Consider the following 72,089-nt stretch of genomic DNA (forward strand, 5'->3'; position numbering starts at 1 on the left):
GCAAATTGAAAGTGTGAGAGGGGGGGTGCAAATCGAAAGTTTGAGGGGGGTGCAAATCGAAAGTTTGAGGGGGGGGGGGTGCAAATCGAAAGTTTGTCCCCGGGTAAAAATTGGAACCCCCCCCCCCCTTGAGATGATCCTGGCTACGCCACTGTGCTCTTCAATGAGCCGGAGGGGGAAAAACGAAGAAACTTAAAACAGTTTAGAAGGTAGTTTGAAAAGGAACAATCTAATTTGGTCAATTTTCTCGTCGTGTCTTTAGAACAACTTCCTAAAATAGTAAATTAGTTTTGGATCATCTGTTATGTTCCACAAAGTAATAAAGCAAAAAATATATAAAATATATATATTGCAGTATTGGGGGTTGTTATGTGACGAGCAACCATACGCCAATCTATATGGTACATGTTACTAATTTTATAGAAAATAGGTTTAATACGTAACTTTAAATATACAAAAGTGCTTTAGGAATAGGTAGCAGTGTGGTAACACTACACAGTTAGAATGACAGCAATACCGTAGGATCAAATTACCTTTTGATTAGGCCCAGGAGGAAATATTCATAGGGAGAACTCCAACTCCAAAAACTGATGTTAATATGACGTAATGAATCCTATAAAAACCGATAACAAAATTCTCACTTGTTGGATGAATAATTGTGTTGCATTAGTTAACAAATCACAAGTTGAACTAACCCAGTTACACCCAGTATCAACACACACACACCCTTACACACACACGCACACACGCATTCACGCACGCATACACACAGACACAGACACACGCACGCACACAGGCACACATGCACACACATTCAGACACACACACAAAGACACACACAGACACACAGACACACAGACACACAGACACACAGACACACAGACACACAGACACACAGACACACAGACACACAGACACACAGACACACAGACACACAGACACACAGACACACAGACACACAGACACACAGGCACACAGACACACAGACTCACAGACACACAGGCACACAGACACACAGACTCACAGACACACAGACACACAGAAACAGACACTGGCACACTCAGACACACTCAGGCACACACAGACATACACAGACACACACACAGACACACACAGATACACATGCAGACGGACAGACACACACTCACACTAATCAACAGAAAACATCCAAGAAAATATTCGTACAACCATTTTTAAAAATGGTAACAACACGTTAAGATAAATCAAGCAAACTTATTAAGAAAGGCCTTCATTAAGCCAGCTAATTAAGCCCAATCCTACAACCTCCGCTGTCAGGTACTAGGAGAGATTAGCAGAAACAAGGCCAGGTAAAATGTTTGGTTGTTCTCCTAAGTCCAAAATTGTATTAACCATTGGAAGGCAATCGGTCAATTTAGGGTGCATCACAAATCAAATAGGATAATAATATGGCTGGCTCTCACACATCGATACACTAACATCTGGGAAAATAGAACTACAGTGTGAGAAATCGCCGAACCAACCAAGAATGACTTACCCGAAAGTTGTCTGTTATGTGTTCCAGGCAATGGTGAAAATTTGATAAGCCACAGCTCCAATATAATTTATGTAGTGGCATACAAGGGGTCAGAATTGCAAGTGCTATAAAGTCGTACCGCCGACCCTGAGAAATACAGAGTAGAAAGGTTTTTAGAACTATCAACGAACACATTAACTTGATTGTTATATTATTGTTTAATGTTAGAAGCCTAGCGTAGGAGCGATGGATTAGTGAATTAAAAAAAAAAACCTAGACAATAATTTGTCTGATTATCTTTCTAATATATAAAGCTGAAATGGACTCTTCTGTCTCTGTATGTATGTATGTGGCGGACAGCGGACAGACATGCATATAATAACAAACACGATGTGATCGCTATTGTGTAATACTTTTAAAGTGTTTATTAGCTAAATAAGTTATTTAAAACATTGATATTGATAGTTTTGTAAAACAAAAATCATTGTCCAAACTAATCATTTATATTTACAATCAATTAACGACGTTTAAAATGAACAAAATCGAAGAAAACATATCAACATTCATAAAATCTTAAATTGTGTCTGAAATTACTTATTTTTGTTCCTTTATTTGCCAATTACTTCCGTTGAAAGATCACGGAAAAACAGTTACTTCTCTTTAAAAAAAACATTACATGGGGGGGGGGGGGGGGGGGGGATAGGTTTTATTCTTTTGTTGCTTTTTTTTGTTTGAAAAATTTTTTGTATAAACAGCATGGATTTATAAAGTGCTTTGTGGTAGGTAGAACACTGATATTTTAAATACTGCCTTTTGTTTATATATACACTGAACGTACTGTTTACTATTTAATATTTTTAAGCAATAACTGTTTAGAAGCCACTTCTAAATGTCCTCTATATTTACTTCTATTTTTCGGTTGGCGGAAAAGCTGGGACTATTATTATCGTTCACTAAATTGAACCAGGGGTTCAATTTGGCGCCTTGTTTTTCCTTGTGTTTTTGTTTGGATTAGCGTTTCCCTTTGTGTTTTCATTGTGTTTGTGTTTGTGTTTTCGTTTTCGTTTGTGTTTGTATATGCTGCTTAATAAACACACAAGTCATGGTCCCATACGGATAGGTTTTTCACAGAGGCCAATGCAGGCCTACTACTAAGTACCAGTACTATCAGTACTAATAAAACTCAAGTTTGCCTACAGGTTTGTATATAATTCTTTTTGCTTTGTTTTTTTGTTTGTTTGTTTGGTTACATGAGAGAATCACACTATGTGTAGAGCTGTAAACTACGTATTTATGTAGAGAATAATGTTCTTCTAACTTGAGTATACATTACAATTCTCAAGATCTACACATAAGCTGTCAGAGGAAGGGAAAGTCAAAGTAGATTCTAGATTTAAAATCTATGTCAAACCAAAATGATTAGTTAAAACTAAAAACTATTATACAAATACATAAAATAGTTGAGTTTCTTTATTAAACTATTTTAGCCCTTAAATATATGATATAAATCTTTGCTTTTAGCTTCACATATCATCTAATTTTTCTAATTCGAGAACACAAGGAATTTATCTAGAGCAGGGGTCTCCAAACTTTTCAGTCCGAGGGCCGCATCAACTAACAAATTTCAGTTCGGGGGCCAGTTTCTTCCAGACATGTTTTTTATTTTTCTGGGCAAAGTTCTTCAGTCATCACCAACAAACGTTTTTACCTTGGACTAAAAGATCTCCGCGGGCCGGATGAGAGGACATCGCGGGCCGCATCCGGCCCGCGGGCCGTAGTTTGGAGACCCCTGATCTAGAGCTACGGAAAAACTAGATTTAAGGCAGGCGTAGATTCAAGACCTAGATCGGTCTAAATCTAGATCTAACTCTATCTAGATGTAGAACCTATGTCAATAATCAGTTTCTATACTAAACTATTTTAGGCTTTAATTATTTTATATAAATCTTTGTTTAGCTATGGAATTGACTAATGTGGAATATGATGAGATCTGAAATAATAAGGCCTATTCGCGTAACTCAAGTTTCTTACGCTGACTATCCCACTAATTTGGGACCTATTCGGAAGTGACAAGCTAGCTGAGATGATAGTGTAATAGTTACCACGCGGCTGGTACGGGTTCGTGACACATCATGTTACATTTTTTTTTCAATTTTGTTTTATAGATGTGAATGATAAACTTGCCTGTCGGGACTTAGTGGGACACGGATCAGGTAGAGTTGACCTGTGACCTCAGCATATGAAAGGATAGTGTAGTTAGACCTATGCTCAGCCGAAATTGGTGTTTTTAAAAGACAAAAACATGTCTTTGGTGTGACGTCTTTTTGAAATATGAGGTCTAGCTTTTTGTGAAGATGTGTGACAGTGGGAAGACAATGGTAAAAATCGTTAAACAAACGTAACGCCATGTATGGATGATCCACGAAACACACGGGTATTCAAAAATAGTCTAGTAAATTATTAAAACCCAAGACAATCACTTTGGTGGATCTTTTTATGGTGTCGGAAATTTACCTGATGTCCGACAATAGAAGATAGTTTGAATGTCATTCACAATCATATATTTATAGGAGGTATATTTGTGTATGTAAGATATGTAAAATCTTGATTTATGTATAATTTATATAGTTCCATGGACAAAATTGTTAATATATAAGCAAATAAAATGGACTAAAATTGTGTATGAAATAGGTGTGATGTCTGCGTGCTGATGTCAGTGTGGCTTGAAGAAATTTTTGATCTTTTAGCTATCAGCCTAACGGGGACCAGCTGCTTGGTGAGCTCACCGTTCTTGGGTTGATGAAAAGTTCAACGTTGAGGTTTGGACAAGCAGACTTCAGATACTGCCAGGCTCCACTGGTAGCTGGAGGATGGTGAAATCTGTCATACTCCTCTATAATAGAGATTAATCGCAGACTATGGCTGGCTGTCTTAGCTAGCACGTACAGCAGCTCGTCTGACATGTAGATATTGCAGAGTTTCAAGTCTGAAAGTTGGGAGTGAGTTCAGTTCTGGCAGTAACATTTAGATGTGTGACGGTTTTTTGTGTTGCGGTTTGGTGTGTTTTGGTTTGGCATGTTCTGGTTCGGTGTATTGTGGTTTGGTGTGTTGTGGTTCAGTGTTTTCTGGTTTAGTGTGTTGTTGTTTAGTGTGTTGTGGTTCGGTGTGCTTTGGTGTGCTTTGGTTCGGTGTGATGTTGTTCGACGTGTTGTAGTTCGGATTATTGTGTCTATATATGCAGTTGTTTGTTGTGGTTCAAAGAAACTCTAAATATTTCAGGTTTGAATTCGAAAAAAATTTAAAAAGAGCTGCTTTGTCTTAATTCCCACAAAGTCCACAAAATATGAATATTACTTCTCTAGTCCAAAAACCAATATTCTCAAAGTTTTCATATTTCTAAGTAGGCCTATATTATGGATGTTAAATATGGAAAAAGAGGATTTCATTCAGCTGTGTCGACCCCAACATGTATACAACTCTACAGGCAAACAAATAATTCAAAAGAAAATATCTTGATAAAACTTGAAGAAACAAAACATACCTGATAAGTTGCTAAAACGGGACATGCAACGATGTAATTTTTTATCAGTGCTGACATCCTCTGACTCCTTTTGTATAATGAGTCGGTTAATGTCCAGGGTGTGGATGGTCTTGTGGCACCGATGGCTGGCTGCAGCTTCTAGCAGCCGGAGACCTGTTTCGTTGTTGCAATAAGCATTTACTATTTGGTGGCTGTGGTAGTGCTGGCATGCGAATATAATTTTTTAATATTAGTTTGTTTTAGACCAGCGTTTACATCAGCTTTACCAACCTTCTTCGATATTTAATTCAGCGTGGCTGAGATCCAGTACTTGAAGATTTCGCTGATTTTCTATCAGAAGGGCCAGTTGTTCGACCACCTCCCACTTGTGGTGGACGGAGGATAATTTCAACATCTTCATGTCGGTCAGGCTGAGAGTGACAAGTTGTTGGTTGTTGGTGGTCAGTAGAGCTTCGATAAACTGGTACAAGAATCTTATGCTATAGCTGATGTCTCCAGCTTTCTGCGCTGTAATAGAATTGGTATTTCGTTTTAGTCATTTTGGTTCTTAAATTTGTATATAAATATAAATTGATTGAAAATAAAATAAAAAAGTATGTAACCTGCACAATCGGCTCTAATGTGCAGCAAAGATTTCCCCGTCCGTCTCATGAAAGTGAGCAAATATTTATCATATTTGGTATTTAACTTGAAGTGTCCCGTGCGCCACAAGACTGGACTTGAGAGTGGCAGTAGCCAGGATTTACACGTGAGAGCAGCGTGGTACCTGTCTGGGTTGTCCAGGTGTTGGAAGACTTGAACCAAAACCAGGTAAGGTAGACGGCTCCAGTCAGCATCTGTAAACTGGACGGCGTCACGGGTTAGTAGAATCTTAAGGGGGTTAAAGGTTTAATGAACTAAAATTATAGTGCATTAAGATGCAATCTCTCAACGTTTTAGAGCTGTCCTTAAGACTGAACCGGCGTGGCCGAGTGGCAGCGACTAGGACTGTCAGCTCTAGACCTCGGGTTCAGTTACTGGGCTAAAATATGTGAAATGTCTCCCTGCTCGAATGTGTCTGAGCCAAGAGCACATCGTATAATGTTGATAAGGTGATCATCTCACAGTGCCACACACAACACACACTCTCTCTCTCACACACTCTCAATCACACACACACAGACACAACGTTACACAATGCACACACACAGAAACACAGACACTATTTCTAACATGAATACGAGTACGAAACAGAAATCAGAGACACTCCATTTGATCCACCAGACACGTTTTAAATCTGTTTTACTAAAGTGATAACCTACCAAACCGTGCTCGGTACTACTTTCGCCTGAGCTATCAAGGTTGTCTACATTCAATATTGTGTGGTCGTTGTCAGGTTTGAAACGTTTGTTTTGATGGAAGTACCCTTCTCTAGACCACTCACTGCCCATGATGTGTCAGTAGAGGACGACCACGAAAGAAAAGCTACAACCAGACTCACGACGTTCTGATGTGGTCCTAGGTTTCTTGGTGGTTGCAGGGTAATTCTGCTTTACTTGAAAAGATTGGTTTATATTACCACATTGACAAGATCTGATTTTTGAGAAAAGTTACTAAACGCGGGTCAGTCAAATATTTGTCAAGTGACACTGCGTCAGGTATTTCGTCAGGAAGTCAGGTAGTCTATTTGTTAAAATGTCATCCATCTCGTATCATGTATATCAGGTATCTGTCGAAGTATTAGTCATCTATCAGTATGTCATGTATCTATCAGTACATCGGAAGTCTAATATATATATATATTTGTGCATGTAAGAATGATTTATATATACGTATAATATATATGGATGAATATTTTGAAACTTAATACATTCGCACATGTTAAAATATAATCTAACAAACCATTTTTAAATTCCTAAAGGCTGGTTTATAGTTAAGTGTGGAAATTCTCTTAAAAATCGCCATATTGGATATGCGCAAGCTTTAAAAATGCTAAACATAATTTGATGACGTTTTACGAAAAGAAACAAGTGCATACTCCAGTATAAATATAATTTTAAAAATAATTTCATTATCTAGGCCAATTTCCTACTAATCACTTTCTCGTATACAGAGTATAGAACAAGTATGGTAATCGCGGCAAATAATGAAATTGAAATTTTATCCGTTTTAATCGGTATACTAAATTTATATCTACTCTACTTTCAGATACTCAAAAGCCAAATTGATTGAGTTTCGCTTTTATAAAATCCACGAAATTGTTTTTATAAATTTTAGATTCTGTGCGCAATTTTTTTCCCAACTTGTGAAAGATTTCTGGTCACTGGAAGTGGTACTTTATTTCTGTTACATAGTTGCGTAAGTACTGCTTCAGTTAAGTGTACGAAATTTCATATCTAATTATAAGATCTTATCCATGGATTAGTTTTTTCGTGTCCTTCGTCCTTTATCATAATGTTGGATGGGATTTTCTCCAACGTTATTACTCGTCTACCTGTTTGGCGCCATATAAACCGTTGACTTTATTATCAGCCAACTTTTCATTCTGGATTTTCTTCCGGTGACCAGAAAGAAGCGCAATGGAAAAAAGCGCAAAGGAACAAAGCGCAAAACATAAAAGCGTAACGGAAAAAAACGCAAACGAAAAAAAGCGCAAACAGAAAAAAGCGCAAACGGAAAAAAGCGCAAACAGAAAAAAGCGCACACAGAAAAAAGCGCAAACGGAAAAAAGCGCAAACAGAAAAAAGCGCAAACAGAAAAATGCGCAACCAGAAAAAACACAACGAAAAATGTGCAAAAGAGAAATTTAGCACAATTACCTATATCGACTAGATGACACATTTATCCATAACTGTTAGGGCTGCTGTGAGAGTGTCGTGTTTGATCACGTGATCTACTACCATTTAAAGTATACCACTACCATGTGCATTCCCATCACCACGATACAGGCGATAATGTCTATTATTTTCTTGGTCAATAATTATTCAACTACTATTCTCGTATAAATAAACATAAAACTATCGACATTACACGAAGTATCTCTCACATTCTCCCTAGTCCGAACTATCTAGCGTGCATACCATAACTACCCGTTCCTATGGCAAAACTTCACTCTCTTTCATCCGCATCATCAAACATGCATTCGTCATATCTCTCGCACCAACATTCACTCGCACCAAAATAACAATTATGTATTTAATATTATTTCACATCATGAAGCACCTACCTACTTACCTACTACCCACCTACCCACCTACCCACCTACACACTTACCCACCTACATACCCACCTACACACCTACCTACCTACCTACCTACCTACCTACCTACCTACCTACCTACCCACCTACCCACTTACCCACCTACCCACCTACCCACTTACCCACCTACCCACCTAAAAAGTATCGGCGAAGTTCGTTAGTTTCGTAAACTGTAATAGATATCTTTTTTTTTTAGTGAAAATTCATTGACATCATTGACATAATTATGTTACATATATGTTATATTTTGCGACAACCTTAATTAGTGCGTTGAGCTTGTATGAAAACTCACTTCGAACTAACTCATTTTCATGCTATTTGTTTTAACATTACACGGTAAGCGTCACCCAACTGTTATGATGTGAGGTAAGGACAGGGTCGACAATAAACCAACACGAAATTACGAAAGAGACATAGACTGCCTATTAGAGAATGGACCCCCTAACTTTCCTAACCCCACCATTTATTATTACCTAACTAACCTCTAAATTTCCTGCGCTATATGTTACTTCCACCCCAATCGTTCCTATTCTACAGAATTGTGTGTACTATTTATTTACATTCTTTAATCTCAATATAACTAAAATAGACTATTGTTTGAAGGGTAATGAAAACATGTAAACAAAAGGGACGCTACTCTAAATCTATGCGAATACTTAATTTAACAATCCTAACCCCAACCAAAACATGTAGGCCTACTGAACAGCATAATGGGCTGCATAAAGCCAGAGTTTCTTCCAGGCATCTCTTTTACCGCCCCGCCACCCCCCCCCCCCTTTGAACGAAATGGAATTTATAAAGTAAACATACACTTTCACCAGTGTCCGCCCCCCCCCCCCCCCCGAAAAATGTTGACCCCCTCCCCCCGAAAATCCCCCCTCCCGGAGAAAAAACTCCGGAAGAAACACTGCATGTAGCCTATATAACAGAAGAGCTATGGTTGTTTATATCATTTTGCATTCGTCCGGTAAACATTTCAGTAAAAAACCTTCCATAACCTTTTAATAAAGAAACAAAGAGAGATGAAGTTTTAGAATTACATCATGCTTTGACTTACACCTACTCCAATGGCATCTACATTGTTAAACAGATTAACTATGTAATGTAGGGCTCAATAGGATCAATGAACTAACCTTACGCCAACCAGTTTGAATTTTCGAGTTTTGTAACACTGTTACTAAGCTAGCAAAATGGAAATGTGCATAATCTATATCATCTACACATACACCCAACCACCTACCTAACTATCAACCCACATACCCACCTAACAACCTACCCACCCACTTACCCACCTACCCATATATATATATATGTATATATATGTATATATATATATATATATATATATATATATATATATATATATATATATATATATGAGGTAATTAGATAGATGGGTAGGCAGGTAGGCAGGTAGGCAGGTAGGTATATTGGCAGGCAGGCAGGCAGGTAGGCGGGTAGGCAGGTAGGTAGGTAGGTAAGTAGGCAGGTAGGAAGGTAGGCAGGTAGGCAGCTAGGTAAGTAGGCAGGTAGGCAGGCAGGTAGGCAGGTAGTAAGGCAGGTAGGTAGGTAGGTAGGTAGGTAGGTAGGTAGGTAGGTAGGTAGGTAGGTAGGTAGGCAGGCAGGCAGGCAGATAGGTAGGTAGGTAGGTAGGTAGGTAGGTAGGTAGGTAGGTAGGTAGGTAGGTAGGTAGGTAGGTAGGTAGGTAGGTAGGTAGGTAGGTAGGTAGGTAGGTAGGTAGGTAGGTAGGTAGGTAGGTAGGTAGGTAGGTAGGTAGGTAGGTAGGTTGGTAGGTAGGTCGGTAGGTAGGTAGGTAGGTAGGTATCTAGGTAGCTAGGTAGCTAGGTAGCTAGGTAGCTAGGTAGCTAGGTAGCTAGTTAGCTAGGTAGCTAGGTAGGTAGGTAGGTAGGTAGGTAGGTAGGTAGGTAGGTAGGTAGGTAGGTAGGTAGGTAGGTAGGTAGGTAGGTAGGTAGGTAGGTAGGTAGGTAGGTAGGTAGGTAGGTAGGTAGGTAGGTAGGTAGGTAGGTAGGTAGGTAGGTAGGTAGGTAGGTAGGTAGGTAGGTAGGTAGGTAGGTAGGTAGGTAGGTAGGTAGGTAGGTAGGTAGGTAGGTAGGTAGGTAGGTAGGTAGGTAGGTAGGTAGGTAGGTAGGTAGGTAGGTAGGTAGGTAGGTAGGTAGGTAGGTAGGTAGGTAGGTAGGTAGGTAGGTAGGTAGGTAGGCAGGTGCGTCATAATGAAATAATATTAAATACATCATTGTTATGATGTGTGTTTTATCAGGGTATTTTGGTGCGAATGAATGTTGTTGCGAGAGATATGACTAATGCATGTTTAATGACGCGGATGAAAGAGAGTGAAGTTTTGCAATTGGAACGGGTGGCTATGGTATGCAAGCTAGATAGTTTGGACTAGGGAGAATGTGAGAAATACTTCGTGTAATGTCGATATCAAGGATATTTTTATGTTTATTTATACCAGAATTGTAGTTGAATAATTATTGACCAGGAAAATAATAGGCATTGTGTAAAGTGATTATCGCCTGTATCGTGGTGATGGGAATGCACATGGTAGTGGTATGCTTTAAATGGTAGTTGATCACGTGATCAAACACGACACTCTCACAGAAGCCCTAACAGTCATTTATAAATGTGTCATCTAGTCCATATGGTCTTTGTGCTAAATTTCTCTTATGCACATTTTTCGTTGTGTTTTTTCTGTTTGCGCTTTTTTTCTCTTTGCGCTTTTTTCCGTTTGCGCTTTTTTCCGTTGCGCTTCTTTCTGGGAACCTTTTCTTCCATTGGCTTTGTCTATCAAAGAACAAACTACAAGACAGCAGTTGTTTGTATTTGGCCTAATCTACCCCAGGGTCCCCACTCAGGACTTTTGGGTTTAAGCGACCGATATTATTACCCCTTTAGTTAGAAAAACATTTCTACATATGATCCTATTTTATGTGATTTCTATATATTATATATTTGATTTTCTATTATATTAAGAAAATTCAAAAACAAATAATAATAATAAATCGCAACTTTAAATAAACCGGGAGTGATCTCCCCTAAACTTTCTCGAATATTTTTATATAAAATAACAGGGGATGGGAACTCGGACTATAGACATGATTTTTAATTCATTTTAAATACTTAAAGTTTTAAAAATAGAATAAAATCTCGTAGACAAAAGAATTGCACACCAAGTGAACGCTAAATAAAAAAGTGCATAATAGTGCGCAATATTATTAGTACTTTAAAAATTTACATTAGTTTTTTGAGAAATCGGAAGTAGCGTAAATTACTACTTCCGTTCAACGGAAATGACTCAAAATTTAACAGAATGTAGAGAATTAGATTTTTTACTTACGTGTGAAATTTCGTTTATCTATCTGAAATAGTACTCAAGTTATAGGCTTTTGAAAATTTCAAAGTAGGAAAAGTACCACTTCCGGTTATCGGAAATTGCTCAAAAGTTGATACGGATCTACAATTTTGATAAAATACATATATATGAAATTTCATCAACCTAGCTGTAACGGTACTCAAGTTATCGTGTTTACACACACACAGACAGACAGACACACAGACAGACACACAGACATACGGACAAGATTGCAAAATTATGTTTTTCCGTATCAGTGAGATGTAAAACGTCGAGATTTGTAAAAATCTCGATTTTTTTTTTGCACGATTACAATATTTTCTCTATACTTCGTATATACGAGAAAGTAAAAATGCAAAAAAAGTAAAATTTAAATTTAGTTTGACTAACTAAAATTAAAATCCTGGCCATTCGCTCAAGGAGAATATATTCCCTTTCATAGGGAGCTCATTGATGAGTTAACTGATCCTCGAGTTGATGGGAAATGACATTTGAATAGATTAGTTTGTCGTTTTATTTTGTTCTCCAAGTTTTTCCATTGACGAGAGATCGGTGTTTCAATACAGGCAGTTATTTTCTGTTTTTTTTTATTAACGATAAAATGAAATGTATTTAAATACAGACATGGTTGTGTTGTGGTTGTGCTGTGGTTGTGTTGTTGTTGTGTTTTGTTTGTGTTTTGTTTGTGTTTGTGTTTGTATTGTGTTTTTGTTTGTTTTGTATGCCGGAAAGGCTCTAGTTGGGCGCGGGCGCCTAGGAAAGCGTGTTGTTCGGTGGTGATTCCAATGTTGTGGTTGTGTTGTGGTTGTGTTGTGGTTGTGTTGTGGTTGTGTTGTGGTTGTGTTGTGGATGTGTTGTGACTGTGTTGTGGTTGTGTTGTGGTTGTGTTGTGGTTGTGTTAGTGTTGTGTTGTGGTTGTGTTTTTGTTCTGTTTTTCTTTGTTTTGTAATGTTCCCAAATTCGTACATTTAAAAAAGATTTGCAGTGGCGGGTATGCAGCTAGTATATATATATATATATATATATATATATATATATATATATATATATATATATATATATATATATATATATATATATATATATATATATATATATATAACGCTGGTGGTAGTTTTCCAGTCCTTCCTTCCGACATCGCGATACATTTTGGAACCATAAAAGTAAACAACAAAATATACAGAGCTTTTAAATTGCACCGCATTGTCTTATTAGAAGTGTTAGAGAAGGGTTTGTTTGTGTAACGACTTAAATTTATCGCTAAGATTCCTATAAAAATGACAAGCCATTTTATTTACCAAAACCAAAAATATGATAATAATGTACTTAACAACACATTTGTTTTACACATCAAACACAAGATAAATAATGTGCTTTACAACATATTTGTTTTATACACAAACTTAAGATAAATAATGTGCTTGACAACTTATTTTGTTTATATAAGTTTTCACACTTTAATTTTGACAGTAACAAAACTCAGAACAAAATTATTAAACAACAAGTCAAACGATTTTGCATTATATTTTTTTTTTAAAGTTGTTGATAATAACCATACTTACACACTTCGTGTATAAAATCCATATAACATTTGTTGCTTTATAAGGCGACCTCAAAAGTGATGGTGTAACATGTAACAATTGTATTACTCATTAATTACGGTCAGTCTATGACCAGAAATGACCTGCACAGTATTATATTCATGACTAAGGTAGAATGGCCACTGATCAAAAAAACGTTTTACAGATACACTTCCAAGTTTGCCTTTGATTCTGTGTTACCCACAAGCTATCCACTCTTAAAGGTGCCCGCCGTGTTTCAGCACTGAACATCCACGTGCTTTACAGAAGTTTTGCCAGCCAACAAAAGATTGTCGTCTCCCACGTGTCCTTTAAACTCACGTCCTTATCGTTCAAGGTGGCAACACAGGGGTGGGTGCTGGAGTGGTGACAGGCAAGGCCCAGTTTGATGGTCCTCTCGATGCGGCGTTCGTGGCCCCTTGATAGGTTTGAAGCTTCTACTGACAAGGTTTCTAAATTGTGACACCTATGACAAATACATTTATCAAAAAGTTTTCTTTCGCAGATGGGCACTTACTTCTTGCAAATAGACAACAACAAGTACAGAACATACTGTACTGATTAAAGAACAAAAACAAAAAGCAACAACAGCAGCAACAACAAACGTTCAAATGTTAGTGACGCTCACCATGAAGTTAAGATGTGAATCAGCTACGATAAAATGCTTTTAGAAATTCGATGTAAGTTCATATGCATTGTCAATAAAAAGCAACCCATGATCTTTAGCACAGAAATGAAGTCTGTTTTACTCCATGGCTTAAAAACAGGAGCAAATTCAAAAAGTGATGGATAGAGAACACCATCAGAAAGAAGATTGTAACATACTAAGTTAGTATGTAGTCCTTTGGGAGAGAGGAATTTTGGAGAGCAAAAAGTCACGAAGGCAATATTTCGAAAAGAAATGGTTGAGGCTGGATTTTTCAAGTCTTAAGTTTTACGGCTATTTGACGAAGTTTCCAAGGCATAAGCTTTTTATGGAGCAGGAGGGGATATAAAGGGAATAAACTTAAAACAATTTAAACGGTGGTTTGAAAAGGTACAATCTAATTTGGTAAATTTTTCGTCGTGTCTTTAGAACAACTTCCTAAAATAGTAAACTAGTTTTGGATCATCTATTACGTTTCACAAAGTAATAAAGCAAAAATATATATATATAAATCGCAGTATTGGGGGTTGTTATGAAACGAGCATTCATAAGCCCATCTATTTGATATATGTTACTAATTTTCTAGAAAATAGGTTAATTACTTAACATTAAATATACAAAACTATACAGTTAGAATGACTGTTAGAATACCTTTTGATCAGGTCCAGGAGGGATTTTTTATAGGGAAAATCCAAATTCCAAAAAATGATGTGGAGATGATGTAATGAATCCTGTAAATAAGATAACAAATTTCTCACTCGTTGGATAAAAAAAAAAATTGTTGCACTAGTTTCAAACAATAGCTTTATTTTGACTGAATAGTGACGGCACATGATTTGTTTACTTTTTAGTACAATAAAATGGCGGCTTCTATCGAAGAAGAGTGTGTTCCCTTTTCCAATATTTAACGCGTTCTAAAGCTAATTTTCTGTCGGCTATAACATTAACAATACATCCGTTTGCTGTATTTATTACGTTCCAACACTTATATCAAATTTCAACTGTCTTTTTCATTTAGTTTTACAATAAATTTCTCTAGCTCTACAATATGTCTAAGAAAGCTATTTGTATATCTAAATATCAGGCGGCCAAGAATGTTATTTATAGATCTAGATCTAGATTTTATGTCAAACCTAAGATTAATTAGTTAAAAAAATTCATAAAAAACGTTTTAATAACAAGCTTTTATGTAATAGTGCACTAAAAAGTAGAAAATAAATTATAGACTACTATTTAAATAACTAGAAAGAAAAGCGTGGGTCACTTTAGTATCTTTTGGATACCTTTACTAATGTTAAGGAAGACACCCACGCTTTTCTTTCTAGTTATTTAAATAGTAGTCTATAATTTATTTTCTACTTTTTAGTGCACTATTACATAAAAGCTTGTTATTAAAACGTTTTTTTTTATGAATTTTTTTTTAAGTACTTTACAAGTTTTATTTACAATAGAGTTATAATTATATGACTAAAAACCATTGCGCGCCTACTGAACGTGATGTCGCAGCATTTGAACTTGATGGCGCAGCTATTGAACGTGATGTGGTGTGGTTGGATAGACATGCCTATTAATTCGGTCCAAATTTTAATTAATTCATAAAAACTTAATTAGGCATCCAATTAAGTCAAATTTAATTTCAGATTGCATTGTCTTCATGTCTTGACCCACGTGCCAAGTGTGAATCGTATCGATCAAGTAGAAGTTTCCGAATTTTCACTCCGGCGTTTCGGTCTAGACAGACAGACTGTCGAGGAAGTGAGTTAAATAAAAGCTTGTAAAAATACAGTCCATTTTGAAATCATAATACATTTTTTAGTTTATTTATTAAACTATTTTAGTCCTTAAATACTTGATATAAATCTTTGTGATTTATCTATCTAGATCTAGAATAGGTCTAATTTAGATCTAGCAAGAGCTACGCAAAAACTAGACTTAAGCAAACCAGTCGTAGAATATAGATAATTCTATATAGATTTAGATAATAATGAGTTTCTATATACTACACTATTTCAGACCTTTATTATTTTATATAATCTTTGTTTGTTTAGCTATTGAATTGGCTAATTTAAGATAAAATTTAATATGAATGTTGCTAGACTTAGATCTAGATCTGGCCTATGCGCGTAAATCAAGTTGCATAGGGAGACTCAAAGTATTAAAATATACCATAAAAAACATCAGTGACGTCACGAGTCTAAATAGCTAAGTTGATAGTGTAATAGGCTTTCATGCGGGTGGCACGGGTTCTAGACACATCACGTCAATTTTTAAAAAAAATATTTCAATTTCTTTTTTAGATGTGATTGATAAAGTTGCCTATCTGAACTTGGCGGGATACAGGGCAGGTGAAGTAGATTTTCTTTATCCTAAGCCTATGAAGGGATATTGTGGTCAGAGACATGTTCGGCCGGAATAGTATTTTTAAACGATAAAAACATGTTGTCTGAGACTTGGCGGGACACTGGGCAGGTAAAGTAGAGTTGAGTACATCATCTGTTATGTCAGTATATGAAGGGATAGTGTGGTCAGACCAATGCTCAGCCGAAATCGGTGTTTTTAAAAGATAAAAAAAAGTTTTTTTTTAATGTGGGGTCTGGTTTTTTGTGACGATAAGAGACAGACTTGATGTTTTTTCATGGATGACCCCCAAAACCCACAGTTATCCAAGGTTATCCAAGGGATGACCGGGTAGTCTAGTCATTTTTAAAAATGGTAACAACACGTTAAGATTAATCAAGCCAGCTAGTTAAGCCAAGCCTTAATTAAGCCAGCTAATTAAGCCAATCTTTAATCAATCCAGCTAATTAAGCCCAATCCTACAACCTCTGCTGCCAGGTACTAGGGAAGATTGGCAGAAACAAGTCCGGGTAAAATGTTTTGTTGTGCACCAGAAGTCCAAAATTGTATTAACTTTCTACCGAAGTGGAAGGAAATCGGTCAATTTAGGATGCATCACCGGTCAAGTAGCATAGTAATATGGCTGGTTTCACATATTGATACTAACATCTGGGAAAATAGAACTACAGTGTGAGAGCTCGCCGAACCAACCAAGAACAACATACCTGAAAGTTGTCTGCGATGTGTTCCAGGCTAAGTTGAAAATTATAACTGCTACAGCTCCAATATAATTTATGTAGTGGCATACAAGGGATTAGAATTGCAATTGCTGACAAGTCGAAGAGCCGCCCCTGATAAAAATACATAGTAACAAGGTTTTTAGAATTATCAATGAAAACAGTAACTGGATAGTTTTATTAATGTATAATCTTAGAAGCCTAGCATAGGAGCGACGGATAATAAATTAGTTTAAAAATCCTTAGACAATAATTTATCTGATTTTATATTAATAGGCATACTGCCTAGCTCCACTTAGGTTTAAAAAAAAAAACTTTTGAGATTTTGAATGATTAATTAAGTTAGGATTGGCTGTTATGTGGAATGCTTAAGGGCCTAAGTTTAAACAGTTTGAGTAATTTCATGCCATGCAAACATTGATGGAGTAATGGCAAACTTATAACTCGCAAGGATCTTAGAACGGCAAATGTTTTTTAATAGAATGAATCAAATATTATATTCAATTTACTAATGCAATTTATTTTTACAATTATAGTGCAATACATAACTTAATTTATAACGAAATTTTACTTGAAATGTAAGCTATACGTTGTGTTTTTTTTTTTTAAATTTTCTTTAAAATAGTATAAAACTCCACTTTACAAACGCCAAAAGACGTAAGCTCTGCTTAGTAAGAAAATACGGCATCTCGAGAAATCTACCGACCCTAATGTGTTGTTTTTTCCCGACGGGAATACAGTCGTTGTTTTTTTACCCTCCCGTGTCTGTCGACGACCTCACAAAATATTAGGGGGATCGTTCGTCAATTTAATTACGTATTTCTCATATAAAGGGAATTTCACTCGTAGTCATTTTTAGCTTTCTTCGAGAGCTTTAAGTCTGACCAACATATTTTCCATACGGCGTAACAATTTATCTAGGTACATGCAAAAATTTGCCAGATCTATAGAAGGTAAGTACCATAAAATCATTATTGAAATTACCTTCATACATTATCAAAGGGGGTCGAACGGCAAAAGATTTTTTCGATATATAGCTCAAATCAGGAGAAATTAGCTCGAAGTTACATTTTAGCCCACGTCGAAGTCCTTGCGTCGAACCGACAGTTTTTCCATACGGTGCAACCATTTATAGAGGGGCATGCAAAAATTCGCCTTATGTACAGAGGGTAAGTACCCTAAAATCTTCTTTTGTGTGTGTTTGCGTTATCATTTGTGTTATATTTGCGTTTTTTGTGTGTTTGGTTTTGGTTGGTTGTGGTTAGGGTTAATTCAAACAGTAATATATTTCCTAAACCCGAACAATGCCGGGTATATGCTGATTACTAAACACACATGTCATGGCCCTTTACAGATAGGTTTTTCACAGAGGCCAGTGCAGGGCCTGACATGGACGGCTCGTATGTAGAAAGAATCCAAGACAATGACTTTGTGAATTTTTATGGTGTCGGAAATTGACCAGATGTCCAACAATAGACGATAGTTTGAACTTCATTTACAATCATATTTTTATAGATGGTACAATTGTGTATGTAAGATATGTAAAGTCTTGATTTATGTATAATTTATATAGTTCCATGGATAAAATTGTTAATGTATAAGCAAATAAAAAAGTATTAAAATTGTATATGAATTAGGTGTGATGACTGCGTGCTGATGTCAGTGTGGTTTGAAGAACTCTTTGCTCTTTTGGCTATAAGCCTAACGGGGCTAGCTGCTTGGTGAGCTCACCGTTCTTGGGTTGATGAAAACTTCAACTTTGAGATTTGCACAAGCAGACGTCAAATACTGCCAGGCTGTACTGGTAGTTGGAGGATGGTTTAATATGCAATGATCCTCCGTGATAGAGATCAACCGCAGGCTGTTTCTGGTTGTCTTAGCTAGCAGGTACAGCAGGTTGTCTGACATGTAGAGCTGGTACAGCTTCAATACTGAAAGTTGGGAGTGTGCTCAGATCTAGTAGAAATATTTAGGTGTGTTGTGGTATGATATGTTGTGGTTTGGTGTGTTGTGGTATGGTGTAATGTGGTTTGCTGTGTTGTGGTTTGTTGTGTTATGGTTCGGTGTGCTGTGGTTTGGTGCATTTTAGTTTGGAGTGTTGTGGTTCGGTGTGTTGTGGTTCGACGTAGTTCACAAAATATGAATGCTACTTCTCTTGTCCAAAAACTAACATTCCCAAAGTTTGATTATTTCTATGTATATTAGGGATATTATCTATGGAAAATAAGTTTTTGATTCAGTTATTTTAAAACAAACATAATTGCTAAGGTTGGTGCATGTTGAGTCGACCCCAAAAAGTGTAAAACACTACAGGCAAAAATATAATTGAAAAAAAAAAAACAGCTTGATAAAACTTGAAGAAACAACACATACCTGATAAGTTGCTAAGACGGGACATGCAACGATAAAATTTTTTATCAGTACTGACATCCATTGACTGCGTATAGTGAATGAGCCGGTCAATGTCCAGGGTGTGGATGGTCTTGTGGCACCGATGGCTGGCTGCAGCTTCTAGCAACCGGATACCTGATTCGTTGTTGAAATAAGCATTTACTATTTGGTGGATGTGGTAGTGCGGGCATGCGAATATAATATTTTAATGTTAGTTTATTTTAGACCAGCGTTTACATAAGCTTTACCAACCTTGATCTTTATTTAATTCAGCGTGGCTGAGATCCAGTACTTGAAGATTTCGCTGGTGTTCTATTATTATGGCCAGTTTTTTTACCATCTCCCACTTGTGGTGAACGCAGGATGATTTCCACATCTCCATGCCAGTCAGGCTGAGAGTTACCAGTTGCTGGTTTTTAGTGGTCAGTAGAGCTTCGATAAACTGGTACAAGAATCTTATGCTATAGCTGATGTCTCCAGCTTTCTGCGCTGTAATATAATTGGTATTTGGTTTCGGTCATTTTGGTTCTTAAATTTTCAATGCTTAACATTGACACTTAGCAATTTATATATGTGTGCTGGTATGGAATGTTACCCAGGGTTCTCACGGTCATTGTACGTTCAGTCATAAACTATGGAGGCTAGTGTAAATTGCAGGTGTAGGGTTGACGATACACGTGACCAGACTAAATAGGCCTAGATGGAGACAGTCAACGAAGAACGTGTTAGAATTAAATTGTAATTACAGACCACAACATTAATGAGGGGGGGGGGGGGTAGATGTAGCAGTAAGGTATCTAGTTGGCCTGGGTGACCGTAAGGTGACGGACGGAGAAAGCTGGGGGAAGTTTATTTGAAGGGTCTAACATTTTAATCAGGTACCCCAGAACTGTGGGCGACATGTAAATTAGGTTAGACTTGAGTGGGAAGTGATGGAGCATAATTACCCTGACACCTGGACATTCGTCTGTTATTTAAGTAGGGTAGACTAGAGACTGGAAAGCAGTCACACATAGCTGGGGCTAGAGGATAATCTAGCCCTTGTAAGGCTGGCCGCGAAGACTGGCTGCTGTTATTGGCCTAGCTGTGGTCTTGGACAAACGGCCTGATGTTATGCTGTCTTGTGCCTGTCCAGTTGCTGTCTGGAGGGTGGAGAAGCTGTTCCCTAACTGTCAGAGAGATGTTGCCTCTATAACAGACGGCAAGATGCTGTATAGTACATATCGTGATGTCAAGCTGAAGCTGTCATCGAGAAGCTGTTCTGTTGCCAGTCCATGTCATGTTGCTGTATGTCTTGCTGGGTGGTTTTTGAGTAATGGTACTGAAAGTATGAAGAGTGATGATAGTAAATTGTTATACGTTCTGATATTGTAACCCTGTAAACTATTGTATCGTCTGATATAGGTAAATAAATGTATTGAACTGTGGGTTAACAAGTTTTATTTTAAGTTTAATTCTGGTGTTGTTTAGATGTTGTAATTAGTTTTGCTCCGGTCTGGTAAACCCCCTTTGTAACAACGAGGGTGCACGGATATGAGAGAATAAAAACCATCACCATCTCTCTATCGGTATAAGACAGATCCCTTACCCTCCCCCCCCTCTAACATTTATGTTGTCAGAAGTGGATTCTCATATCTCGACCCTTATATGTATATATATATATATATATATATATATATATATATATATATATATATATATATATATATATATATATATATATATAGTGATTGTAAATAAAATAAAAATGTAAGTGACCTCTTGCACAATCGGCTCTAATGTGCAGAAAAGATTTCCCCATCCTTCTGATGAAAATGAGCAAATATTCATCGTATTTGGTGTTTAACTTGAAGTGTCCCTTGCGCCACACGGCTGGACTAGAGAGTGTCAGTAGCCAGGATTTACACGTGAGAGCAGCGTGGTACCTGTCTGGGTTGTCCAGGTGTTGGAAGACTTGAACCAAGACCAGGTAAGGTAGACGGCTCCAGTCAATCCCTGTAAACTGGAGGGTGTCACGGGTTAATAGAATCTTAAGGGGGGGGGGTGTCAAAATTTTCAGTACATGAAAGGGTCAAAGGTTTAATGAAAGAATATTATAGTGCTTTAAGATGAAATCTCTCAACGTTTTAGAGCTGTCCTTAAGACTGGACCGGCGTGGCCGAGTGGCAGCGATCAGCACTGTCAGCCCTAGAACTCGAGTTCAGTTACTGGGCTATGACATGTGATATGTCTACCATCTATAATAAGTGTCTAATCCAAGAGCTCGATGTCTTATGGTGATACTCACAGTCAGAGGTGTGACACCATTTAGGGTTAGGGGTGTGACACCAAGACAAAGAAATTGCAAAATATTTGAAAAAAAAATGCTTTTTCTTAGTTCAGTTATTGCATATTTTGAGTTTAAAAGTCTTATAAGTACATATCGATCATCTCGGCAATACATACACAAATACACACATTATATATATATATATATATATATATATATATATATATATATATATATATATATATATATATATATATATATATATATTTAAACACATTCATTTGATCCACCAGACCCGTTTTTAATCTGTTTTACTAAAGTGATAACCTACCAAACCTTGCTCGGTACGATTTTCGCCTGAGCTGTCAAGGTTGTCTACATTCAATATTGTGTCATCGGTGTCAGGCTTAAAACGTTTGTTTAGATGAAAGTACCCTTCACTAGACCACTCGCTGCTCATGATGTGTCAGTAGAGGACCACCACGAAAGAAAAGCTACAACCAGACTCACGACGTTCTAATGTGGTCCCAGGATTCTTGGTGGTTGCAGGGTAACTCTGTTTTACTTGAAAACATTGGTTTATATTATCACATTGACAACATTTGATTTTTGAGAAGAGTTACTAAACGCGGGTCAGTCAAGTGTTTTTCAAAGTCTGAGGTATATGGCGCTGCGTCAGGTAATTCGTCAGAAAGTCAGGTAGTCTATTTGTTAAAATGTCATGCATCTGATATCAAGTATATCAGGTATCTGTCGGTGTATTAGTCATCTTCAGTATGTCATGTATCTATCAGTACATCAGAAGTTTAGAAACTATATATTTACATGTAAGAACGATACATATATACGTATATACTTATAATATATATGAATGTATATTTTGAAACATATACATTCGCACATGGAAAAATATAATCTAACAAACCATTTTTAAATTCCTAAAGTCTGGTTTATAGCTTTAAACTTTAAGTGTGGAAATTCTCTAAACAGTCGCCATCTTGAATGTGCGCAAGCTATACAAATTTTAAACATAATTTGATGACGTTTTACGAAAAGCGACAAGTGCCTACGCCCGTATAAATATAATTTAAAAAATAATAATTTCATTATCTAGGCCTATTTCCTAATAATTACTTTCTCGTATACAGAGTATAGAAGCAGTATGGTTTTCGTGGCGAATAATGAAAAATTAAAATTTTATCCGTTTCAACGGGTATACGAAATGTACACTCACTCTACTTTCAGATACTCTAAAGCTCAAATGATAGAGTTTCGCTTATGAAGAGTCCACTTATAATGCGCATTTTCCCCCCAACTTTTGAAAGATTTCTGTGATACTTTATTTCCGTGTGAACACATTTGCGTCAGTCTGTTTCATAACAAAATTTCATATCTAATTATAAGATCTTTTTTTCTTTTTCTTCGTTCTTCATCTTTCTTTTAGAAGAAATTTCCTACATTAGTATAAGATGCTATTTTATGTGATTTCTGGTAGTACTTCACACTTTTAATGATTGATCACAAACCACAATTTCGGTGTGCGGTTCCTCTTCAGAGCGATTTCCGTTTAACATTAAGCGTAAATTTGAATGCTTTATAGAGTTTTTTTCCCCACCAGTTCTGATTTCTTAATTACCTACAGAATTTGATAATTTTATATCATATTCTTATAAAGCTTATTCACACATATTTCCGCTTGTCATAAACTTCTATATTTTGTTGTCTTACCTTTTAAAACTGCAATTCTTACGTCATAAAGGCACTACTAACAAAAGCCCGATTTTATTCATATTAAAACATTGATGGAAGATATTATCTTCGTCAACTCATTGATGTCTATTACTATATGATGAGGTTATCTGCGTCAATGTTTGCTCCATACTTTGTGATGCAAGTGTAAACTTGCACTTAGTATTGAAATAAACCATTTCTTAGAGCGTAGTCATAAATTAAGTTTGTTTAGAGTTCCATTTTATAAAGATCTGCTACTGATTCTTAAGGACTTCATTATTGATCGAACGTAACCTAGTGGTGATAAACTTTTCTTTTTGTTTTTTGTTTGCTTTTTGTTTGTTTGTTTGTTTGTTGGTTTCTAAGACACTTAATAACTCAGTTATAACTCACTTCTCATGCAGCGAGAACATGTCATATGTTCTTATATGAATAAATATTATTTCATATAACAAATCACATTTATTTACCTAATCCTAATCAAATACCAAATATTGAACTAAAAATTGTGGCTCTTTAAAAACTGGGAAATTTTGTTGTAACTTCTGGCTCTTGCGTATCAAAAGGTTGCCGATCCCTGGGCTAGCAGCGTTTCTTCCAGACTTTTTTCTCGGGGGGGGGGGGGGGGGTCACTTGAAATTTTCGGGGGGGAGGGGGGGGATAGACTTTCGTCCGGGGGGGGGCGGACACTGTTTAAAGTATATATTTTCTATTTAAATTATATAAATTTCATTTCGTTCGGGGTGGGGGGGGGCGTACCCTGGAAGAAACTCTGTGGGCTAGGATAATGAGTTAGATGTGGATCAGTACAGTGTTGAATTTTTTTCAGATTGCTGTTTATGTGTCGTAAGGTCTATTTTATGGTGGTCGGCGCTGTTATTTTAATGTATTGAATTCTCGTTAATTAAACTATGTCTCTCTTAGAACCCTTCCAAAAAACATAAAGATTACATTTGCGCAAATTTTTTACACACTCCTTATAGAAAGATAATGATGCATTCAGCTGCTTATTCATTTTTCTTTAATTGCTTTAAAGGGATATGCAAGTGTAGCACTATAGTACAACAAATCATTAAATCTCTGTTCCCAAGATGGTACATTTAAAAAAGATTTACCGTGGCGGAGCACGGTATGCAGCTAGTATATATATGTATATATATATATATATATATATATATATATATATATATATATATATATATATATATATATATTTATATATATAATATATATATATATATATATATACAAATACAGAATACAAACATTGGATACTCATTTCTGGCCTGAACGGGTTTTTTAAAAAAAATTTCAATTTAAACAAATTACAACATTTCATGTGTATAAGTGCATTAGTCTGTTTTGAATTTTCTTTTTTTTTACTTTCTCCTATAGGCCTATACGAAGTATAGAGAAAGTCTTGTAATCGTGCAAAAAATAATCGAGATTTTTACAAATCTCGACGTTTTACACCTCACTGATACGGAAAAAAATAAATTTGCAATCTTGTCTGTGTGTGTGTGTGTGTGTGTATGTGTGTAAACACAATAACTTGAGTACCGTTACAGCTAGGTTGATGACATTTCATATATAAGTATTTTATCAAAATCGTAGATCCTGATCAACTTTTGAGCGATTTCCGATAACCGGAAGTGGTACTTTTTCTACTTTGAATTTTTCAAAAGCCTATAACTTGACTACTTTTTCAGATAGCTATATTGCTTAACGTGAAGAAAATATTAAATACGAGAGCATTACTAATACGTATTAAACGGATCAATGTCAAATAAACTTATCGCTTAGATCCCTAGAAAAATGGATACATTTTAATAACAGTAGGTAAAAAAAATTACATTGACAAGCCATTTTATTTACCAAAAGCCAAAAATATGCTAATAATGTGCCTAACAACACATTTGTTTTACACATCAAACACAAGACAAATAGTGTGCTGGACAACATATTTGTTTTATACGTCTAACACAAGATACATAATATGCTTGACAAAAAATTTGGTCGATACAAGTTCTCACACTTTAATCAGGACAGTAACAAACTCAGAAATAAAAATTACTAAACAACACGTCAAGCGATTTTGTATTATATTTTATATTTAAAGTTGTTGATGATACACTCGGTGTATAAAATCCATATAGCGTATAAAATTCACGTATTTAAGAAATGCAAACCATTATCTGCTTGCCCGTTTTAGTTAAGACGACCTTAAAGGTGATGGCACTAAACGTAATAATTGTATCGCTCACGGTCAGTCTATGACCAGAAATGACCTGCACAGTATTATATTCATGACTACGGTTGAATTGCCCCTGACCACAATACGCTTTACAGATACACTACCAAATTTGCCTGTGCTTCTGTGTTACACACAAGCTATCAACTCTTGGCCACCGTCTTTCCGCCCTGAACATCCCCGTACTTTACACAAGTTTTGCCAGCCAACAAAAGATTGTCGTCTGCCACGTGTCCTTTAAACTCACGTCCTTATGGTTCAAGGTGGCAACACAGGGGTGGGTGCTGGAGTGGTGACAGGCAAGACCCAGTTTGATATCCGTCTCGATGCGGCGTTCCAGGCCACTTGTCAGGTTTGAAGTCCTTACTGACAAGGTTTCTAAATTGTGACACCTATGACACAGACATTTCTCAAAAAGTATTCTCGAGACAATAGCGAGTGCAGAACAAACTGTCCTGGTTAAAAAAGCAAAAAAAAAAAGCAGCAACAACAAAAAACTTTCTAATGTTAAGATGTGAAGCAGCTACGAAAGAATGCTTTTAGAAATTCAACGTAAAGTTTCTATGCATTGTCAATAAATACCATTTTTTGTCTTGTCTTTAGAACAAATTGGTAGAATAGTAAATTATTTCTGGATCATCTGTTACGTTCCACAAATTAGCAAAGCAGAAACTAAATAAACATTGCAGTATTGGGCTTTGTTATGAAACAAGCAATCACACGCCCATCTATATGGTACATGTTACTAATTTTCTAGAAAATAGTTTTATTACGTAAATTTAAATATACAAAAGTGCTTTAAGAATAGGTAGCAGCGTGGTAACACTACACAGTTAGAATGACAGCAAAATACCTTTTGATCAGATCCAGGAGGGATTTTTTATCGGGAACATCCCAAAAAAAGATGTGAAGATGACGTAATGAATCCTACAAAAAACGATAGCAAACTGCTTACGCGTTGGATAAATAGTTTTGTTGCACTAGTGAACACATCACAAGTTGAACTAACCCGTCTACACACAATATCAACACACACGCGCACACACACACACACACACACACACTAATCAGCAGGAAACATCAAAGAAAATATTCGAACAATCATTTTATAAAATGGAAACAACAGGATAATATTAATCAAGCTAGCTAATTAAGCCAATCTTTAATCAAGCCTGCTAATTAAGCCCAATCCTACGACCTCCGTTGTTAGGTATTAGGGGAGATTGGCAGAAACAAGGCCGGGTAAAATGTTTGGTTGTTCTTCATAAGTTCAAAATTGTATTAACTATCTACCGAAGTGGAAGGCAATCGGTCAATTTAGGATGCATCACCAGTCAAGTAGCATAATAATATGACTGGTTTTCACATATTGATACCCTCACATCTGGGAAAATAGAACTACATTGTGAGAGCTCGCCGAACCAACCAAGAACGACATACCTGAAAGTTGTCTGCGATGTGTTGCATGCAAAGTTGAAAAGTATCTGTGTCTGCCGTTCTGCCGCAGTTCCAGTTTAATGTATGTAAGGGCATAGATGGTGTCAGAATCTCACGCACTGAAAAGTCGAACAGCCGACCCTGAGAGAAATACAGAGTAACAAGGTTTTTAGGATTATCAACGAACACAATAACTTGATAGTTATTTGAATGTTTAAAAAAATAAAACTCTAGACAATATTTTTTTCTGATTATCTATCTACTACTAAAACTCAAGTTTCTTGACATGTTTGTATATTTTTTAAAAATTATTATTATTATTATTTTTTTTTGGTCTATTTGGTTACAGGATAGAATCTGCACTATGTATAGAGCTGTAAAATACGTATTTAGGTAGAGAATAATGTTCTTTTTGACCAACTTGTTAATCACAAATTAATTTAAAGATGTTAATAAATTTATTGATATATTGATTGGAAGATTAACCACTTATTTTATATAAATCTTTGTTTAGCTATAGAATTGGCCAATTTGGGATACAATTTAATTTGAAAACTTAAGTTACTTACGCGGACTCTCTATGTAACTATGCAACAAATTTTTCTTATAATCTGAACTTCCCAGATAGATGAGCTGATAGTGTAATGGTTACCATGAGGGTGGAAAGGGTTCGAGACACGTCATGTCAATGCTAATTTTTTTTTTTGAATTTTCTCTTTAGATGCGAATGATAAAATTGCCTATCGGAACTTGGCGGGACATGGAGCAGGTGTATTAGAGTTCACCTGTTTCTTTATTCTCAGCATATGAAGGGATAGTGTGTTTAGACCTATGCTTAGCCGAAATCAGTATTTTAAAAGACAAAAACATGTCTGAGGTGTGACGTCTTTTGGAATAATTAAGTAAACATGACGTTGTTTATTGATGACCCTTTAAACATACGGTTATTCATGAATAACTGGGTAGTCTAGCATATTATAAAAAACCAAGACAATCATTTTGGTGGATTTTTTACGGTGTCGGTAATTAACCTGATGTTAGAAAATAAAGATAGTTTGAACGTCTTTTACAATCATATATTTATATATGGTATTTTTGCGTATGTAAGATTTGTCAAGTCTTGATTTCTGTATAATTTATGTAGTTCCATGATTTAATTGATACAATTGTTAATGTATAAGCAAATAAAAAAATGGATTAAAATTGTATGTGAAAAAGATGTGATGTCTAGGTGTTTATGTAAGTGTGGTTTGAAGCACACCCTCACTACATTAAAGACGACGGCTATTACAATTTAACACGAAAAAAACAATACACAATCTTTCGACTTAGAACAGGCCACAACAAACTAAATCAACACATGCACAAAAAACTGAAGGTTGGGTGTAGCGAAATGTGCCCTTGTGGCAAGGCCCCGGAAAACACGGAGCATGTACTCCAGGAATGTACTCTGTATGGCCAGGCAAGAGGCAGACACTGGCCCCAGCCCACCCCACTCAGGGAAAAATTATATGGGACACCTGACAAACTGGAAACCACAGTCCGGTTTGTCCACGAAGTTGGACTTGTTGTCTGAATCCTCCACCATATTCAAAAATTAAGAACGAAGAAGAAGAAGAAGAAGATGAAGAACTCTATGCTCTTTCAGCTATCAGTCTAACGGGGCCAGTTCGCTCACAATTCTTGGGTTGATGAAAGTTTCCACTTTGCAGTTCGGACAAGCAGACTTCAGATACTGCCAGGCTGTACTAGTAGTTTGACGACGGTTTAATCTGACGTATTCTTCTCTAATTGTTATCAACCTCAGGCTGAAGCTGGCTGTCTCGGCTAGCTGGTACAGCAGCTCGTCTGAGAGGTAGAGCTGGCTCAACTCCAAGTCTGAAAGTTGGGAGTGTGTTCAGTTCTGGTAGTAACATTTAGGTGTGTTGCGGTTTTGTGTGTTGTGGTGTGCTGTCTTGTTGTTTGGTATGTTGCGGTTCGGTCTGCTGCGGTTCGGTGTGTTGTGGTTCGGTGTGTTGTGGTTTGGAGTGTTGTTGTTTGGTGTGTTGTGGTGTGCTGTCTTGTGGTTTGGTATGTTGCGTTTCGGTCTGTTGCGGTTCGGTGTGTTGTGGTTCGGTGTGTTGTGGTTTGGTGTGTTGTGGTTTGGTGTGTTGTGGTTCGTTGTGTTGTGGTTTGGTTTGGTAGTTTGGTTTGTTGTTGTTCAGTGTGTTGTAGTTCGATGTGTTTTATCTCAGTATGTAGATTTTGCTGTGGTTTAAAGAAACTCAATACTTCAGTGTGTAAATCTATACAGGCAAACAAATAATTCAAAAGAAAATATCTTGATAAAATTTTAAGAAACAAAACATACCTGATAAGTTGCTAAAACGGGACATGTAATGATAAAATTTTTTATCAGTGCTGAAATCCCCGGCCTGCGTATAGTCAATGAGCCGGTCAATGTCCAGGGTGTGGATGGTCTTGTGGCACCGATGGCTGGCTGCAGCTTCTAGCAACCGGAAACCTGATTCGTTGTTGTAATAAGCATTTACTATTTGGTGGCTGTGGTATTGCTGGCATGCGAATATAATATTTTAATATTAGTTTGTTTTAGAACAGCGTTTACATCAGCTTTACCAACCTTCATCTATACTTAAATCAGCGTGGCTGAGATTCAGTACTTGAAGATTTCGCTGGTTTTCTATCAGGATGGCCAGTTGCTCGACCACCTCCCACTTATGATGGACGGAGGATAATTCCAATATCTTCATGTCGGTCAGGCTGAGAGTGACCAGTTGCTGGTTGTTAGCGGTCAGTAGAGCTTCGATAAAATGGTACAAGAATCTTATGCTATATCTGATACCTCTATCTGTCTGCGCTGTAATAGAATTGGTATTTGGTTTCAGTAATTTTGGTTCTTAACTTTATATATAAATATAAATTGATTTAAAATAAAATAAAAACTACTAACCTGTACCATCGGCTCTAATGTGCAGAAAAGATTTCCCCATCCTTCTGATGAAAATGAGTAAATATTTATCATATTTGGTGTTTAACTTGAAGTGTCCCGTGCGCCACACGGCTGGACTTGAGAGTGCCAGTAGCCAGGATTTACACGTGAGAGCAGCGTGGTACCTGTCTGTCTGGTCCAGGTGTTGGAAGACTTGAACCAAGACCAGGTAAGGTAGACGGCTCCAGTCAGCCTCTGTAAACTGGATGGTGTCACGGGTTAATAATATCTTTAGGGGTGAAAGTTTTAGTACATAAACAGGTTAAAGGTTTAATTAACTATAATTATAGTGAATTAAGATGAAATCTCTCAAAGTTTTAGAGCTGTCCTTAAGACTGGACCGGCGTGGCCGAGTGGCAGCGATCAGGACTGTCAGCCCTAGAACTCGAGTTCAGTTACTGGGCTAATATGTGTGAAATGTCTCCCTGCTCGAATGTGTATGATCCAAGAGCACATCGTATAATGTTGATAAGGTGATCATCTCAAAGTACCACACACAACAAACACACACACTCTCTTTCACATACAGACACACAGACACAAAAAAATTGCACAAGCACGCACACAGAAACATATACATTATTTCTAACATAAAAACGACTAAGAAGCAGAAAACAGACACCACACTTTTTAAATCTGTTTTACTAAAGCGATAACCTACCAAACTTTGCTCGGTACTACTTTCGCCTGAGCTATCAAGGTTGTCTACATTCAATATTGTTTGGTCGGTGTCAGGTTTGAAACGTTTGTTTAGATGAAAGTACCCTTCTCTAGACCCGTCACTGTCCATGATGTTACAGCTAGAGCACGACCACGAATGAAAAGCTACAACCAGACTCACGACGTTCTAATGTGGTCCCAGGATTCTTGGTGGTTGCACGGTAAATCTGCTTTACTTGAAAACATTGGTTTTATGTCACCACATTGACAACATCTGAGTTTTGAGAAAAGTTACTAAACGCGGGTCAGTCAAGTATTTGTCAGTCTCAGGTATATGACACTGTGTTAGCTAATTCGTTAGAAAGTCAGGTAGTCTATTTGTTAAAATGTCATGCATTAGATATCAGGTATATTAGGTATCTGTTGGTGTATTAGTCATCTATTAGTATGTCATGTATCTATCTGAATCTATCAAAACATCAGAAGTTTAAAAAAAATATATTTAAATGTAAGAATGATACATATATACGTATATTATATATGAAAGTTTATTTTGAAACATACATTCGTGCATGTTAAAAATATCTAACATACCATTTTTAAATACCTAAAGTCTGGTTTATAGTTTTAAGTGTGGACATTCTCTTAACAGTCGCCATCTTGGATCTGCACAGGATATAAAAATGCTAAACATAATTTGATGACGTTTTACGAAAAGAAACAAGTGCATAGTCCCGTTTTTTTACGAAGTATAGAGAAAGTCTTGTAATCGTGCAAAAAAAAAAAAATCGAGATTTTTACAAATCTCGACGTTTTACACCTCACTGATACGGAAAAACATAATTATGTCTGTGTGTCTGTCTGTCTGTCTGTCTGTCTGTCCGTGTGTAAACACGAAAACTTGAGTACCGTTACACCTAGGTTGATGAAATTTCATATATAAGTATTTTATCAAAATCGTAGATCCGTATCAACATTTGAGCGATTTCCGATAACCGGAAGTGGTACTTTTCCTACTTTGAATTTTTCAAAAGCCTATAACATGAGTACTATTTCAGATAGATAAATGAAATTTCACATGTAAGTAAAAGATCTAATTCTCTACCTTCTGTTAAATTTTGAGCAATTTGCGTTGACCAAAAGTATTTATTTATGCTACTTCCGATTTCTCAAAAAACTAATGTAAATTTTAAAAGTACTAATAATATTGCGCACTATTATGCGCTTTTTTATTTGGCGTTCACTTGGTGTGCAATTAATTTGTCTACGAGATTTTATTCTATTTTTAAAACTTTAAGTATTTAAAATGGATTAAAAATCATGTCTATAGCCCGAGTTCCCATCCCCTGTTATTTTATATAAGAATATTCGAGAAAGTTTAGGGGAGATCACTCCCGGTTTATTTATTTGGCGTTCACTTGGTGTGCAAGTTATTTGTCTACGAGATTTTATTATATTTTTAAAACTTTAAGTATTTAAAATGGATTAAAAATCATGTCTATAGCCCGAGTTCCCATTCCCAGTTATTTTATATAAGAATATTCGAGAAAGTTTAGGGGAGAAAACTCCCGGGTTATTTCGCACCGTTTCCGATATCTTAAATTCCTACAGAGTTAGATAATTTGAAATGGTATTCTCAAAAAGCTTATTCACACATATTTCCGCTTGTCATAAACTTCTATATTTTGTTATCTTACTTTTTTAAACTGCAATTCTTACGTCATGAAGGCACTACTAACAAAAGCCCGATTTTATTCGTATTAAAACATTGATGGAAGATATTATCTTCGTCAACTCATTGATGTCTATTACTATCTGATGAGATTATCTGCGTCAATGTTTGCTCCAAACTTTGTGATGCAAGTGTAAACTTGCACTTTGTATTGATATAAATCATTTCTTACTGCGTTGTTATAAATTAAGTTTGTTTAGAGTTCCATTTTATAAAGATCTGCAACTGATTCTTAAAGACTTCATTATTGATCGAACATAACCTAGTTGTGATAAGCTTTTATTTGGTTTTCACTCTTTGTTTGTTTGTTTGTTTGTTCGTTTCTAAGACATTTAGTAACTCAGTTATTACTCACTTCTTATGTTCCGTGTGAAGACAGCTGCGTAAGTATTGTTTCGATTAGGTTGACGAAATTCCATATCTAATTATAAGATCTTATCCATGGATTACTTTTTTCTCTTTCTTCGTCCTTTATCATAATGTTGGATGGGATTTTCTCCAACTTTATTACTCGTCTACCTGTTTTGCACCATAAAAGCCGTTGACTCAAATAGCCAACTTTTCATTCTGGATTTTCTTCAATAGTCTTTTCTATCAAAGAACAGACTACAAGAGAGCACTTGCTTTTATTTGGCGTTTTTACTTCTAGATGGATTGCAGTCCCCAGCTTTTAAGCCTAATCTACCAAAGAGTTCGAACTGGGGACTTTTGTGTTGAGCAACCGATATAAGTAGGCTACCTTTTCATGTAGACGAAATTTCCTACATAAGATCATATTTTATTTTATTTCTTTTTATTAGGTCAACATATTAGATTTTCTATTATATTAAAAATAGTAATAAAATCGCAAATTTAAAAAATGCAAAAAAAAAAGTAAAAATTAAATTTAGTTTGCCTTACTAAAATTAAAAGCCTGGCCATTCACTCAAGGAGAATATATTATTCCCTTCATAGGGTGCTCATTGATGTGTTGACTGATCCACGAGATGATGGGAAATGGCATTTAAATAGATTAGTTTGTCGTTTTATTTAGTTCTCCAAGTTTTTCCATTAACGAGAGATCGGTGTTTCAATATAGGCAGTTATTTTCTGTTTTTTTTTTATTAACGATAAAATGAAATGTATTTAAATACAGGCCGTTATTTTCTGGTTTTTATTTTGTGATTAACGTTAAAACGAAATGTATTAAAATTATTTTTTTAATAAAAAAGACAGGATATTCAGAACATAATGAAAAGTTGAAGAATGTGTTCTTTAGTCAACCACAGGTCATGTCAAATTTTGACAAGTTGTAAAATGTGATGGAAATGTGATCGTTTTTTGTTTAGCATTGAGTGTTTCCTTAGCAAACACAAGATAAATAATGTGTTGTACAACACATTACGTCATTTAGAGAAAGTACGTTGTACTTATACAAGCAGTTATTAAACTAAGCCGTTAGACTTAGATCGCCAGGTACCGATTGGATTTAATGCGAACATTTTCCTCGGGGTGGAAAAAAAGGGGAAGGGGGTGGCAAGTGGAATACCATACCCCGGAGAGATGCTAGAAACACTGATTATACGTTATAACAAATAATTTCTTAAGAAAGTAAATTCGTTTTATTGTATTTATTTCAGTTTTTTTTTTCGACCAGGCCGCATTAGAATTGCCATTACTTTTCTGAGTGTTATAGCATCGACAATAATTAACGTTTAATGAATCGAACAAAAAACACAAATTGTCTTATAAAACCATTTAATTGTTTCACATTTACGATGTCAATTCATTATCTCATGGGATGTCTAGCCGATCATATCCAGGCATCAAAAGAACGATTGGAACCACACTACCAGCATTTCAACCAATGTCCAACCTTTCCAGGCCCATATTTTAACCTGCTCACAGCACCATCCACCCATCGACAGGCCTGTGGGACATGCGTCTTGTCCACTCACGTCCGATTCCAACAAAAGATTGTCGTCTGCCTTTAAACTCACGTCCTTATGGTTTAACGTGGCAACACAGGCATGTGTGCTGGAGTGGTGACCGGCAAGACCAAGTTTGATGACATCCTCGATGCTGTCTTCCTGGCCACTTGTCAGGTTTGAAGCCTCTACTGACAAGGTTTCTAAACTGTGACACCTATGACAAATACATTAATCAAAACGTTTTCCTTCAAAGATGGGCGCTGCCTTCAGAAAGACAGGTTACAACATACTAGGTTAATGTGGAATGCTTTGGGAAAGAGGAATTTCGGAGAGCAAAAAAGTCATGAAGGCAATAGTTCGAAAAGAGATGGGGAGGCTGGATTTTTAAGTCTTATGCTTTATAAAATGCATTTATTTGACGAAGCGTACCTAGGCATATGATTTTTGGGGAGCCGGAGTGGGAAACAAGAAAAATTAAGAGTTTAGAAGGTGGTTTGATAAGGTATAATCTGATTCGGTCAGGTTTTTGGGCGTGTCTCCAGAATAACTTCCTTAAATAATAAATTAGTTTTGGATCATCTGTTGTTCGTAAAGTAACAAAACAGAAACTAAATAAGTATTGTAGTGTTGGGGGCTATTATGAACTGAGCAATCATACGCTCATCTATATGGTACATGCTACTAATTTTTTTTATAGAAAATGGGTTTAAAATGTATTTTTAAATATACGCAAGTGCTGTAAGAATATGTAGCAGCGTGGTAACACTACATAGCTAGAATGATAGCAATACCGTAGGATCAAATTACCTTATGATCAGGTCCAGGAGGGAATTTTTATCGGGAAAATCCCAAAAAATGACGTGGAGCTGCCGCAATGAGTTCTATGAAAAAAAAAAAAGATAACAAACTTCTCACTCGTTGAATAAATAGTTTTTTGTTTCATGGGGGTGGGAGGGAAGAGCCGTCCCGAAGAGAGTCTACCCCCCCCCCCCCCCGAACGAAATGAAATTCATATAGAAAATATATACTTTTAGCAGAAGAAAGTCTCCCCCCCCCCGTAAATTTTAAAGGCCCCCCTAAGAAATAAGTCTGGAAGAAATACTGTTCTACATCCAATATCAACACACACACGCATGCACGCACGCACACACACACGCATGCACACACAAACACACACACACACACACGCACTAATCAACAGCAAACATCCAAGAAAATATTCGAACAATCATTTTTTACTTTCTCGTATATACAAAGTATAGAAAAAGTATTGTAATCGTACAAAATAAAAATCGAGATTTTTACAAATCTCGACGTTTTACACCTCACTGATATGGAAAAACATAATTTTGCAATCTTATCCGTATGTCTGTGTGTCTATCTGTCTGTGTGTGTGTGTGTCTGTCCGTGTTTAAACACGATTACTTGAGTACCGTTACAGCTAGGTTGATGAAATTTCATATATAAGTATTTTATCAAAATCGTAGATCCGTATCAACTTTTGAGCGATTTCCGATAACTGAAAGTGGTACTTTTCCTACTTTGAATTTTTCAAAAGCGTATAACTTGAGTAATATTTCAGATAGATAAATGAAATTTCACATGTAAGTAAAAGATCTAATTCTCTACCTTCTGTTAAATTTTGAGTAATTTCCGTGGACCGGAAGTAGTAATTGACGCTACTTCCGATTTCTCAAAAAACTAATGTAAATTTTTAAAGTACTAATAATATTGCGCACTATTATGCACTTTTTTATTTGCCGCTCACTTTTGTCTACGAGATTTTATTCTATTTTAAAAACTTTAAGTATTTAAAATGGATTAAAAATCATGTCTATAGCCCGAGTTCCCATATCCTGTTATTTTATATAAGAATATTCGTGAAAGTTTTGGGGAGATCACTCCCGGTTTATTATATATGGAAACAAACAGGTTAATATTAATCAAGCCAGCTAATTAACCCAATCTTTAATCAAGCCTGCTAATTAAGCCCAATCCTACAACCTCCGCTGCCAGGTACTAGGGGAGATTGGCAGAAACAAGTCCGGGTGAAATGTTTGGTTGTACACCAGAAGTCCAAAATTGTATTAACTATCTACCGAAGTGGAAGGAAATCGGTTAATTTATGGTGCATCACAAATCAAGTAGCATAATAATAGGGCTGGCTTTCACATATTGATACACTAACATCTGGGAAAATAGAACTACAGTGTGAGAGCTCGCCGAACCAACCAAGAACAACATACCTGAAAGTTGTCTGCGATGTGTGCCAGGCCAAGTTGAAAACTTGAACTGCTACAGTTCCAATATAATTTATGTAATGGCATACAAGGGATTAGAAACGCATTCACTGGAAATCTGAACTCCCGACCCTAAGAGAAACACAGCAATGTTTTTAGAATTATCAACGAAAACAGTAACTGGATAGATATATTAATGTGTACTGTTATAAGGCTAGTATAGGAGCGACGGATTTGTAAATTAGTTTAAAAATCACTAGAAAATAATTTGTCTGATTATATATTAACTAGCTGCATACCCGTCCTCCGCCACGGTAAATATTTTTTTTTAAATGTACCAACTTGGGAACGGAACAAAACTAAACACAACACAAAAACAAACACAACACAAACACACCACAAACACACCACAAACACAACACAAACACAACACAAACATAACACAAACATAACACAAACACAACACAACACAACACAAACCAAACCAAACCAAATACAACACAAACACAAATACAAACACAACATAGCACAAACACATTGCAAATACAACACAAACAACACCAACACAACACACACACACAAAAACACAACCACAACATTAGAATCGCCACCGAACAACACGCTTTCATAGGTGTGCGCGCCCAGAATTTATTTGTAAATTACCTCCCATGTCAAAATTATAAACTGTTGAATTAATTAGGTTTTTTTTCGACCCTACTGTTATGAAAATGTATCCACTTTTTCAAGGAATCTAAACAAAAATTATATTTGAAATTGATCCGTTTAATATGTTTTAGCAATGTGCGTGTATTTAATATTTTCTTTACGTTATGCTAGAGAGTAAAAACTGTGGCAAATTTACAATAAATTTAAGTCGTTATATAAAAAAACTCTACTCTATTACTTATAATAAGACAAGGCGATGCAATGTAAAAGCACTGAATGGCTCGATGTTTAACTAATTTGTGATTGCCTGTTATGTGGAATGCTTAGGGCCTAAGCTTAAACAGTTTGAGTAATATTATGTCATGCAAACATTAATGGAGTATTTGCAAACTTATAACTCTCATGGTTCTTAGAATTGCAAAATATTTTTTAATAGAATGAATCAAATATTATATTCAATTTACTTAAGCAATTGATTTTTACATTTTAAGTACAATTCATAACTTTATTTATAACGAAATTTCTATGGAAATGTAAGCTATACTTTGTAATTTTTTGTTTTTCTTTAACATAATATAACCGCATTTAAAAGGTACTACTTTAAAAAGTTACCTCCACTGTACATAGGCAAAATGACGTAGTCTTTGTTTACCTTTTTCACAAATAATTGTTTATGTAAGAAAATACGGCATCTGAACAAATCTAACGACCCTAATGGTTTTTTCCTACGGGAATAGAGTTATTTTTGTTACTCTCCAGTGTCTGTCTACGATCTCACAAGGACGTAGAATTGCCCCTCTCGGGAGCCCCCGATTTTACTACCATAGAGGCATCACATACGGCCCTGGCTTTTAAAAAATAACATAAGCGCCAGAGTGCTAAAAGTATAACCCATAGCGCCACATAGCATCATGTTAACAATGATGCAGATTGCGTGATTTGCTAAAAGTGCACAAATCAACAAAAATTATTTAAAAAAAACGGATTTGATGTGGTATAAACATAGTGTGACTGCTGCAATTTGCTAGCGTTACTAATAGTGTATTATTGGAAGCTTGATCACAATTTCTGATTGGAACGTCTAAAAATTAATGCTAATGGCATCAAAGTTACGAATCTGTTTGGATTTTTTTACGAACAAAAAGAAACAAACAAGTTAATAACCTAACCAGCGGTCCATGTGAGCCTTTGGGGGAGGAAACTGAAAGTTTTGTTCGCAGTCTAATTGCACCCTACCAGGGCACCGGCGGACACGCCTGATTCAATTAATTGAGCAACTATAACGGCCCATGTTATACATTGTCTACCACTTTGTTTATAACAAACGTAGTCGCCATCATCCTTCCAGGGGCCGCCACTGCAAAAATAAACCCCCCTCCCCCATAAACCTTCTTGGGAGTATTCATCAACTGCCTAAAGTTTTATGGCACTCGGATAAACGGTGTCGAACCGCATCCGACTTTCATTTTTCTTAGTTTATCGAATATAGAGAAGAATTGCATCCTCCCGGGGCGCCGCCCTTGAAAAGTTAAAAACGATTTTTTACAGAAACCTAACCTGGAGTGTTCTTATCAACTCCCCAAAGTTTGATGGTGATCGGATGAACGGTGTCCAACCGTAGTCGACTTTTATTTTTATCTACTGTATATAGAGAAAATCCGCACTCTGCCAGCGCGCCATTACTGAGAATTTGATTTTTTTAGCAGAAGCATCCCCAGGAGTATTCTCAAAATTTTCCCAAAGTTTCTCGGCGATCAGATGAACGGTGTCAAACCGCAATCGACTTTTATTTCTTATATACCATATATAGAGAAATAAACAAATCGAGCCATGCCGTGTCGCCACCCCTGCAAATTTGACATTTTTTCCCCACACAAACCTCCCAAGGAGTAGTCTCAACGAATTCCCAAAGTTTGAGTACGATCGGATAAACGGTGTCAAACCGCAATCGACTTTTATTTATATACACCTAACTAGCCGTCAAGGCCAGGCCCTGCATTAGCCTCCCTGAAAAACCTACCTGTAATGGAGCATGACTTGTGTGTTTAGTAATCAGCATATACCCGGCGTTGTTTGGATTTAGGAAAAATATTACTGTTCGAATTAACCCTAACCACAACCAACTAAAACCAAACACAAAAACGCAAATATAACACAAACGAGAACGCAAACACAAACACAAACAAAAACACAAACCAAACCACAAACGCAAACACAAAGAAAACACAAACACTAAAAAGAACAAACACAAACAAATACAAACGAAAAAGACAAACCCAACCAAAAACTCAAACCCAATCCCAAACACAAATAAAACATAAACGCAAACAAAAACAAAAACGCAAACGCAAACACAAATACAAACACAACTGAAACCTACACGTAAACACGTACTGCTCATAATCCAGCCCGGGGCGCCAAATACCACCAAGCTGGGGCATCGGCGGAACCACCTGAATTAAGTTAGTAAACGACTATAGTATCCAAACTTATTCTTAGTCTTATGCATTCAATTAAAAGAACGTAGGCGCCATAGCGCACACGGGAAGGCCAGAGGCGAAAAATAGCACCCTGTCGGGGCGCCGGTGGACGTCTGGATTTGATTTAATTAAAGACTATAGTAACTTTTCTTACCCGTAGTCTATCGCACTGTTTAGAACGAAATTATGCACCATAGCGCTAACAGGGTAACCCAGGGCGCCAAAACACAACCCTGCCGGAGCGCCGGCGGACGCGCCTGATTAAATTTAGTGAACGACTATAATTCCACAAGCTTTTCCTCAAATGGAAAGATGAAAGTAAAAATAGAGGATATTTAGAAGCTGGCTTCTAAACTGTTATTGATTTAAAAAAATATTTGCGGTGCAAAGCAATGTCATTTGTTGGAAACTTTGAAGCTATAAAACATAAACATAGCTCTTAAAAGAAATTGTTTCTTCAATCTTTCCTTTAAAATCGAGAATGTAGTAAAACTTTAAACTGCTATATTTTCTGTTAAAACGTCTGCTTAAAAAAAGGTACGTACTATGGTGAGGTAAAAAATACACAGCGATCATCATGTTTTGTGCGACAGACAAAAATGGATTTCCCTTCGAGCTTAAAAAAAAAAAAAACAGACAAAAACGAAATCCCCGTCGTGCGAAAAATTAGATACAGATAATAACCAGCGGGAATTCCCGTTACAAAATTAAGATGTCTTTTTTTACGTCAATTGTCTTTGATTAGGTGTGATGTCTGCGTGCTGATGTCGGTGTTGTTGTAAGAACTCTTTGCTCTCTCAGCTATCAGCCTAACGGGGCCAGCTGCTTGGTGAGCTCACCTTTAATGGGTTTATAAAAACTTCAACATTGAGGCTTGGACATGCAGACTTCATATACTGCCAGGCTGTACTGGTAGTTGGAGGATGGTTTATTACGAAAAAATCCTCTGTGATGATAGAGATCAACCTCAGGCTGTGGCTGGCTGTCTTAGCTAGCAGGTACAGCAGGTCGTCTGACATGTAGAGGTGGCTCAGCTTCAAGTCTGAAAGTTGGGACTGTGTTCAGTTCTGGTAGTAACATTTAGATGTGTTGCGGTTTTGTGTGTTGTGGTAGGATATGTTGTGATTTTGTGTTTTGTGGTTCGGTGTATTGTAGTTTGGAGTGCTGTGAATTGGTGTGTTGTTGTTCAGTGTGTTGTGGTTCGGTGTGTGTTGTCTCAGTATATAATTTTTGCTGTGGTTTAAAGGTACTTTCAATACTTCAGGTTTGTATGAAAAAAGAGCTGCTTTTTCTTCAATTCCAGCCAAACGACGAAGTTCACAAAATATGAATGTTACTTCTCTTGTCCAACACTAACATTTCGAAAGTTTGATTATTTCCATGTTTATTATGGATGTTATATATGGAAAATAAGTATATGATTTAGTTAGGTTAAAACAAATAAACATAATTGCTAAGGTTGGTGCATGTTGAGTCGACCCCAAAAAGTGTAAAACTCTACAGGCAAACAAATAACAAAAAATAAAAACAGCTTGATAAAACTTAAAGAAACAAAACATACCCGCTAAGTTGCTAAAACGGGACATGAAGTGATGAAAATTTGTATCATTGATTGCACCCCCTGACTCCTTTTGGTTAATGAGCCAGTCAATGTCCAGGGTGTGGATCGTCTGTCGGCACTGATGGCTGGCTGCAGCTTCTAGCAACCGGAAACCTGATTTGTTGTTGCAATAAGCATTTACTATTTGGTGACTGTGGTATTGCTGACATGCGAATATAATATTTTAATGTTTGTTTGTTTTTGAACAAGTGTTTACATCAGCTTTACCGACCTTGATCTTTATTTAATTTAGCGTGGCTGAGATCCAGTACTTGAAGATTTCGCTGGTTTTCTATCAGAATGGCCAGTTGTTCGACTAACTCCCACTTGAGGTAAACGGAGAATAATTTCCACATCTCCATGCCAGTCAGGCTGAGAGTTACCAGTTGCTGGTTGTTAGTGGTCAGTAGAGCTTCGATAAAATGGCACAAGAATCTTAAGCTATAGCTGATATCTCCAGCTGTCTGCGCTGTAATAGAATTGGTATTTGGTTTCAGTCATTTTTGTTCTTAAATTCTCAATGCTAAACATTGACTCTTAGCAATTTATATATGTGTGCTGGTATGGAATGGTACCCAGGGTTCTCACGGTCATTATACGTTCAGACATAAACTATGGAGGCTAGTGTAAATTGCAGGTGTAGGGTTGACGATACACGTGACCAGATTAAATAGGCCTAGATGGAGACAGTCAACTAAGTACGTGTTAGAATTAAATTATATCAGACGATGGCATCAGTGTGGGGTAGGTGTAGCAGTAACGTATCGTGTTGGCCTGGGTGACCGTAATGGTGACGGACGGAGAAAGCAGGGGGGGGGGGAAGGTTATGTGTAGGGTCTGATATTTTAATCAGGTACCCCAGAACTGTGGGCGACATGTAAATTAGGTTAGGCTTGAGTGGAAAGTGTTGCTGCATAATTACCCTGACACCTGGACAATCGTCTGTTATTTAAGAAGGCGAAACTAGAGACAGGAAAGCAGACACACATAGCTGGGGCTAGAGGATAATCAAGCCCTTGTAAGGCTGGCCGCAAAGGCGGGCTGATGTTGTTAGCCAAGCTGTGGTAGTGGACAAATGTCCTGATGTTATGTTGTCTTGTGCCTGTCATGTGAGGTGCTGTCCAGTATCTGTCTTCGTAATGTCGACTTGTACCTGCCGGCTAGATGCTGTCCAGTACCTATCGTGATGTCGACCTGTCCTGTCCCGTGAGATGCTGTCGCTGTACCTGTCGTCGTGATGTCGACCTGTTCTGTGAGATGCTGTCCAGTTGCTGTCTTGAGGGTGGAGATGCTGTCCCCTAACTGTCGTAGAGATGTTGCCGCTATAACAGACGGTAAGACGGTGTCCAGTACCTAACGTGATGTCAAGCTGAGACTGTCATCGAGAAGCTGTTCTGTTGCCAGTCCATGTCATGTTGCTGTATGTCTGGCTGGGTGGTTTTTGAGTTATGGTACTGAAAGTATGAAGAGTGATGATAGTAAATTGTTATACATTCTGATATTGTAACCATGTAAACTATTGTATCGTCTGGTATAGGTAAATAAATGTATTGAACTGTGGGTTAACAAGTTTCATTTTTAGTTTAGTTCTGGTGTTGTTTAGATATTTTAATTTGTTTTGCTCAGCTCTGGTAAACCCCTTTGTAACAACGAGGGTGCACGGATTTGAGAGAATAAAAACCATCACCATCTCTCTATCGGTTAAGACAGATCCCTTACCCTCCCCCCCCCCCCCCCTCTAACATTTATGGTGTCAGAAGTGGTATCTCATATCTCTGTCTCCACTCGCCCCTTATATATATATATATATATATATATATATATATATATATATATATATATATATATATATATATATATATATATATAGTAAATAAAATAAAAAATTTAGTGACCTGCACAATCGGCTCTAATGTGCAGAAAAACTTTCCCCATCCTTCTGATGAAAATGAGCAAACATTCATCGTATTTGGTGTTTAACTTGAAGTGTACCGTGCGCCACAAGACTGGACTAGAGAGTGTCAGTAGCCAAGATTTACACGTGAGAGCAGCGTGGTACCTGTCTGGGTTGTCCAGGTGTTGGAAGACTTGAACCAAGACCAGGTAAGGTAGACGGCTCCAGTCAGCCTCTGTAAACTGGATGGTGTCAGGGGTTAGTAGAATCTTAAGGTACAGGAAAAGGTCAAAAGTTTAATGAAAGAATATTATAGTGCTTTAAGATTCAACCTCTTAACTTGTTTAGAGCTGTCCTTAAGACTGTCCCGGCTTGGCAGAGTGGCAGCGATCAGAACTGTCAACCCTAGAACTCAAGTTCAGTTACTGGGCTATGACATGTGATATGTCTACCATCTATAATAGGTGTCTAATCCAAGAGCTCGATGTCTTATGGTGATACTCACAGAGATGAGACACCATTTAGGGTGAGGGGGGTGACACCAAGACAAAGAAATTGCAAAATATTTGAAAACAAAAGGCTTTTTTTAGTTCAGTTAATGAATATTTTGAGTTTAAAAGTCTTATAAGTACATATCGATAATCTCGGCAATACATACGCAAATACACACATTATATATATATATATATATATATATATATATATATATATATATATATATATATACCTTGGTCCATTTGGTGTGTGTATGGGGGAGGGGTCACAACATAAAATGAGAACCGTGTGACATCCGACCTAGTGACGCCACTGCTAACAGTGAGCATTTCATAATACAACACACACATATACAGATACTCACACAAACACACACAGGCACACGCACACGTGCACCAAAACACACACAAAAATACACAAACACACGCGCACAGACACATAATTACACACGCACACACACACACAATATTTCTAACAGAAATATGACAAATATACAGAAATCAGAGATACTTCATTTGATCCACCATACATGTTAAAATCTGTTAAATAAAATCTGGGCTATCAAGGTTGTCTGCATTCAATATTGTGTGGTCGTTGTCAGGTTTGATACGTTTGTTTAGATGAAAGTACCCTTCTCTAGACACGTCACTGCCCATGATGTGTCAGCTAGAGAACGACCACGAATGAAAAGCTACAACCAGACTCACGACGTTCTAATGTGGTCCCAGGATTCTTGGTGGTTGCAGGGTTACTCTGATTTACTTGAAAACATTGGTTTAATATTATCACATTGACAACATCTGAGTTTTTAGAAAAGTTAACAAACGCGGGTCAATCAAGTGTTTGTCAAAGTCTCAGGTATATGACACTGCGTCAGGTAGATATATCGTATCTGTTAGTTTATTAGTCATCTGTCAGTATGCTATGTATCTACCAGTACCTCAGGAATAAGACAGTAGTAGGCGGTCTAAAAGAAATAGATCTATATATTTACATATAAGAATATTACATAGATCTGTATACGTATAATATATATGAATGTATATTTTGAAACATATACATTCGCATAAGTTAAAAATATAATCTAACAAACCATGTTTAAAATCCTAAAGGCTGGTTTATAGCTTTAAGTGTGGGGATTCTCTTTAAAGTCGCCATCTTGGATCTGCGCAGGATACAATTAAATACTAAACATAATTTGATGACGTTTTACGAAAAGTGACAAGTGCTAACTTCCGTATAAATATATTAATTAAAAATAATAATTTCATTATCTAGATCTATTTCGTCTAATTCCTAATAATTACCTTCCCGTATACAGAGTATAGAAGAAGTATGGTAATTGTGCTGAGTAATGAAATTAATATTTTATCCGTTTTAACCGGTAAACGGAAATAATGCTTAACTTACTTCCAGATGCTCAAAAGCCAAAATGATAGTGTTCCGCTCAGTGGCGTAGTGAGGTCGGGTGTCACCCGGTGCTGCTATATATATATATATATATATATATATATATATATATATATATATATATATATATATATATATATATATATATATATATATATATATATATATATAAAGCAAAGTGGTCAGGCGCCCGATAGGGCACTTCCCGGCGCCACAGGCGCGTCAAATTTGGCACGATGGTGCCTTGGGGCGATAGAACGCGAGGGCCGGTGACGGTTTGCCGAAAAGTTCACGGAGGGGGGGGTCAAAACTGACCTCGACTGACCGGCGCCTTATATGGGCTATATTACGAAAAAAAATTTCCTCAGACGAACCCCCTTGAAATTTTGTGAGGTGGTATAAAAACACCTTGGGGTGTCACAAAAAACTCGCCATGTTCGGGAAAATTCGTTAAATGGGTCAAAACTGACCAGTCGTATTTCCCTATATAATCTTTGTATTTTATCGGAAAAACAGAGCGTGATTTCAAAACGGATTTTAGGGCACTTACAGTCTTTACATCTGGCTAACGTTTTGCATGCTCTTAGGTAAATGGCTTGACCTTTAGGGAAAACTGTCGATTTCACTCAAAGCCCTCGACTAGTATGCCTAGTATATATATATATATATATATATATATATATATATATATATATATATATATATATATATATATATATATATATCTTGATTATATCATCGATTGTCAAGTTGCCATTATGCTTGACATGTTTAACCTTCTTTCTGTCTCTGGGAGGTTCTTTTAATGCACGAATGATTAGTGCTGCAGCACTAGGAACAACCTCTACTTTAGCTTGTCTGTTCTGTACTACAAACCTTACTGTTATTTTGAGACCTTTCCAATCAGGGGTTCTCTTCTGAATGTCATCACCAACTTTCTTTGGAGACAAGCCCAAAGGTCCAATCTTAGGAGCAAGTGAAGAAGTGGCTGGTACTTCACCTCCAACACCTCTGCAGTAAACTATGGAGGTTGCTCCTGGATCAAATTTAGGAGGCATTCTGAGACACTAAAACGACGGTTATGATGTTGGATGAGTCCTGATAGACACGACCAAATTACTGGAGTGCTTAGGGCCTAAGTTTAAACAGTTTGAGTATTTTCATATCCATGCATCGGTGTATTGGGGTTTTTCACGAGAATAAAGTTTTTTGTTACCCTCCAGGGTCGGTCTACGATCTCACAACATATCAAGGTAGGGGTTGTTCGGCAAATGTGTTTTTCGAAATATAGCTTATATAAGGCGCCGGTCAGCCGAGGTAAGATTTGACGCCCTGTTCGTGGACTTTGTGGCCAACCGCCACAGACCCCAGTGTTCTATTGCCCCAAGACAGGAGCCTGCCAAATTTGAAGCGCCGTCGGGCACCCGACCACTTTGTTATGTATATATATATATATATATATATATATATATATATATATATATATATATATATATATATATATATATATATATATATAAGTATGTATGTATATAGCCTACGCATATGAATATGTATTCACATTTTTTTAAATGTATTCAACTTTTTACCCCCCCCCCCCCCCTATACATGGATTAACACACCAGTTATTACGATTCTCAACCACACCGTTTACCTCAGGCATATTTTATAACGTTGAGTTAATGTAACTTCTCCCCCCCCCCACTCACCCCACCACCCCACCCCCAAGGCGATTGCTTTAAACTCTGCTTAGATATAATACTAACGATTTTTATCTATAGACGGTTATAAATACAGCTCGATGTAGCATTTTTTTTTTACTTTCTCGTATATACGAAATATAGAGAAAGTCTTGAAATCGTGCAAAAAAAAATTCGAGATTTTTACAAATCTCGACGTTTTACACCTCACTGATACGGAAAAACATAATTTTGCAATCTTGTCCGTATGTTTGTGTGTCTGTGTGTCTGTCTGTCTGTCCGTGTGTAAACACGATAACTTGAGTACCGTTACAGCTAGGTTGATGAAATTTCATATATAAGTATTTTATCAAAATTGTAGATCCGTATCAACTGTTGAGCGATTTCCGATAACCGGAAGTGGTACTTTTCCTACTTTGAATTTTTCAAAAGCCTATAACTTGAGTACTATTTCAGATAGATAAATGAAATTTCACATGTAAGTAAAAGATCTAATTCTCTACCTTCTGTTAAACTTTGAGTAATTTCCGTTGACCGGAAGTAGTAATTTACTTCCGATTTCTCAAAAAACTAATGTAAATTTTTAAAGTACTAATAATATTGCGCACTATTATGCACTTTTTTTTAATTTGGCGTTCACTTAGTGTGCAATTCTTTTGTCTACGAGATTTTATTCTATTTTTAAAACTTTGACTTAAAAGATGATTTATCACTCTAAAAAATAACTTAATTAAGTGGAATTATTATTTTTCTGTATTTATTTTGCTATTATTTGCCTTGGTGTCTGGATTTTCTTCATTGACTTTGTCAAAGAACAGACTACAAGACAGCAGTTGTTTGTATTTGGCGTTTTTACTTCTAGATGTATTGCAGTCCCCAGCTTTCAAGCCTAATCTACCAAAGGTTTTGAACTGGGGATTTTTTGTTCTAAGCTACCGATATAAGTAGGCTACCTTTTTAGGTAGACGAAATTTACTACATAAGATCATATTTTATTTGATTTCTTTTTATTAGGCCTACATATTAGATTTTCTATTATATTAACCCATATTGTCTCAAGGTCTCAAATTTTTATAATTTTTTGATATGGTTTAGCTTTTGGGCACTGAATGAAGGAATGACTATGGATTTTTTTTTAAAATCAATACTTTTTTAAATATCGATTTTTTAAAAAACGTCCCATAAATGGGACGCTAGCTACGAACGGCCCCATGTACATTTATTGAAAAATAAAATCATTTATCACGAAATATGGCTATTCACGCGAAAATTAAGCTGTATACTGATTTTGTATTGTTAGACCAATGATTACATTGTTTAGGACAGCTAAAAATACTGATAATGATCAATTGGGTTAGCCATACCATGGTCTAAAATGCAAAATTATGTTCAAAAGTCTAGTTTTCTTTCAATCTAACATCCATCAAAGTGAATAACACTTGGAAATACGTAAAGCTGTGACTGGAACATCTAATTAGACACACATGCTCACTAATGTTGTTATTATTCATCAAAACTTTAATATAATTAAATATAAATAATTTATTTTTTGGAGTGCGTACTTGAAATTTGCAAGGGGGGGGGGCTTAAATTTCAGGGGAAGGGTGGACATTGGTAAAAGTATGTTTTGTATATAAATTCCATTTTGTTCTGGGGGCAGAGCCCCCCCCCCCCCCCCTCCTCCGAAATGATGCGTGAAAGAAACTCTGCCCTCAGTGAATTTGCAAAAGATGATCCGGTCCAGTCCCAGATGTCATCCAGCCATCTTCTCTTTTATTACCCTCGCTATTCCCCCCCCCCCCCCCCCCCTCATAGGCGTACATTAGGAAATCAGACATCTTATTTCTAGGGCACGGATCCGTCTCTGGGGGCTTGTATTGAGTGTTCAAGGCTCTCATCCATGTATGCACCTCACTATGCGAACGGCTCCCAATCTAACACCAGAAATCTCCTTAAAAAGTTAACAAAGTAAAACTAGTATTCGTAACTTTTGGAGGGGAATATTATTTTGGGGCATGACAACTGTACACAGCTAATTCACATTTCTGCTATATGTAGCTTAAGCTCTCTTATATGAAGAGAGTTAACCAACCCCCATGACTGAATCATTTCACCTAAATCCTGGCCATTGTTATTATTCTGGTTTGTTATAATTTTAATATCACGCGCTAGTAAATTTACAGCAATACTAAATTAGTTTATATTCAATGGTATTAAATACTTCAGTAAGTGTAATTCTGAAAACTTAAAATAAAATGTAAGTTTTTCAATATTTGCAATTTTTTTAATACAATGATGTATAAGAAAATATAGCTCAAGGTCATAATTAAATATCTATAAATTCTACTGAACACCCCAAAGTCAACAGTTAACAAAGTCAACAATTGTTTCACCATAAATAACCATTTAACATAAACATTTGCATCTGTGTTTCTCGCTAGTGTCCAATAAATGTGACGTGTGTGTAACAATCTGCATAAATATAGGTCAAGGTCATAATTAAATATCTATAAATACTACTTAACACCCCAAAGTCAGCAGTTAACAAAGTCAACAATTGTTTCACCATAAATAACCATTTAACATAAACATTTGCATCTTTGTTTCTCGCTAGTGTCCAATAAATGTGACGTTTGTGTAACAATCTACATGGGGCTATTCGTTGCTACCGTCCCACTTATGGGACGCTTGTTGTACACTTGATATAACGAAGTAGTAAAAAAATTGTTATTCTTAAATTTTTATCAGATAGAAATGTGGTACTGCTACAAGTTTCAAATGTATTTTGCACTTAAAGTGTTAATATTTTAGAAGATATGCATTTTCCTGTGCGCATGTTTTCTTTTTTCCGCCATTTTGACACGTCCTGCAAATCCGGCACTATAACATTTTTCTAAATTATTTTTTTTCACAAAACACACACAAATTCAATAGTCTAGGCATTTTCGAATACAGTGAAACATAATTTGTGTTTTAACTAGTTTTCAATAAATTTTAGCAATTTTTTTACAAGCGTCCCATAAGTGGGACGCTAGCAGAATATGGGTTAAAACTAATAATAAATCGCAAATTTAAAAAATGCAAAAAAAAGTAAAAAAATTAAATTTAGCTAGCCTTACTAAAATTAAAATCCTGGCCATTCACTCAAGGAGAATATATTCCCTTTCATAGGGAGCTCAATGATGTGTTGACTGATCCACGAGATCAGGGGTCTCCAAACTACGGCCCGCGGGCCGGATGCGGCCCGCGAGGTCATTTTATCCGGCCCGCGACGATCTTATTGTCCACTGAATAAATGTTTGTTGGAGATGGCCGAGGAGCTTTGCCCAGAAAATTCAAAACCATTTGAAAATGTATCTTTGTGTGCAAATACCAATGCCCGCCGTGTTGCAGACATTGGTGAAAACATAGTGACTCTAATAATGAAAAATGCAAGCAAGCTTCGCCATTTTTCAATTGCAATGGATGAGTCACTGGACAGTTGCAGAGGCGTAGCGACCCTTCCCGGCGCCCGGGGACATACTTTCAATTTGGCGCCCCCTTGGGAGCAAATTTTCGATTTGCACCCCCCTCGAACTTTTCAATTGCACCCCCCCCCTCAAACTTTCGATTTGCACCCCCCCCCCCCTCGAACTTTTCATTTGCACCCCCCCCTCTCAAACTTTCAATTTGGCGCCCCCCCTAAGGTCGGCGCCCGGGGACATATGCAGAGTTCCTTCCAGGCATCTCTTCGGGGGGGGGGGGGGGTCTAAGCCCCCCCGAAAAATTTTTACCGCCCCCCCCCCCCCGAACGAAATGAAATTTATATAATTTATATATAAAATATCTACTTTTAACAGTGTCCGCCCCCCCCCCCCGAAGAAAGTTTACCGCCCCCCGAAGATTTCAAGTGCCCCCCCGCGGAGAAAAAAGTCTGGAAGAAACACTGGACATATGTCCCCCCCCCCCCTCGCTACGCTACTGGACGGTTGTTCCACCTCAACTTCTTGTGTTCATTAGAGGTGTGGATGAAGACATGAACATAACACAAGAGCTGGCTTCCCTACATAGAATGTATAACAGTTACCGAAGAGGATATCTAACGATAGTTACCATAGATAGTTCAGAGACAAACATAAAATTGCAAGATTTACCATATTTCACATCAGTAAGATTGCTAATTTTAAGAGAAAGTTCTGAGCAGAGTATTTAAGTTAAGAAAAAAAATAGGTGACTTCCTGAAAGTAAAGGCAAGCCACAGCCGTTGTTGTCTGATGAAGAGTGGGTATAGAAGTTGGCCTCTGCTGCAGACATAACTAGTCATTTAAATTTTCTGAACCTAAAACGGCAAGAGAGGGAAATCTAGTTTCTGATCTATACACCCACCTAAAGGCCGTTAGATACAACCGTGTCATGTTTTTGGAACAAGTACAGGCTAACAACTTGACATACTTTCAGCAGTGCAAGGTCTTTACGGCTGAACCAACCACTGAGTTCCCCACGTCATTAACATACGAGATCATTAAAGACCCCCAGCTGCAGTTTCAGTAGAGGTTGTCTGACTTGGATTCATAGGCAGAAGTGAGACTGTTTCAAAGCCCATTTGAAGCAAATTGACCAGTTGCAAAGATGAACTGCAGCAGGAGGTCATTGAAGTGCAAGAAAATGACTTCCTTAGAGACACGTTCAAAGAAGGGCGAATGGGTTTTCATAAGTTTGTGCACTAAGAAGACTTTCCTAATATTAAAACTTTTGCATCAAAGCACCTTTCAAATTTTGGAACAACATACCTGTGTGAACAAACATTTTCAAGAATGAAATACGTGAAGAACAATTTGAGAGCAAACGTGGACCTCGGGTGGGGTGGGGACATTTGAAATTCGTTTATATTTCTATATAAATTATATTTCGTGGGGGGGGGGATGGGGGCGGTAGACATTCTTCGAGGGAGGGGGGGGGGGGCTGAAAAGACGCCTTAAAGAAACTCTGGCCCCCGAACTGATATTTGATAGTTAATGCGGCCCTCGGGCTGAAAAGTTTGGAGACCCCTGCACGAGATGATGGGAAATGACATTTGAATAGATTAGTTGGTCGTTTTGTTTAGTTCTCCGAGTTTTTCCATTGACGAGAGATTGGTGTTTGTTTTTTTGTGATTAACGATAAAATGAAATGTATTTAAATACAGGCATTTATTTTCAGTTTTTTTTGTTGTGATTAACGATAAAATGAAATATATTTAAATACAGGCAGTTATTTTCTGGGTTTTTTGTGATTAAGAATAAAATGAAATGTTTTTAAATGCAGGCATTTATTTTCTGTTTTTTTTCTTTATGATTAACGTTAAAACGTAATGTATTTAAATTATTGTTTAAAAAACAAAGACAGGATATTCAGAATATGTGAAAAGTTGAAGAATTTATTCTTTAGTAAATCTCAGTTGACAAGTTGTAAAATGTAACATACGAAATGTGATCGTGTTTTGTTAAGCGTTGAGTATGTCATTAGAAACACAAGATAAACAATGTACTTAACAACACATTACGTCCTATAGCGAAAGTAGGTTGTACTTATACAAGCAGTCATTTTGAACTCATGAGAACCTTATTATTACAATAATGAAGTACTGGAGATCGCGTTATCAACCACCTGATGTCCAAAAGCAATTTTACGTATGGTGCTAGACAGAAACACTGCTTATACCTTATAACAAATAATTTCTTAAGAAAGTAAATTCGTTTTATTTGCTTATTTTCAGTAAATAAAAAAGCTTCCATTTCTTTTGGGTTTTTTTTCCTCGACAAGTCCGCGTTAGAATTTTCATTGCTTTTCTGAGTGTTATAACATCGTCAATAATTAACGTTTAATGAATCAAACGTTAAACACACATTGTCTTATAAAACCATTTAATTTTTTCTGCATTTACGATGTCAAATAATTTTCTCATGGGATGTATAGCCGATCATATTCAGGCATCAAAAGAACGATTGGAACCACACTACCAGCATTTCAACCAATGTCCAACCTTTCCCGGCCCATATTTTAACCTGCTCACAGCACCATCCCACCATCGACAGGCTGGTGTGACATGCGTTTTGTCCACTCACGTCCGCGCCGTTAAACGTGACGCTACACGAGGGATTGGCTGAGTGCCGAGCTAGAGCGTAACCAATCAGCTTTTTTTGTCGCACTCCTCCACTTCAGAATTACAAACTTTACACAAAGCCAATGTTTTTAGGTTCTGACAGCTGTAGGGAATAAATTGAATTTTTGTTCATAATTAACCTTAGGGAATAATCCTCGTAACATTCATAAGAAAAATTGTAAAGCTTTACATCGACCATTCAATACATCGATTTAAACAGTGTTATATTGCTGTATACCACCATAACTATGTATTAATATGACATTAATGACTGTCTAGTTTTGTGACAGGTACATAGGCTACAACTCACTGAATACCCCTCTCTTATCTCTACACCAGAGCCACTAACTCACCTATTGTATAGTTTAGCGACACCATCCATATTAAGATCAAAATTGTAATCGAGATGGAGATGGTGGAGTAAATTCTGTGAAAGCAAACACAAAATTGTGTACATTCACAAACTCTATGCAAAACACAAAATTATGTACATTCACATACCCTATGAAAAAAAACAGAATGTGTACATTCACAAATTCTGTAAAATCCAAACAAGAAAGTGTGTACATTCAAAAAATAGTAACTTGTATCATGTTCACGAAATGTTATGCAATATGGTCATTCTATAAGCGTTATATAAAACGCGTGTTTTTTCCGGTAGGTTCAAAGTATTTACATTTTTTTTCTTTACTTTGGCTTTTGTTTAGAATATCAAGAACTCTAATATGGTAGTGTCAAAGGTCAATATTAGAAAAATGTTTTTATTTTAAAATTGCATCCATTGAAAACGAAACTTTTAATAAACGAGCAATATATAATGCTCTATAAAAAATGTATACAAAAAATATCCAAACTTGCCTTAATCTTAACATTTCAAATTTTAGGTAAGAGCTGCAACAAAGGGTTGGAGAAGTTAACTTTTAGGTTTAGATTATGACTCTATTGCTTAACGTGAAGAAAATATTAAATACGAGAGCATTACTAATACGTATTAAACGGATCAATGTGAAGTAAACTTATCGCTTAGATTCCTAGAAATATGGATACATTTTAATAACAGTAGGGTAAAAAAATTACATTGACAAGCCATTTTATTTACCAAAAGCCAAAAATATGATAATAATGTACTTAACAACACATTTGTTTTACACATCAAACACAAGATAAATAATGTGCTTAAAAACAAATCTGTTTTAAACATCAAACAAAAGATCAATAGTATGTTTGACAATGCATTTGGTTGATATTAGTTCTCACACTTTAATTTGGACAGTAACAAACTCAGAACAAAAACCTTAGTAAACAACACGTTAAGCGATTTTGCATTATATTTTATATTTTAAGTTGTTGGTGATAACACTACTTATACACTTCGTGTATAAAATTCATATAACTTATAAAATCCATATAAATTATAAAATCCACGTATTTAAGAAATGCAAACATTTTCTATTTGACCGTTTTAGTTGCTTGATAAGGCGACACTAAAGGTGATAGCATAACACGCAATAATTGTATTACTCATTAAGTACGGTCAGTCTATGACCAGAAATGACATGCACAATATTATATTCATGACTAAGGTTGAATTTCCCCTGACCAAAACACGTTTCACAGATACACTTCCAAATTTGTCTTTGATTCTGTGTTACCCACAAGCTATTCACCATTAAAGTTGGCCACCGTGTTTCAGCCCTGAACATCCACGTACTTTATATAAGTTTCGCCAGCCAACAAAAGATTGTCGTCTCCCACGTGTCCTTTAAACTCACGTCCTTATGGTTCAAGGTGGCAACACAGGGGTGGGTGGTTGAGTGGTGACAGGCAAGACCCAGTTTGAGGGCCGTCTCGATGCGGCGTTCCTTGCCACTTGTCAGGGTTGAAGTCTCTACTGACAAGGTTTCTAAATTGTGACACCTATAACAAATTCATTTATCAAAACGTTTTCATTCACAGATGGGCGCTGCCTTATTGCAAATAGTAAACAACAAGAACAGAACAAACTGTAATGATTAAAGAACAAAAGCAAAAAACCTCCTAATGTTAGTGACGCTGACCATGATGTTAAGATGTGAATCAGCTACGATAGAATGCTTTTTAAAAATTCAATGTAAAGTGCATATGCATTGTCAATAAAAACCAACCCATGAACTTTAGCACAAAAATGAAGTTTGTTTTAATGTGTGGCTTAAAAACAGGAGCGAAATTAGTGAAATAAAAAAAAAGTGGTGGGCAGAGAACACCATCAGAAAGACAGGTTACAACATACTAGGTTAATGTGGAATCCTTTGGAAAAGAGGAATTTCGGAGAGCAAAAATGTCATGAAGTCAATAGTTAGACAAGTGATGGGGAGGCTGGTTTTTCAAGTCTTAAGATTTATAAAATGCATTTTGTAACAGTCAAATGTAAGATGAATGCATGCTTCGAGTATGTTTCATAAAAAGGCGATATAAATCTAAAATATAGTGTGGGTGTGCGCATGCGCTAAAGAAAGGAAGCAAGGAGGGAGAGAGCGGGAAGAAAATGGCGATGTTTTGGCAGTGAAGTCGATGTGTCAATGAACCAATAAAATCATGAAAATTTCCTGAACGTGGGTTGTTTAGTGTTATAAATTAGACTATAATATGTAATAACAAAGGAGGAGAGAGGAGAGCGGTTGGTGTTTGTTTTTTTGAGCTTGTGCCACGAATGGCAGCAGAAAAGGCCGTGACACATTTATTTGACGAAATTTACCTAGGTGCAATATAATTCGGTCAGTTTTTTGGTCGTGTCTCTAGATTAACTTCCTTAAATAGTAAATTAGTTTTGGATCATCAGTTGTTGTTTCACAAAGTAACAAAGCAGAAACTAAAAAAATATTGCAGTATTGGGGGTTGTTATGAAACGAGCAATTATACGCTAATCTATTTGGTACATGCTACTAATTTTTTATAGAAAATGGGTTTAATATGTATTTTTAAATACTTTAGGAATAGGTAGCAGCGTGGTAACACTACACAGCTAGAATAATAGCTATACAGTAGGATCAAATTACCTTTTGATCAGGTCCGTGACAGAATTTTTATCGGGAAAATCCCAAAAAATGACGTGGAGCTGCCGCAATGAGTCCTATGAAAGAAAAAGATAAGAAACTTCTTACTCGTTGAATAAATGGTTTTGTTTCATTAGGTAACATATCACAAGTTGAACTAACTCTTCTACATCAGAGTTTTATCCAGGCATCTCTTCGGGCCCTTTGAGAAAAAAGTCTGGAAGAAACGCTGTTCTACATCCAATATCAACACACACACACACGCATGCACTCACGCAAACACACACACACAAGCACACACAAACACACAGACAAACACAAATACACACAGACACACACACACTAATCAACTTAAAACATCCAAGAAAATATTCGAACAATTATTTTTAAATATGGCAACAACAGGTTAATATTAATCAAGCCAGCTAATTAAGCCAATCTTTAATCAAGCCAGCCAATTAAGCCCAATCCTACAACCTCTGCTGCCAGGTACTAGGGGAGATTGGCAGAAACAAGTCCGGGTGAAATGTTTGGTTGTTCTTCATAAGTCCAAAATTGTATCAACTATCTACCGAAGTGGAAGAAATTCGGTCTATTTAGGGTGCATCACAAATCAAGTAGCATAATAATATGGCTGGCTCTCACATATTGATACCCTCACATCTGGGAAAATAGAACTACAGTGTGAGAGCTCGCCAAACCAACCAAGAACAACATACCTGAAAGAAGTCGGTGATGTGTGCCAGGGAACGTTGAAAACTTGAACTGCTACAGCTCCAATATAATTTATGCAATGGCATACAAGGTGCCAGAACTGCATCCACTGGAAAGTCGAACTCCCGACCCTGAGAGAAACACAGAGTAATGTTTTTAGAATTATCAACGAAAACAGTAACTGGATAGATATATTAATGTGTACTGTTATAAGCCTAGTATAGGAGCGACGGATTAGTAAATTAGTTTAAAAATCACTAGAAAATAATTTGTCTGATTATATATTAACTAGCTGCATACCCGTGCTCCGCCACGCTAAATCTTTTTTAAATGTACCAACTTGGAAACAGAACAAAACCAAACACAACACAAAATCAAACACAACACAAACACACCACAAACACAACACAAACACAACACAAACACAGCACAAACATAACACAAACGTAACACAACACAAATCAAACCAAACACAACACAAACACAAATACAAACACAACATACCACAAATAAAACGCAAATACAACACAAACAACACAACACAAACAACACAACACCAGCACAAAACAAACACAACCACAACATTAGAATCGCCACCGAACAACACGCTTTCATAGGTTTCCGCGCCCTGAATTTATTTTTAAATTACCTCCCATGTCAAAATTATAAACTGTTGAATTAATTATTTTTTTTTTCGACCCTACAGTTATGAAAATGTATCCATTCTTTCTAGGAATCTAAACGATAATTATATTTGACATTGATCCGTTTAATATGTTTTAGCAATGTGCGTGTATTTAATATTTTCTTTACGTTATGCTAAAGAGTAAAAACTGTGGCGAATTTACAATAAATTTAAGTCCTTATATAAAGAAACTCTACTCTATTACTTATAATAAGACAAGGCGATGCAATGTAAAAGCTCTGCATGGCTCGATGTTTACTTTTATGGTTCAAAATCTATAGCGATGACGGAAGGAAGGACTGACACACTACAAGCCCGCTTATATTATAGATAGGCATATTGCCTAGGTCAGCTTACGCTTACCAAAAACTTTTGAGAATTTGAATGATTAACTAATCTGTGATTGCCTGTTATGTGGAATGCTTAGGGCCTAAGTTTAAACAGTTTGAGTAATATTATGTCATGCAAACCTTAATGGAGTATTTGCAAACTTATAACTCTCAAGATTCTTAGCATTGCAAAGGATTTTTTAATTGAATGAATCAAATATTATATTTAATTTACTTAACCAATTGATTTTTACAATTTAAGTACAAATAATAACTTTATTTATAACGAAATTTCTATGGACATGTAAGCTATACTTTGTAATTTTTGTTTTTCTTTAAAATAATATAACCGTATTTAAAAGGTATTACTTTAAAAAGTTAACTCCACTGTACATAGGAAAAATGACGTAGTCTTTGTTTACTTTTTCACAAAGAATTGTTTTTGTAATAAAATACGGCAACTGAACAAATCAAACGACCCTAATTGCTTTTTTCCGACGGGAATAGAGTTGTTTTTTGTTACCCTCCAGTGTCTGTCTACGATCTCACAAGGACGTAGAATTGCCCCTCTCGGGAGCCCCCGATTTTACTACCACAGAGGCATCACATACGGCCCTGGCTTTTAAAAAAAAAAATAAGCGCCATAGTGCTAAAAGTATAACCCATAGCGCCACATAGCATCATGTTAACAATAATGCAGATTGCGTCATTTGCTAAAAGTGCACTAATCAACAAAAATTAAAAAAAAAACGGATTTGATGTGGTATAAACATCAGTGTGACTGCTGCAATTTGCTAGCGTTACTAATAGTGTATTATTGGATGCTTCAGATAACAATTTCTGATTGGAACGTCTAAAAAGTAATGCTAATGACATCAAAGTTACAAATCTGTTTGGATTTTTTTACGAACAAAAAGAAACAAACAAGTTTATAATCTAACCAGCGGTCCATGTGAGTCTTTGGGGGCGGAAAGTGAAAGTTTTGTTCGCAGTCTAATTGCAACCTACCAGGGCAGCGGCGACACGCCTGGTTCAATTAATTGAGCAACTATAACGCCCCAAGTTATACATTGTCTACCACTTTGTTTATAACAAACGTAGTCGCCATCATCCTTCCAGGGGCCGCCACTGCGAAAATAAATCCCCCTCCCCCATAAACCTTCTCGGGAGTATTCATCAACTGCCTAAAGTTTTATGGCACTCGGATAAACGGTGTCGAACCGCATACGACTTTCATTTTTTTTTAGTTTATCGAATATAGAGAAGAATTACATCCTCCCGGGGCGCCGCCCTTGAAAAATTAAAAATTAGTTTTTACAGAAACCTAACCTGGAGTGTTCTCATCAACTCCCCAAAGTTTGATGATGATCGGATGAACGGTGATGAACCGTAGTCGACTTTTATTTTTATCTATTGTATATAGAGAAAATCCGCACTCTGCCAGCGCGCCATTACTGAGAATTTGATTTTTTTAGCATAGGCATCCCCAGGAGTATCCTCAAAATTTTCCCAAAGTTTCTTGGCTATCAGATGAACGGTGTCAAACCGAAATCGACTTTTATTTCTTATATACCATTTATAGAAAAATAAACAAATCGTGCCATGTCGTGGCGCAACCACTGCTAATTTGACATTTTTTCCCCGCACAAACCTCCCAAGGAGTAGTCTCAACGAAGTCCCAAAGTTTGAGTGCGGTCGGAGAAACGGTGTCAAACCGCAATCGACTTTGATTTATATACACCTAACTAGCCGTCAAGGCCAGGCCCTGCACTGGCCTCCCTGAAAAACCTACCTGTAATGGAGTATGACTTGTGTGTTTAGTAATCAGCATATACCCGGCGTTGTTTGGATTTAGGAAATATATTACTGTTCGAATTAACCCTAACCACAACCAACTAAAACCAAACACAAAAACGCAAATATAACACAAAAGAGAACGTAAACACAAACAAAAACCAAAACACAAACCAAACCACAAACGCAAACACAAAGAAAAAACAAACACAAAAAAGAACAAACACAAACAAATACAAACAAAAAAGACAAACCCAACCAAAAACGCAAACCCAATCCCAAACACAAAGAAAACATAAACGCAAACAAAAACGCAAACACAAATAAAAACACAACTGAAACCTACACGTAAACAATATTTCAAAATAATGCAAATAAACGCAAACATAAACACAAACTTAAATGCAATCACAAAAGCATACTGCTGATAATCCAGCCCGGGGCGCCAAATACCACCAAGCTGGGGCACCGGCGGAACCACCTGAATTAATTTAGTAAACGACTATAGTATCCAAACTTATTCTTAGTTTTATGCATTCAATTAAAAGAACGTAGGAGCCATAGCGAACACGGGAAGGCCCGGGGCAAAAAATAGCACCCTGTCGGGGCGTCGGGGGACGTCTGGATTTGATTTAATTAAAGACTATAGTAACTTTTCTTACCCGTAGTCTATCGCACTGTTTAGAACGAAATTATGCACCATAGCGCTAACAGGATAACCCAGGGCGCCAAATACAACCCTGCCGGAACGCCGGCGGACGCGCCTGATTAAATTTAGTGAACGGCTATAATTCCCCAAGCTTTTCCTCAAATGGAAAGATAAAAGTAAAAATAGAGGATATTTAGAAGCTGGCTTCTAAACTGTTATTGATTTTTAAAAAAATTTGCGGTGCAAAGCGATGTCATCTGTTGGAGACTTTGAAGCTATAAAACATAAACGTAGCGCTTAAAAGAAATTGTTTCTTCAATCTTTCCTTTGAAATCGAGAATGTATTAGAAATTTAAACTGCTAAATTTACGGTTAAAACGTCTGCTTAAAAAAAGGTACGTACTATGGTGAGGTAAAAAATACACGACGATCATCATGTTTTGTGCGACAGACAAAAACGAATTTCCCTTCGAGCTCAAAAAAAAACAACAGACAAAAACGAATTCCCTTTCGTGCGAAAAAAAAAAGATACAGATAATAACCAGCGGAAATTGCCGTTCCCAAATAAAAGTGTCTTTTTTTACGTCAATTGTCTTTGATTAAAAATGATAATTATAAACTCTACGTAAAGTGAATAAAATGAAAGACAGTATTGCTTGGTGAGCTCACCTTTAATGGGTTTATAAAAACTTCAACTTTGAGACTTGGACAAGCAGACTTCAAATACTGCCAGGCTCTAAAGGTAGTTGAAGGATGGTCTAATACGAAATAATCCTCTGTGGTGATAGAGATCAACCTCAGGCTGTGGCTGGCTGTCTTAGCTAGCAGGTACAGCAGGTTGTCTGACATGTAGAGGTGGCTCAGCTTCAAGTCTGAAAGTTGGGACTGGGTTCAGTTCTGGTAGTAACATTTAGGTGTGTTGCAGAGCTGTGGTAGGATATGTTGTGGTTTGGTGTTTTGTGGTTCGGTGTATTGTAGCTTGGAGTGCTATGAATTGGTGTGTTGTTGTTCAGTGTGTTGTGGTTCGGTGTGTGGTGTCTCAGTATGTTGTTTTTGCTGTGGTTTAAAGTTACTCTCAATACGTCAGGTTTGTATGCAAAAAGAGCTGCTTTTTCTTCAATACCAGCCACGAAGTTCACAAAATATGAATGTTACTTCTCTTATACAAAAACTAACAGTCCGAAAGTTTGATTATTTCTATGTTTATTATGGATGTTATATATGAAAAATAAGTATTTGATTCAGTTAGGTTAAAACAAATAAACATAATTGCTAAGGTTGGTGCATGTTGAGTCGACGCAAAAAAGTGTAAAACTCTACAGGCAAACAAATAATTTTTAAAAAAAACAGCTCGATAAAACTTGAAGAAACAAAACATACCTGATAAGTTGCTAAAACGGGACATGAAATGATGAAATGTTTCATCAGTGGTAAAACCCCCTGACCACGTATTATCAATGAGCCGGTCAATGTCCAGGGTGTGGATCGTCTGTCGGCACTGATGGCTGGCTGCAGCTTCTAGCAGCCAAAGACCTGATTCGTTGTTGTAATAAGCATTTATTATTTGGTGGCTGTTGTAGTTCGGGCATGCGAATATAATAGTTTAATATTAGCTTGTTTTAGACCAGCGTTTACATCAGCTTTACCGACCTTCATCTATACTTAATTTAGCGTGGCTTAGATCCAGTACTTGAAGATTTCGCTGGTTTTCTATCAAAAAAGCAAGTTGTTTGACCACCTCCCACTTGAGGTGAACGGAGGATAATTTCCACATCTCCATGTAAGTCAGACTGAGAGTTACCAGTTGCTGGTTGTTAGTGGTCAATAGAGCTTCGATAAACTGATACAAGAATATGAAGCTATAGCTGAGACCCCCAGCTGTCTGCGCTGTAATAGAATTGGTATTTGGTTTCAGTCATGTTGGTTCTTAAATTGTCAATGCTTAACATTGACTCTTAGCAATTTATATATGTGGGCTGGTATGGCATCCTACCCAGAGTTGACGATACACGTGACTAAATTAAATAGGCCTAGATGGAGACAGTCAACGAAGCTCGTGTTAGAATTAAATTATAATATCAGACAACGGCATCAATATGGAGTAGATTTAGCAGTAACGTATCTAGTTGGCTTGGGTGACCGTAATGGTGACTGACGGAGAAAGCTGGGGGAAGTTTATTAGTAGGGTCTGACATTTTAATCTGGTACCCCAGAACTGTGGACGACATGTAAATTAGGTTAGGCTTGACTGGGAAGTGTTGGTGCATAATTACCCTGACACCTTGACATTCGTCTGTTATTTAAGGAGGGTAGACTAGAGACCGGAAAGCAGACACACATAGCTGGGGCTAGATCTAGATGCTAGTCTAACTCTTGTAAAGCTGGCCGCGAAGGCGGGCTGATGTTGTTGGCCAAGGTGTGGTCGTGGACAAATGGCCGGATGTTATGCTGTCTTGTGCCTGTCATGTGAGATGCTGTACAGTATATGTCATCGTTATGTCAACCTGTACCTGTCGACTAGATGCTGTCCAGTACATATCGGGAGCTCTACATGTCCTGCCATGTGAGAAGCTGTCCAGTTGCTGTCTTGAGGGTGGAGAAGTTGTCCCCTAACTGTCAGAGAGATGTTGCCGCTGTAACAGTCAGCAAGATGCTGTCCAGTACCTATCGTCGTGATGACAACCTGAGGCTGTCATCAAGAAGCTTTTCTGTTGCCAGACTATGTCATGTTGCTGTATGTCTGGCTGGGTAGTTTGTGAGTAATGGTAATGAAAGTATGAAGAGTGATGATCGAAAATTGTTTTACGTTCTGATATTGTAACCCTGTAAACTATTGACTCGTCTAATAGAGGTAAATAAAAGTATTGAACTATGGGTTAACAAGTTTCATTTTTAGTTTAATTTTGGTGTTGTTTAGATGTTTTAATTCGTTTTGCTCAGGTCTGGTAAACCCCTTTGTAACAACGAGGGTGCACGGATTTGAGAGAATAAAAAACAACACCATCTCTCTATCGGTATAAGACCGATCCCTTACCTCCCCCCCCCTTCCCCGCACGCCCAACAGTTTTGGTGTCAGAAGTGGGATATATATATATATATATATATATATATATATATATATATATATATATATATATATATATATATATATATATATATATATATATCAGTTGATTGAAAATAAAATTAAAAAAGTAAGTAACCTGCACAATCGACTCTAATTTGCAGCAAAGATTTCCCCATCCTTCTGATGAAAATGAGCAAACTTTGGCTGTATTTGGTGTTTAACTTGAAGTGTACCGTGCGCCACAAGGCTGGACTAGAGAGTGTCAGCAGCCAGGATTTACACGTGAGAGCAGCGTGGTACCTGTCTGGGTTGTCCAGGTGTTGGAAGACTTGAACCAAGACCAGGTAAGGTAGACGGCTCCAGCCAGCCTCTGTAAACTGGAGGGTGTGAAGGGTTAGTAGAATCTTAAGGGGACATGCTAAGTTTTTTTCTATTTTTTACAGTTTAAGATTCAAAGCCTTTTGAATACTATTACCCTATTTGGCACATGAAAGTTAGCTAATACTATTAGCTATTTTAAAAAGTTGTCGTGAGAAAAGCTTTAAAAATATTGAAATGTAATAAGTTTTAATTTGAATGCTATAAGTGCATAAATAAAAAGTTTTAGCATTTTTAAAAGTACGGAAAAATTCAAAACGCGGAGGGTTTTTTTTGTGTTTCCATAACTACCAAAATTGTTTTTAACACTTTTTGCTGTCTAATACTAAGGCTTTGAATACTAATAGTAAGAATTTCTAAAGGTCTAAAAAATCGTACCTTTTTTAGTATCCAAAATTTTAAAAATGTGCATATTAATTACCAAACACTTTTTTTTTCGATGAAAGCTATCACAATTCCTTACTGACAAAGGTTGTATTTTTGCATGAAAAAAATTACTAAAATATGGTGAGCCTTGTTTAATAAATAAAAAAGTAGTAGGCTTTTTAGTGTTTAAATCCTGCGAACTGAGAACAACAGCAAAAAAGGGTGTTCTATAAATGACATCACACTCGTAGGGGGGGTCCATAATTTTGTGACGGTGTGTGATGAGGGGGGTGGAGGGGGGGGGTTCAAATGGTGCGACGTCACTGCAATTTTGAGTGGGATTGCAGGCTGAGGTGTGACGTCATTTTAGGGGGGGGGGTCTGGTTTTTTGTGACGAAATGTGACGGAGGGGAGGGAAGGAGAGAAAAAATCGTCAAAAAGCGTGACGTCATTTATGGATGACCCCAGAGTAACGAAACGTAGGTCACGAAAATACCATATCTGTGTAAACTGCAAAGCCGATTGTAAGCTTTGTGTTTCCGAGATGATGGGAATTAAGATTATCAAACACATGAGAAGTCCAGCTTTCCAACGATGACAAATACAATATGATATGTGACATTTGATATGTCTACCATCTGTAATATGTGATATCTCTACCTTCTCTGATAGGTGACTCATCGAAGAGCTCGATGTCTTAAGGTGATACAGTGAACAACTACATACACACACACATCCACACACAATATTTCGAACCAAAGTTCGACAAATACACTCAAAAACATTTGATTCACCAGACACGTTTTAAATCTGTTTACTAAAGTGATAACCTACCAAACCTTGCTCGGTACGATTTTCGCCTGTGCTATCAAGGTTGTCTACATTCAATATTGGGTTGTTGGTGTCAGGTTTGAAAAGTTTGCTTAGATGAAAGTACCATTCTCTCGACCATTCAATGCCCATGATCAGTCAGCTAGAGGACGACCACGAATGAAAAGCTACAACCAGACTCACGACGTTCTGATGTGGTCCCAGGATTCTTGCTGGTTGCAGTGTTACTCTGATTTACTTGAAAACATTGGTTTTATATTATCACATTGACAACATCTGAGCAGAGTTTCTTCCAGGCATCTCTTCGGGGGGGCGAAGCCCCCCCGAAAAATTTTTACCGCCCCCCCGAACGAAATGAAATTTATATAATTTATATAGAAAATATATACTTTTAAGAGTGTCCGCCCCCCCGAAGAAAGTCTACCGCCCCCCCGAAAATTTCAAGTGCCCCCCCGGAGAAAAAAGTCTGGAAGAAACACTGCATCTGAGTTTTTAGAAAAGTTAACAAACGCGGGTCAGTCAAGTATTTGTCAAAGTCTCAGGTATATGACACTGCGTCAGGTAGATATATTGTATCTGTTAGTTTATTAGTCATCTGTCAGTATGCTATGTATCTATCAGTACTTCAACAATGAGACAGTAGTAGGCGGTCTAAAAGATATATATTTATAGATTTACATATAAGAATAACACATATATACGTATAATATATATGAATGTATATTTTGAAACATATAGATTCGCACAAGTTAAAAATATAATCTAACAAACCATGTTTAAATTCCTAAAGGCTGGTTTATAGTTTTAAGTGTGGGGATTCTCTTTGAAGTCGCCATCTTGGATCTGCGCAGGATAAAATTAAATGCCAAACATAATTTGATGACGTTTTACGAAAAGTGACAAGTGCTAACTTCCGTATAAATATACTAGCTGCATCCCGTGCTCCGCCACGGTAAATCTTTTTTAAATGTGCCAACTTGGGAACAGAACAAAACTAAACACAACACAAACGAACGCAAAAAAACACAAACGAAAAAACAAACACAACACTCATAACATAAACACAATTTAAATGCAATCATAAAGGCATATTGCTCACAGTCTAGCCCGTAGCGCCAAATCGATTTGACCCCCCCCCCTTAAACTTTCGATTTGCACACCCCTCAGACTTTCGATTTGCACCACTTTTGATTTGAAATTCCCCCCCCCCCCCTCAAACTTTCGATTTGCGCCCCCCCCCCCTCCCGCCCTAAAACTTTCGATTGCCACCCCCCCACCCCCCGCAAATTTTTTCCAACCCACTTTGGCGCCCCCTAAGGCATAAAAGATTGCCTTTTATTAATCCATGCTAATTATAATTTTCTAACAATAATTTTCTCTTCCACATCTGCACAATTTGCATTCACATGTTGCTAATTATATTATTCCCACAATTATTCCGTCTTGCAATTTTGCATTCACATTTTTAGCGTCAGTTCAATTTATTTTTAAATTACCTCCTTTGGCAAAATTACTAAACAGTTTAGTTATGTTTTTCTACCCTACTGATGTTATGTTATTAAAATGTACAGAACAAAACAAACAAAAACACAACACAAACACAAACACAAACAAAACACAACCACAACCACAACACAACCACAACCACAACCACAACACACGGTAAATCTTTTTTAAATGTACCAAGTTGGGAACAGAACAAAACTAAATACAACACAAACGAACGCAAAGAAAAAACAAAAACGAAAAAACAAACACAACACTCAACATAAACTCAATTTAAATGTAATCATAAAGGCATATTGCTCACAGTCTATCCCGTAGCGCCAAATCGCGCCCTTTCCGAGCGCCGGCGGAAAATTTCGATTTATACCCTCCCACCTCCCTCAAACTTTCGATTTCCACCCTCCCCCCCCCCTCTTGCTACGCCTCTGTTATAAACCCCTAGCTTTTCCGCAAATAAATTAAAGGCAGTATTTAGAATATCCGTGTTTTACCGACCATATTGCACTTTATAAATGCATGCATTTTTTTCAGTACTTTTAAAAATTTACAATAAAGTTTCATGACTAAAACCATTGCGCACCTAATGAACGTGATGACTTAATATAGTAATGGAGAATAGTTGATTAAAAATTGTAATTAGTAAACAGTACATTCAGTGAATAAAATAAATAAAAGATAGCCTTTTATCAATCAATGCTAATAATAATATTCCAACAATAATGTACTCTTACACGTCTGCATAATTTGCATTCACATTTTGCTAATTATATTATTCCAACAATTATTCCGTCTTGCAGATTTTGCATTCACATTTTTAGCGTGAGTTCAATTTATTTTTAAAATACCTCCCTTGGCATTATTACTAAACAGTTTAATTTGATTTTTCTACCGTACTGTTATTATGTTATTAAAATGTATCCACTTTTTCAAGGAATATTAACGAAAACTATATTTGACATTGATCCTTTTAATATGTTTTAGCAATGTGCGTGTATTTAATATTCTCTTTACGTTATGCAAAATTGTACAAACAGTGGAAATTATAAAATAGCTCTATGCCACTATATAAACAAACCCTACTCTAATACTTATAATAAGACACTGCGGTGCACTGAAAAGCACTGCGTGGTGCGAATGTTTACTTTTATGGTTCTAAAAGCTATAGCGATGACAGAAGGAAGGACTGACACACGCTCAGCCCGCTTATATTATAGACTAGCTGCATCCCGTGCTCCGCCACGGTAAATCTTTTTTAAATGTACCAACAGAACAAAACTAAACACAAAACAAACGAACGCAAAAAAAAAAAAAAAAAAAAAAAAAAAAACGAAAAAACAAACACAACACTCATAACATAAACACAATTTAAATGCAATCATAAAGGCATATTGCTCACAGTCTAGCCCGTATCGCCAAATCGCGCCCTTTCCGGTGATTTGCACCCCTCAAACTTTCGATTTGCACCCCTTCCCCCCCCCCCCCCCGCCGTAAAACTTTCGATTTCCACCACCACCCCCCTCGCAAATTTTTTCCAACCCACTTTGGCGCCCCCTAAGGTCGGCACCCGGGGACATATGCCCCCCCCCCCCCACTTCGCTACGCCTCTCCTATAAAACCCGAAAGATAGAATAATAATTAGAAAACAGTATAAATAATAGGCAGTATCTATAATATATACAATATTTCACTTTATCCATTCACGCAATTTATTTCCAGCACTTTAAATTTTAAAAATTTACAATAGAGTTTCATAACTAAAACCATTGCGCACCTAATGAACGTGATGACGCGTCTATAATAGTGCTGAATAGTTGATTAAAAATTATAAGTAATAAACAGTAGGGCCTACATTCAGTGAATAAAATAAATAAAAGATTGCCTTTTATCAATCCATGCTATTTATAATTTTCTAACAATAATTTCCTCTTACACATCCGAATAATTTGCATTCACATTTTGCTAATTATATTATTGCAACACTAATTCCTTCTATGACGAACGTATATTTGCATTCACATTTTTTATTAGCGTGAGTTTAATGTATTTTTAAATTACCTCCTTTGTAAAAATTAGAAAAGAGTTAAATTAATTTGATTTTTCTACCGTACTGTTATTATGTTATTAAAATGTATCCACTTTTTCTAGGAATATAAACGAAAATGATATTTGACATTGATCCTTTTAATATGTTTTAGCAATGTGCGTGTATTTAATATTTTCTTTAAGTTATGCAAAAGAGTAAACACAGTGGCAATTATAAAATAGCTCTATGTCGTTATATAAACAAACCCTACTCTATTACTTATAATAAGACACTGCAGTGCACTGAAAAGCACTGCATGGTGCGATGCTTACTTTTATGGTTCCAAAAGCTATAGCGATGACGGAAGGAAGGACTGACACACTACCAGCAGCGTTATATTATAGATATAAATTAAAAATAATAATTTCATTATCTAAGTCTATTTCCTAATAATTACCTACACGTATACAGAGTATAGAAGAAGTATGGTAATTGTGCTGAGTAATGAAATAGGTATTTTATCCGTTTTAACCGGTAAACGGAATCGATGCTTAACCTACTTCCAGATACTCAAATGCCAAAATGATAGTGTTCCTGTCAGTGGCGTAGTGAGGTCGGGTGTCACCCCACCCCGTAAAAAAATGTATATATATATATATATATATATATATATATATATATATATATATATATATATATATATATATATATATATATATATATATATATATACATGTACTAGGTATACTGCCTAGCTTCGTATATATATATATATGTATATTTAAATGTATAAATATATAAATATATAAATATATATATAAATATATATATATATATATATATATATATATATATATATATATATATATATATATATATATATATATTTATAATTTTATATATATATATATATATATATATATATATATATATATATATATATATATATATATATATATACATGTACTAGGCATACTGCCTAAATTTTCAAATTTTCCTTGAGAATTTGAATGATTACTTTATTGATGATTGGCTGTTATGTGGAGTGCTTAGTTGTTTTTTTTTTGTTGTTTTTTTTAAAGAAAATCTCTCATTTATTTATCTGGAACTTCAACTTCTCAACTGTTGATCTTCTCAATAACTGAATGAGGTGGAAGCTTATCAATGGTACAGCCAATGGCCTGTGCAATTCCGAACACTTCTTTTACAGTGCCAGAGAGTTCTTTTAGCCATCCTGCGAGAACGATTTGTTTAGCTATCTTGATTATATCATCAATTGTCAAACTGCCATTATGCTTGACATGTTTAACCTTCTTTCTCTCTCAAGGAGGTTCTTTTAATGCACGAATGATTAGTGCTGCTGCACTAGGAACAACCTCTACTTTAGCTTGTCTGTTCTGTACTACAAACTTTACTGTTATTTTGAGACCTTTCCAATCAGGGGTTCCCTTCTGAATGTCATCACCAACTTTCTTTGGAGACAAGCCCAAAGGTCCAATCTTAGGAGCAAGTGAACAAGTGGCTGGTACTTCACCTCCAACACCTCTGCAGTAAACTATGGAGGTTGCGCCTGGATCAAATTTAGGAGGCATTCTGAGACACTAAAACGACGGTTATGATGTTGGATGAGTCCTGATAGACACAACCAAATTACTGGAGTGCTTAGGGCCTAAGTTTAAACAGTTTGAGTTGTTTCATGTCCATGCATCCGTATATTGGGGTTTTTCACGAGAATAATGTTTTTTGTTACCCTCCAGGGTCGGTCTACGACCTCACAACATATCAAGGTAGGGGTCGTTCGGCAAATGTGTTTTTCGAAATATAGCTCGTAGAAGGCGCCGGTCAGTGAGGTCAGATTTGACCCCCTTTTCGTGAACTTTGTGGCCGACCGGCACAGACCCCAGTGTTCTATTGCCCCAAGACAGGAGCCTGCCAAATTTGAAGCGCCGTCGGGCACCCGACCACTTTGTTATATATATATATATATATATATATATATATATATATATATATATATATATATATATAAGTATGTATGTATGTATATAGCCTACGCATATGAATATGTATTCACATTTTTTTTAATGTATTCAACTTTTTACCCCCCCCCCCCCCCCTCATACATGGATTAACACACCAGTTATTACGATTCTCAACCACACCGTTTACCTCAGGCATATTTTAAAACGTTACGTTAATGTAACTTCCCCCCACTCACCCCCTCACCTCACCACACCACACCACAAGGCGGTTGCTTTAAACTCTGCTTAGATATAATACTAACGATTTTTATCTATAGACGGTTATAAATACAGCTCGATGTAGCATTTTGTCTCTATCATTAGCAGGTTTACGTCATGGTGTAACCCCCCCCCCCCCCCCCCCCCCCCCGCACCCTTGTTAGGATTTGTCAAATTTGACTTAAAAGATGATTTACCACTCTAATAAATAACTTAATTAAGTGGAATTATCATTTTTCTGTAATTATATTGCTTTTTTGCCTTGGTGTCTGGATATTCTTCCGTGACTTTATCAAAGAACAGACTACAAGACAGCAGTTGTTTGTATTTGGCATTTTTACTTCTAGATGTATTGCAGTCCCCAGCTTTCAAGCCTAATCTACCAAAGGTTTTGAACTGGGGACTTTTGTTCTAAGCTACCGATATAAGTACCTTTTTAGGTAGACGAAATTTCCTACATAAGATCATATTTCATTTGATTTCTTTATATTAGGCCTACATATTAGATTTTCTATTATATTAAAACTAATAATAAATCGCAAATTTAAAAAATGCAAAAAAAAAAGTAAAAATTAAATTTAGTTTGCCTTACTAAAATTAAAAGCCTGGCCATTCACTCAAGGAGAATATATTATTCCCTTCATAGGGTGCTCATTGATGTGTTGACTGATCCAAGAGATGATGGGAAATGACATTTGAATAGATTAATTTGTCGTTTTTTTAGTTCTCCGAGTTTTTCCATTGACGAGAGATTGGTGTTTCAATATAAGCAGTTATTTTCTGGGGTTTTTTTGTGATTAACGATAAAATGAAATGTATTTAAATACAGGCAGTTATTTTCTGGTTTTTATTTTGTGATTTACGATAAAATGAAATGTTTTTAAATACATGCATTTATTTTCTGTTTTTTGTGATTAACGATAAAATGAAATGTATTTAAATACAGGCATTTATTTTCTGTTTTTTTCTTTGTGATTAACGTTAAAAAGTAATGTATTTAAATTATTGTTTAAAAAAAAGACAGGATATTCAGAATATGTGAAAAGTTGAAGAATTTATTCTTTAGTAAATCTCAGTTGACAAGTTGTAAAATGTAACATACGAAATGTGACCGTGTTTTGTTAAGCGTTGAGTATGTCATTAGAAACACAAGATAAACAATGTACTTAACAACACATTACGTCCTATAGAGAAAGTAGGTTGTACTTATACAAGCAGTCATTTTGAACTCATGAGAAGCTTATTATTACAATAATGAAGTACTGGAGATCGCGTTATCAACCACCTGATGTCCAAAAGCAATTTTACGTATGTTGCTAGACAGAAACACTGCTTATACCTTATAACAAATAATTTCTTAAGACAGTAAATTCGTTTTATTTGCTTATTTTCAGTAAATAAAAAAGCTTCCATTTCTTTTGGGTTTTTTTTCCTCGACAAGTCCGCGTTAGAATTTTCATTGCTTTTCTGAGTGTTATAACATCGTCAATAATTAACGTTTAATGAATCAAACGTTAAACACACATTGTCTTATAAAACCATTTAATTTTTT

At 36.5% G+C, this 72,089-nt stretch overlaps 5 protein-coding genes and 1 pseudogene across 5 annotated transcripts; all 6 read right to left on the reverse strand.

The window, feature by feature from the left end:
- Positions 1-238: 238 nt before the first annotated feature.
- Positions 239-6,981, reverse strand: LOC131938632 (F-box/LRR-repeat protein 21). The gene is made up of 8 exons (XM_059296738.1): positions 6,918-6,981; positions 6,338-6,562; positions 5,639-5,879; positions 5,307-5,543; positions 5,037-5,189; positions 4,282-4,481; positions 1,517-1,642; positions 239-271 (listed from the first exon to the last, which is right to left on the reverse strand). The coding sequence occupies exons 2-8, from the start codon at positions 6,464-6,466 to the stop codon at positions 239-241; spliced, it is 1,119 nt and encodes a 372-aa protein (XP_059152721.1). The 5' UTR covers positions 6,467-6,562; positions 6,918-6,981.
- An 11,676-nt stretch (positions 6,982-18,657) lies between these two features.
- LOC131938633 (uncharacterized) lies at positions 18,658-22,552 on the reverse strand. Its single transcript, XM_059296739.1, has 6 exons — positions 22,533-22,552; positions 21,939-22,171; positions 21,097-21,340; positions 19,591-19,827; positions 19,321-19,473; positions 18,658-18,878 (listed from the first exon to the last, which is right to left on the reverse strand). The coding sequence occupies exons 2-6, from the start codon at positions 22,065-22,067 to the stop codon at positions 18,658-18,660; spliced, it is 984 nt and encodes a 327-aa protein (XP_059152722.1). The 5' UTR covers positions 22,068-22,171; positions 22,533-22,552.
- Positions 22,553-25,439: 2,887 nt separating this feature from the next.
- LOC131938636 (F-box/LRR-repeat protein 3) lies at positions 25,440-31,340 on the reverse strand. The gene is made up of 9 exons (XM_059296742.1): positions 31,270-31,340; positions 30,677-30,910; positions 29,977-30,217; positions 29,647-29,883; positions 29,377-29,529; positions 28,705-28,904; positions 27,030-27,167; positions 26,443-26,516; positions 25,440-25,981 (listed from the first exon to the last, which is right to left on the reverse strand). Exons 2-9 carry the CDS (start codon positions 30,803-30,805, stop codon positions 25,777-25,779), a joined length of 1,377 nt encoding a protein of 458 aa, XP_059152725.1. The 5' UTR covers positions 30,806-30,910; positions 31,270-31,340; the 3' UTR covers positions 25,440-25,776.
- Positions 31,341-34,137: 2,797 nt separating this feature from the next.
- LOC131938637 (F-box/LRR-repeat protein 21) lies at positions 34,138-44,868 on the reverse strand. Its single transcript, XM_059296743.1, has 8 exons — positions 44,786-44,868; positions 43,199-43,439; positions 41,536-41,772; positions 41,265-41,417; positions 40,543-40,745; positions 36,564-36,689; positions 35,125-35,198; positions 34,138-34,531 (listed from the first exon to the last, which is right to left on the reverse strand). The coding sequence occupies exons 1-8, from the start codon at positions 44,786-44,788 to the stop codon at positions 34,213-34,215; spliced, it is 1,356 nt and encodes a 451-aa protein (XP_059152726.1). The 5' UTR covers positions 44,789-44,868; the 3' UTR covers positions 34,138-34,212.
- A 9,483-nt stretch (positions 44,869-54,351) lies between these two features.
- Positions 54,352-61,575, reverse strand: LOC131938638 (uncharacterized). The gene is made up of 5 exons (XM_059296744.1): positions 61,507-61,575; positions 60,796-60,998; positions 56,675-56,800; positions 55,959-56,032; positions 54,352-54,840 (listed from the first exon to the last, which is right to left on the reverse strand). Exons 1-5 carry the CDS (start codon positions 61,529-61,531, stop codon positions 54,636-54,638), a joined length of 633 nt encoding a protein of 210 aa, XP_059152727.1. The 5' UTR covers positions 61,532-61,575; the 3' UTR covers positions 54,352-54,635.
- Positions 61,576-69,365: 7,790 nt separating this feature from the next.
- On the reverse strand, positions 69,366-69,947 carry LOC131938650 (large ribosomal subunit protein uL11-like; annotated as a pseudogene).
- Between the last annotated feature and the right edge of the window lie 2,142 nt (positions 69,948-72,089).

Source organism: Physella acuta, unplaced genomic scaffold (assembly GCF_028476545.2).
Source record: "Physella acuta isolate Inbredline_101_S28 unplaced genomic scaffold, ASM2847654v3 ptg000254l, whole genome shotgun sequence".
NCBI lineage: Eukaryota > Metazoa > Mollusca > Gastropoda > Physidae > Physella > Physella acuta.

Excerpts from the sequence above, each read along its gene's own strand:
- LOC131938636 (XM_059296742.1), bottom strand. The coding sequence starts at position 30,805 with ATGGACAGTGACGGGTCTAGAGAAGGGTACTTTCATCTAAACAAACGT. Across the intron at positions 30,218-30,676 it reads GTAGTACCGAGCAAAGTTTG|TTTACAGAGGCTGACTGGAG; the intron begins GTAGGTTATCGC and ends GACACCATCCAG. Across the intron at positions 26,517-27,029 it reads ACATCGCAGACAACTTTCAG|GATTCATTACGTCATCTTCA; the intron begins GTATGTCGTTCT and ends CGTTTTTTGTAG.
- LOC131938633 (XM_059296739.1), bottom strand. The coding sequence starts at position 22,067 with ATGAGCAGCGAGTGGTCTAGTGAAGGGTACTTTCATCTAAACAAACGT. Across the intron at positions 21,341-21,938 it reads ATCGTACCGAGCAAGGTTTG|TTTACAGGGATTGACTGGAG; the intron begins GTAGGTTATCAC and ends GACACCCTCCAG. Across the intron at positions 18,879-19,320 it reads CCGTCTTAGCAACTTATCAG|TATTGAAGCTGTACCAGCTC; the intron begins GTATGTGTTGTT and ends CCCAACTTTCAG.
- LOC131938637 (XM_059296743.1), bottom strand. Across the intron at positions 36,690-40,542 it reads TTTTTATAAACCCATTAAAG|GGTCGGGAGTTCAGATTTCC; the intron begins GTGAGCTCACCA and ends TGTTTCTCTTAG. Across the intron at positions 34,532-35,124 it reads CTCCTGGACCTGATCATAAG|GTGTCACAGTTTAGAAACCT; the intron begins GTAATTTGATCC and ends TATTTGTCATAG.
- LOC131938638 (XM_059296744.1), bottom strand. The coding sequence starts at position 61,531 with ATGTCCCGTTTTAGCAACTTATCAG. Across the intron at positions 60,999-61,506 it reads CCGTTTTAGCAACTTATCAG|ACTTGAAGCTGAGCCACCTC; the intron begins GTATGTTTTGTT and ends CCCAACTTTCAG. Across the intron at positions 56,033-56,674 it reads ACATCACCGACTTCTTTCAG|GACTCATTGCGGCAGCTCCA; the intron begins GTATGTTGTTCT and ends TTTCTTTCATAG.
- LOC131938632 (XM_059296738.1), bottom strand. The coding sequence starts at position 6,466 with ATGGGCAGTGAGTGGTCTAGAGAAGGGTACTTCCATCAAAACAAACGT. Across the intron at positions 5,880-6,337 it reads GTAGTACCGAGCACGGTTTG|TTTACAGATGCTGACTGGAG; the intron begins GTAGGTTATCAC and ends GACGCCGTCCAG. Across the intron at positions 1,643-4,281 it reads TTTTCATCAACCCAAGAACG|GGTCGGCGGTACGACTTTAT; the intron begins GTGAGCTCACCA and ends TGTATTTCTCAG.